This window comes from Zea mays, chromosome 1 (assembly GCF_902167145.1).
Source record: "Zea mays cultivar B73 chromosome 1, Zm-B73-REFERENCE-NAM-5.0, whole genome shotgun sequence".
Classification (NCBI taxonomy): domain Eukaryota; kingdom Viridiplantae; phylum Streptophyta; class Magnoliopsida; order Poales; family Poaceae; genus Zea; species Zea mays.
In genome coordinates, this window is record NC_050096.1 from 5743000 (window position 1) to 5813477 (window position 70478).

General features: G+C 49.4%; 3 protein-coding genes across 7 annotated transcripts; 2 read left to right on the top strand and 1 right to left on the bottom strand.

Moving 5' to 3' along the window:
* Positions 1-578: 578 nt before the first annotated feature.
* Positions 579-23185, top strand: LOC100285852 (uncharacterized). Of its 4 annotated transcripts, none has more exons than XM_008682432.4 (9): positions 579-792; positions 12787-12875; positions 13505-13574; positions 14048-15015; positions 16881-16938; positions 17018-17130; positions 18287-18377; positions 21154-21201; positions 22747-23185. In XM_008682432.4, the coding sequence occupies exons 4-9, from the start codon at positions 14048-14050 to the stop codon at positions 22786-22788; spliced, it is 1320 nt and encodes a 439-aa protein (XP_008680654.1). In that variant the 5' UTR covers positions 579-792; positions 12787-12875; positions 13505-13574; the 3' UTR covers positions 22789-23185. The 4 variants fall into 4 exon arrangements, with proteins under 4 accessions (XP_008680654.1, XP_035814696.1, XP_008680648.1 ...); NM_001158742.1 differs by having other exon boundaries at positions 654-792; positions 16878-16938; positions 22747-23085; XM_035958803.1 differs by lacking the exon at positions 13505-13574.
* A 4126-nt stretch (positions 23186-27311) lies between these two features.
* On the top strand, positions 27312-29973 carry LOC100285278 (uncharacterized). Its single transcript, NM_001367218.1, has 4 exons — positions 27312-28235; positions 28396-28528; positions 28653-28737; positions 29495-29973. The coding sequence occupies exons 1-4, from the start codon at positions 27436-27438 to the stop codon at positions 29713-29715; spliced, it is 1239 nt and encodes a 412-aa protein (NP_001354147.1). The 5' UTR covers positions 27312-27435; the 3' UTR covers positions 29716-29973.
* An 85-nt stretch (positions 29974-30058) lies between these two features.
* LOC103631242 (myosin-9) lies at positions 30059-35342 on the bottom strand. 2 transcript variants are annotated; one of them, XM_008652202.2, is made up of 13 exons: positions 34899-35342; positions 34277-34449; positions 34091-34194; positions 33818-33901; positions 33311-33414; positions 33148-33234; positions 32533-32735; positions 32215-32416; positions 32080-32130; positions 31898-31996; positions 31726-31785; positions 31517-31638; positions 30059-31396 (listed from the first exon to the last, which is right to left on the bottom strand). In XM_008652202.2, exons 1-13 carry the CDS (start codon positions 35115-35117, stop codon positions 30268-30270), a joined length of 2637 nt encoding a protein of 878 aa, XP_008650424.1. In that variant the 5' UTR covers positions 35118-35342; the 3' UTR covers positions 30059-30267. The 2 variants fall into 2 exon arrangements, with proteins under 2 accessions (XP_008650424.1, XP_008650417.1); XM_008652195.2 differs by having other exon boundaries at positions 31517-31641.
* Between the last annotated feature and the right edge of the window lie 35136 nt (positions 35343-70478).

The following is a 70478-nucleotide window of genomic DNA, read 5'->3' on the forward strand; positions in this document are numbered from 1 at the left end:
TTGACTACTGTAAAATTAATATATAATAATGTTTGGATTAAGTGATTCATTTTGTTGTTTGTTTTGTCAATTACCGACAATTTTATTATATTTCGATCGTTTTCGACATATTTTCGTTTTGACTTTTTCGTTTTCGAATGACCGATAATTTCGACCCCGTATACCGATCGTAACATTTTCATTCTCGTTTTCGTACCGTTGTTATAAAACGAGCCAAAACCAATACAAGTGTTTTTTGATCTTTTTCGACCGTTTTCATCCCTAGATGGGTGTAGTCATGTAGATGCTAGTTAAAATATTAATTTTAGTTTAATTATAAAATGAATTACATATATAAGAACTAAATCGTAAGATTAATCTATTAAGTCTAATTAACTCATGAGCATGAATTATTTAGGTTTAATAAATTTGTCTTGATGCTTAGTTGTAATTAGTCCATATTTAAATATTAATTGATATTAAAACATTTGATATATTTTGGACTAAAATTTAGTTAGAGAAACCAAACTAGAAAAAACTTATAGAGCTTCTACTTCATGTTTTTATAAAGCTGCTACTTTATTTGAAAGAATCAATTCAGACAACCAAAGTAGAATCACTTGGAAGTAAGAAGCTATTAGATGGCCTCCATGGGATTGGATTTTTTTTTTCCAACAGGAACGTGAGCGGTGAGCAACCCTACCCCAGGCCCAGCTTGCGCGCTCTCTCTCTCTCTGGACGACGACGCCTACGCCAGGGCCCCAGGTCGCTGCCGCCCTACGCCAGGTCCCCTTCGCCGGCGACGAGCACCAGGTACGCTCTCCCCTTGCCTTCCTTCCTGCTGCGCGAAACCGAGCATCCAAACCCTAACTTACAATTTGTATTCGGATCTGACCTAATTAAAAATGAATATATGCATATACTACGCCTACTAACTTCGATTGTTTTGCAAAAAATATTGGATGTACATATGAACACCCGTGTCCTTTACTGGTTCCGCCTATGAGTTGGAAGGAATGATAAGGTGGATGTAAATGGTACGGATATTATTCGTCTCTATCCAAATTCGATCCGTCTAAAAGGGCTGAGATCCGATCTGTATTCGAGTCCGAGTATTCAGTATCCGAACCATATCCGATCTATATCTGTATCCATATACTTGTTGGATATTTAAAATGTTGATATCCATTCAAATCTTATTCGACACAACTCGATGATATCCGTATCCGATCCGAATCCGAAGAGAAAATATGAAAACAAATATGGAACGAGTAACACCTGTCTGTATCTGATCCAATTACATCCCTAGGTGGATCATTCATGACCTAGGTATGGCATGTGCACAATGTTCAAAATGAAGAAAAAAAGATTGGGTATTACACAAGAATCGTATCATTATGCGCTAATCGGCGGTGGGGGCATTCCTAGCCTGCATAGGTGTCATATTGTTATGTGCTAGTTGGGAGGTTGGGATGCCTACTCTATAGGCTGTTTATGCATCATGTCGTTATGTGCTAGTTAGGCATCTTGGTGGTGCCTAGTTCCTAGGTTGCTACTGTGTAGCCTGTTATATGGATGTTAGTGCAGGCGAGCGAGGTGAGGAAGAGGGGGCATGGAGGACAAGGTGGTGGTGCTGGCAGTTCACATTTGTAATGGTTGGAGAAGTGGTCTAAAATGAGGGGGAGGTGAGAATGACAGCGATGGTCATAGTTCTCTGCAGCTAAGGTCAACTTGACATCATCCAGGTGTCTGTCTTGCCACCCGAATGGCTGCCTAGGTGTTCGGCAGCATAGGCTGTAAAAGCGAAGGTCAGCCACCTCGTAGTGCTGATTTTTTTGCTACGAATGCCATTTTTAGCACTAATTCCCTGATGAGCCAGCAATAGTGTAATGTTCTTAATGCAAAATTACAAATGTGATGCTATTGCTTGGAACAAGTTGTTTAAAGGGCAGTTATGGAGAGCAGTTAATTTCTTGCTTTTATTAGGACATTAAAGGATAGCGTGAAGTAACGGTTCACATTTCAGAAAACTCATGATTTTCTAGTTCCTAAACTAGGGTAGTTTAATGATGACTACATATATCCCCTTCTTATACATGAACTTCAGACACATCATAGTGCCTCAAATGGTTTCAATATCTCGTGTTACAAGTTACAACACTGCAATAGCAATTCTGTGCTGCGCTAATTGCTATTTTACCATGACAACTTCTGTGAATTAAACTGGTTATTTTTGGGGTAACGTATTTGAATTTTTTAAGTGTCTAAACTGCATTGGAGAATTCAAAGGCACCTTGTGGTATCTGAAATACAAGGATGTAGAATAGGATCTGAAGGAAAAGATCCAGTCACAGTTGTCCAACCCTGATCCAAATGATTTCTAAAAGGGCTTTAAAGTGGAGAACATTAGCGGAGGGGCTCACAGATCGTAAATGGGTATTAGAGATAAGGGGAGGCTTGTCTGTACCAGTTTTAGTCGAGTATCTGCAGCTCTAGAACTTGGTTGATGGGGTAGATCTTCAACCTGACATCGCATACCAACATATTTGGCGCCTCTCTAGTCATGGTACTTATTGTAGCAAATCGGCATATGATGCATTTTTTTACTGGCTCTATCTTTTTTGCCCCTTGGCGACTTGTCTGGAAGACCTGGACCCCCTTAAGATGCAAATTCTTTGTATGGTTGGCAATAAAAAATAGGGTTTGGACAGCTGATAGACTGGCAAAAAGAGGCCTGCCCCATCCAGTTGCTTGCCCTATGTGTGATTAGGCCGAGGAGTCCATCCAGCATATTCTTATCTCATGCGTGTTTGCTCGGCAAATATGGACGTTAATCCTCCACAATTTTGGCCTCCTAGCCATTGTCCGATGCACACGGTTTTCAAACTGGTGGCGCCAAAGTATCAAAAGTGTTGAGAAGAGTCTAAGAAAAGGTCTTAACTCCCTGATCATTTTGGTTGCTTGGGAGATTTGGAAGCACCGTAATGCTTGTGTGTTTGAGGATGTTGTACCCTGCGCCCAGCAAGTTAGGCGTGCGATGATTGAGGAGGGCAGTGCTTGGTGCCTGGCTGGCGCATCAGCTCTGCAAGACCTCTTGCGCCAGCTCCCTAGGGGACCCTATCAGTTTGGCTGCTGGTTATCGCTTTGGTCGTGGTGTTGCTCTGTGTGCGTGGCGCGTTGTGTTAGAGTGAAGGGGTCTTGGCCTATGGGCCTTTGTATTATGGGTTGACAAGTCTTGTCTCTCCTATGTTTTTCTTCTTAATATAATGATATGCAACTCTCCTGCGTTTGTTCAAAAAAAAAGAAGTTAAGGTCACGTACTGATTATGATCCTAGAGTCTGAAAAATTCTGCAAAATGCTGCCAAGAAAGCCCACCTTGCATGTCATTGACCCAATTATTATTAACCAGGGATTCAGCAACAGATTTTCTTCTTCTGGTTCTAACTGGGACATTAGCAAAAATTGTTGGTGCCAGGTGCTGCACAGATTTTCCATCAATCCATTGGTCCATCCAGAAACGGGTGTTGTTACCATTCCCGACCTCTGTCACTACTATTGCTGAGAAAAGAGCCAAAGCATTGGGATGAGAGGGGAGTTCTATGTCTGTCCATGGCCGATCAACCCTCACTTTCTTATGCCACTACCACCTTAATTGCAAATCCCACACCATGACATTCAACTCAAGTTGGGAATACCAAGTCCTCCTAGCTCAAAAGGTCGAGTGACTTTATCCCAAGAACCCTTTTCTCTGCCTTTCCATAAGAACCCTTTTCTGATTTTATCCACTGCCTTGATGGACCATTTGGGAACATTAGTAGAAATTAGCAAATACATAGGAATTGCAGAAAGAACATGTCTAACCATGGTGTCCCTGCCAGCCCTATTCATTAGAGATGCTTTCCAAGATGGAAGCTTGTCTGCAATTTTCTCCACCCAAGGCAAGAGGTCAATCTTTCTCAGTTTCTTATTGGATAGAGGCAGCCCTAAGTGCACACAAGGAAAAACTGCCCTGGAACAAGGTAAAATCTCATCTGTGGCAGCTAAAACATCTTCCTCACAAGCGATATGGATTGCTCTTACTTAGATTTGTATGCAGCACTGAGGCCTCACCAAAGATATTTAGGATGCCTTTTGTAGTTAACAACTCCTCAGTGGTTGGTTTGATGAATAGGGCAACATCATCTGCATATAGAGATAGTCTCTGACCAGACACCCCTCGATTAAAAGGTTGAAGAAGGCCCTCATGCTCTGCATTTACAAAAAAGACCGTTGAGAACATCCGTTACCAAAATGAAGAGCAAGGGGGGTAATGAATCCCCTTGCTTGGGACCTCTTTTATGGAAAATTACTTCTCCTGACGTCCCATTTAGCAAGATTCTAGTGGAAGAAGAGGCTAAAAGGCTTGAAATCAGATTACACCAGGCAGTTTTGAATCTCAAATGAATTAAGACCTCCAAGAGAAAGGCTCAAGAAACAGAATCGAAAGCTTTTGAAATATCTAGTTTAAGGAAGAGGCTTGGAATCTTTCTTTTATGAAGAATCTTCACTGTCTGCAGAACAAGAATAAAGTTACCCTGGATACTTCTTCCCCTAATAAAAGCACTTTGATTTGAAGCCACCATAGAGCTTAGATGGGGGGGCTAGACGATTAGCTAGGATTTTTGTGGGAAACCCTAACCCTGGAATAGGGTGGGGTGATGTATTAATAGATTGGGAGTGTTGGGCCAGGCCCATTACAGAGGGGGACGAGAGGGTAATTACATAGGGAGAGCCCTAAACCCTAATAAACCTAATAGGTATTCTAACCACTCCCCGCAGTCGCAACTCTATCCTGTACAGATGTTGAGACTGGACCGAAAATCTAGGAATACACTCGACGTCAGCCCCTTGGTGAAGATGTCGGCGAATTGTAGCGTTGTGGAGACGCTGAGGACCCGAACGTCACCTGCAGCGACACGCTCCTGGACGAAGTGCAGGTCGATCTCCACATGCTTCGTGCGCTGATGCTGCACGGGATCGGTGGAGAGGTAGATGGTGCTGACGTTATCGTAGTAGACGAGGGTGGCGCCCTGAAGGGGGCTGTGGAGCTCGTGGAGGAGTTGGCGCATCCAGGAGGCCTCTGCCACGCCGTTGGCCACAACGCGATACTCGGCCTCCGCGCTGGAGCGGTAGACGGCGATCTGCCGTTTGGCGGCCCAGGAGACGAGGTTGGCGCCCAGGAGCACGACATAGCCGTAGGTGGACCGACGCGTGTCGGGGCAGCCGACCCAGTTAGCGTCGGTGTAGACCACAAGTTCCGACGTCGAGGATGGTCGGAGTAGAAGGCCGTAGTCGAGGGAGCCACAGAGGTAGCGCAGGATCCGCTTGAGAGCGGTGAGATGGGGCTCCCATGAAGTGTGTATATGGAGGCACACCTGCTGGACAACATAGGCGATGTCGGGGCGGGAGAATGTGAGGTACTGGAGCGCGCCTGTCAGGCTCCGGTAAGATGTCGCGTCGGTGATTGGGGGCCCGTCGTCCTCGGAGAGATTCGCCTTAGTGTCGACAGGCGTGTAGCAGGGCTTGCAATCGGACATGCCGACCCGCTCCAAAATGTCGATGGCGTACTGACGCTGGTGCAGGAAGAGACCCTAGGGCCGCCGTTCGGCAATGATGCCGAGGAAGTGATGGAGAGGCCCCAGGTCCTTCATCGCAAACTCCCGCTCTAGGGCGATGATCGTGCGCTGTAGGAGATCGGCGGTGGAGGCCGTGAGCACAATGTCGTCGATGTAGAGGAGGAGGTAGACAATGTCCTCGCCCCGCTGGTAGATGAAGAGTGATGTATCTGACTTGGCCTCGACGAAGCCGATGGAGGCCAATTAGGTGGCGAAGCAGCTGCACCAGGCCCGCGGCGCCTGCTTGAGGCCGTAGAGGGAGCGGTTCAGCCGGCATATCAGGTCCGGGTGCGCGGCGTCGACGAAGCCGGTGGGCTGGTTGCAGTAGACAGTCACCGTCAGAGTGCCATGGAGGAAGGCATTCTTGATGTCGAGCTGATGGATCGCCCAGTTCCGGGAGAGGGCGAGGGAGAGGACGACACAGATGGTGGCGAAGTTGACGACAAGGCTGAAGGTCTCATCATAGTCCACTCCGGGGCGCTGGGTGAAGCCTCGAAGGACCTAGCTGGCCTTGTAGCGGTCGAGGGAGCCGTCCGAAGTCAGCTTGTGGCGAAAGAGCCACTTGTTGGTGACCACATTGGTGCCGGGTGGACGCGGCACCAGGTCCTATGTGTGTTTGGCTTGGCCAGCAGGGCCGCGTACTCCTCCTCCATGGCTCGACCCTTGCGAACGGAGGAGGGGACCGGGGAGGCGTCCGGTGGAGAAGTGGTCGTATCAGCGGCCAGAATCAGCTTGTCGACTGGCCGAAGGACACCGACGGCGCGACGAGTCACCATCGGGTGGATGTGCAAGGGGTCGTGGTGAATAGCGACCAGGTGGTACACCGATGGCTCAGGGGCCGCAGGCTTGGCCGGTTCGCGGCAATGATAGACGACGATGCGGTCGGCAAATCGGACCGCGCTCGTTGAGGGACCGGGTCAGCTCGTCGAGGGAGGAGCGCTCCCGCAGCGGTGCTAGACGAGGGCGGGGTCAGCGAAGTGAGTCCCGCTCGTCGACGGGGCCCGATTCATCAGGGCCGCACGTGGCGCAGGCGGGGTTGACGGGGCCGCACGCTAGGGCGGTGAAGCCATGCGCGGTGCGGGCAACGGTGCGAGGCGAGGTGCCTGGGAGGGATGGGTACTTGAATCGGACTCAAGCAGGGAGTCAAGATTGGTGGGTGGGGAGGAGCCAGCAAGGTGAAACACGTCTTCGTCGAAGACGACGTGACGAGAGATGATGCGACAGGAGGTGAGGTCAAGACATCGATACCCCTTGTGGTCAGGAGAGTAGCCAAGGAAGAGGCAGCGAGAGCGTGGAGACAACTTATAAGGAGCAGTAGCGGAAGTGTTGGGATAGCAGGCACAGCCGAACACGCGGAGGTGGTCATAGGAGGGGGATGTGCCGTACAAGGCGAATTAGGGGGTGGGGTGGCTCACCACCTTCGATGGGAGGCGGTTGGGGAGGTGGGTGGTGGTATGCAGGGCCTCTGCCCAGTAGTTGGCAGGGAGAGACGCCTGAAAGAGAAGGCAATTGATCATGTTGGTGGTGGTGCAAATCATGCGTTTGGCCTGGCCGTTCTGGACTGAGGTGTAGGGGCACGAGAGACGTAACTGATTGACACTGGTGAGGAAGAATGACCGAGAGGCGTGGTTGTCGAACTCGCGACCGTTGTCACACTACAGAGCACGGGCCGGACGACGGAATTGGGTGGAGACCCAGGCGAAGAAGTGAGTGAGGGTGGTAAAAGTGTCGGACTTCAACCGAAGAGGAAAATTCCAGATAAAATGGGAAAAATCATCCAAAATTACCAAATAGTATTTATAGCCAGAAAGACTGAGTACAGGGGAGGTCCAGAGATCACAATGAACCAGGTCAAAAGCCTGCTCAGCCCTAGAAGGAGGTAGTAAAAGGGAGACGAGTATGTCAGCCAAGTTGACAAGCATGACAGAGGCCCTCAAAATGTGCCATATTACAAGAAGAATCTAGACTGCTGGAGATCTTGGTCATGACGTCAGGTCTAGGGTGGTCGAGACGACGATGCCAAGTGGTGGAGGTGGTGGTGGAGACCGGGACGGGAGGTGGAGACACGCCGGTGGAAGAGGGCCGGAGCGTGTAGAGGGGCCCAACGCTGTCACATCGGGTGAGTGGGGTCTTGGTGGCCAGATACTTCACAGAAAAACTAGAGGGGTCAAACTCAATGGAACAAGCATTGTCGGTGGTGAACCGACGGACAGAAAGAAGATTGTGAGTGATGTGTGGGGCTACGAGAACGTCGTTGAGGTAGAACGGTCTAGGGAGCACCGAGGCACCTACTGAGGTGACTGGAAGAGTGGAACCGTTTCCAACGACGATCGAGGTAGGGTGTGTGGAAGGAGGTGGGTGTGAGCAAGATAGCATGCCCTGTGGTGGGAGTGGTGTGATAGGATGCACCGGAGTCGATGACCCAGTTAGAGGATGGTGGAGCCAACACCATGTTGCTGTAAGCGGCAGCGAAGGCGGTAGGGTCCCAGCCTCCAGCGAACGGGGGCCATGGTGTCGTGGTAGATGTCCCTGTAGGCGGAAGCTGAGGCGGGACCGGGGTCGTCAGGGGCACGCCGTACGGAGGCATGCTGTAGGGAGGCGTAGTCAGGAGAGCTGGTGACGTAGGGCGGGAGGCACTGGGGCCTGACCCGGCCACATGGAGATGGTGCCCGTCCAGGGGTCGTAGAACGACGGCCAGCCCTGGCCGCCACCCCGGCTGGTGGAACCTCCACGTGAGGAGCTGTCGCCCCCACGTGCCCCCTTGCGGGGGCGACGACCGTCGTCGGCGGTGGAAGCCGGACGAGGGGCCACAGGAGCTGCGGCAGGGGGCCGAGCGGGGGCCCCGGTCGACGGTGTGTGGGGCGCCTGTCCCCTGGAAGACGCCTGAGCACCAGGGGTGGCGCTGTAGAGTGCCAGGGCCGGAGTGGGAGCCTCGATCGTCATGGTGAGCTCCTCGGGGAGCTCATTCCTCACGGCATGGAAAGTGGGAAAGAGCACAGACGCACGGTCCTCTTGATGAGAGCCTTTAGGTGGCTATAGCGAGGGCTGAGGCCACGCAGGAGGTTTAGCACCAAGGTACGCTCCGCCACCGGCTCACCGAGATCGCGGAGGGAGTTCGCCAGGCCCTTCATCTGGCGGCAGTACTCCCCCACGGAGAGGGGCCCCTGGGAGAACTGGGCGTCGAAGTGAAGGGCCCGAGCGTCCCGGTTCCCGAGAAACTGTTCCTCGAGAGCGAGTCACGCCTGACGGCCTGTGTGCGCCTGGTCGCAGATGATGTCCGGGAGCTTGACGGTGATGGTGCCGTGGAGCCATGAGAGCACCACAGTGTCCATCAGGGACCAGGCCCGGGACGGCGGGGCGACGATGACGTCGAGGACGTGGTCGGCGAGAGCATAGCGCCGCAGGGTGAGGACATGCCCTTGCCAGCGAGGGTAATGGGAGGATGTTGGGTCCAGCACGATGGAGACGAGTGACCGGATGTTGTGGAGACCGGCAGCCTGGGCGTGGAGAGCGGCGATGTGGTCGGCGTAGAGTCCAGAGGCGTGGGGAGCCTCTAGGGTGGGCGGAGGTGTCTCATGGGTGACCGGCGGAGGGCCGATGATGAGGCGCTGCGCGATGGCCGTCTGGGCGGTCAGAGTGGCGCCCAAGGCACGCTCCTGTTCCAGTGTGCGAGACGCGGCGTGCTCGCGCTCCTGCGAGGCGACTAGAGCAGCCTGGATGGTGGCGACGGCAGATGCCAGCGCGGAGTCTGTGGAGGGCGCCGGGGAAGCCCATGTGGTGTCAGCAGCGAGCGGACGAGTGGTGGAGAACCTAGGGGGTGGCTGCCGGAGGAGTCGGGTCGGCGAGAGAAGTCCGGTGAGGGCGCCTGTGCATGTCGGGTAGCTCGGGAGGCTAAGTCCGGAGGGGACGGGGCCGGCTGCACGCGCGCTGGCCGCGACAGTGGCGACGACCGCGCTAGGCGAAAGGACGCCGATGTCAGAGGTGGTGGGGGCCACGACAGCATCGATGGGCAGGACCGGGCCGACACCAGAGGCGGTTGTGGCCGCAGTGGGCTGCATGGCGGCTGCCCTGGGGAGGCCCGAAGAAGAGGAGGGCGCAGTTGGGGTGGGCGGCGGCGCGGCCACTGAGCCCGAGCACACCGACTGGGTGGGGGGCGGATGGGAAGAGGGGCGCGAGCGCCTGTGGGAGGGCCCGAGCATGCCGACTGGGTGGGGGCGGATGGGGCCGCCGGGAAGGGCGGTGCGGGCGCCGTCGGGGAGTGGAGGCGCGCGGCCGCCAGGGAGTGGCGGGGCGAGCGCGGCTGCCAGAGATGGAGTGGGGGGGGGGGCGGGAGGGCACGGCCGACCGCCGAGCAGGGGAAGGGAGGCAGCGGCCGAGCAGGGGAGGCGGCTGCTGCTGAGGGATGGGCAGCGGCGGCTGAGAAGAAAAACAAATTGTGACCTACCTCTGATACCATGTGGGAAACCCTAACCCTAGAATAGGGTGGGGTGATGTATTAATAGACCGGGAGTGTTGGGCATTACAGAGGGGGACGAGAGGGTAATTACATAGGGAGAGCCACAAACCCTAATAGGGTTCTAACAATTTTGGTTATTAGTTTAGCAAAACTATGTACTAAACTGATAGGCCTAAAATCCTTGGCCATATCCGCCTCTTTCTTCTTGGGTATCAGAGTGACATATGCTGCATTCAGAAGACTCACCCCCCCTATCATTTCCCTGTTGCAAAGTGATGATAGCAGCCATAAAATCAGATTTGATCACACTCCAACATGCCTTATAGAACCTGCCAGTGAACCCATCAGATCCCGGTGCCTATCCACAGGTAGAGCCTTAATGGTTGCCAGAACTTCTTCCTCTGTTGTAGGACTATCTAGCTGTGAGAAGTCCATCCCAGCCCTATGAAAATATTTAAATCCAGGGAAGCTTGTCTGTTTCTAGATGTTCCAAGCAAATTGTTGTGAAAATCAAACAACACTTCATGTTTGTCTTCTTGAGAAGTGACAACCCGATCACCATCTCTCAATTTGGTGATTGTATTTATTCTCTAGCGGAAGGCTGCCTGCTTATGAAAAAAAGAAAGAGTTTCCATCCCCATCTTTTAGATATCTAATTCTGGCCCTAAGTCTTGCAATAGTCCTTTCAAAAGAGGCAAGCCTGAGACAAAGCTTCTTCAACTCAGATCTTCACCAAACTTCATTCTGGGTGAGATGTCTCATGTCCTGTGCCATCTCCAATTTGTGCAGCACTTCCCTAGCCAGAACTAACCGAGTCTTGATGTGACCTATGTTTTTTGCACTCCAAGACTGAAGAGACTTTGTCAACTATTTTAGCTTGATAGAAATGCGCTCAATGGGGCACATACTTCTCACTGGTTGGGACCATGAGGTGGAAACATCATCCATGAAGCCTGGCAGTTATGTCCAAATTAGTTCATAGAGATCCTCGTTATTCCTCTCAGACGATGTTCGATAACTCTCTTCCATAGCTTCATAGTATGGCTCATCAACTTAATTCCCCGATAATTGGTACAACTTTGAATCTCTCTCTTATTCTTGTAGGTCGTTACCAATGTACTTCTCTACTTGTCAGGCATCTTGTTTGACTGGAAGATATGGTTGAACAACTTGGTTAGTCATACCATATCTATGTCTCCAAGGCATCTCCAATAAGGGTCAAAATGATGGGTTCTAAAGACATAAGCAGAGACTTCCCAAAACAAATAAAAGAAACTCTTAGAGAAATGACACATTGTATAGCTATCCTTCATTACAATGCTAAAATCAACTAAATCACAAATAAAATAAGCTCAAGGAAACTAGGGAGAGTGGCATGTCCTGCATTACCGGCATACTCACACACAAACTGCCTGCCTATGCAATCTCCATTTTTTCTGCGGGTGGAGCATTGGACGCAGCCACACCACATCGGCTGGTTCTGACACAAGTGTGGACAGTCGCCGCATTCCATGAGGTTCTCTATCCTGCCTCTGAGGCTGAGCCTGAGCCCAAGCCTAGCAGTGATGTGAGGAGCCAGGGGTGGCAAGGAGGGCGCATGTGATGAGGTAGCTCATGTTCCCCTTGCAGCCAGCGACAATGCTAGAAGAGCTCTGGCGCGAGAAGGTTGGGTTCCTTACGGTAACCTACCAGACCCTTATCTTCCCTCTGTGGTTCTCGATTTGTTTTGTGCTCGCTCCCGCACTTAGTTTTCTGCAAGCTCTTGCCTCCTTCCTGGCTCCAGCACTCTGTTTTTGCACTTTACTGCCCACACTTGCTCCTGCACGCTTGCCCGCACTTGCTAATGTTCCATTAGCCTCACGGAGCCTAAACAACATGTCAGGGTTCTGATTGCCACTAATCGAGCCTAGGCGTACGCTTAGTAACATTTTTTAAAACACTGGCTGATGTGGCAGATGAAAGGGCCCCGGTCCAAGAGGAAGGTGTTAGCACGGGTATAGGTTGAAGGGCCTGTAACAGGGATGAGTATGAAGCAGTGCCTTGGGGAAGCAGGGGATAGTGTGTGGGAACTTGGGATTACCTTCTGTGGATGATAGCACTTGACATGTGGATATGGTCTACCATTAATGGTAGATCGGGAACAACATCAGGATAGGGGGCTGCATTTTTCGCTAGGGCATGGGGATGATGTGAATGGAGGTGCTTGATGCCTTGATGGTCTTTTTAATTTGGGATTGAGCTTTAATTGGCTGATTGCTCATTTATACTCATATTTTCCTTTTCTGGCTGATATTTATGTATGTGCTTTTAAAATACAAATTTAGTTTAGTTGTGTATGGCGCCACCTCCCTTTGTGCCATAAGTGCCTAGGTGGTATAAAGTGGGTTATCTCCTTACCACACCTTACTGCCTTAAAAACTTCCTCAATCCTCTTCATACCTTATCCCTCCATAATTTCCTACACCATCTCTATGCTCCCTACCCAGTCCCTGCTTACCCTCACTCGCGACCCTGTTCCTCTTACCCATATGTGTTCTTCTAGCCCTACATGCTCCCTTCGCTGATTAGAGATCTGTTACAGCCTTACAGGCATATACTTTACTAAACTTACCAGATCTGAGATCATTTTTCCATACATAGTTTATTTTGAATCTAGGATCAGTTCATGTCTCAGAAATGTCCACTTTTTGAGTCAGGTCTGTTGTTACTTCTCTGGTGATGGACCGGAATTCAGATCAAAACTGAAAGATTGGAGGAGCATATACCAGTTTGAGTGTAAATAGAGGTTTGCCTGCTTATCAATTCTCTCCTTTGTCGTGTGCTCGTTTAGAACTGTGTCTGTATAGTTAATTTTTTAATGTTGACTGAACCTTGGACTATTCGAGTTGAGATGTCCGACTGTGACATATGTACCAAAATTTTATTGTAATTACTCATTTTGTCACTTCCTGCATTTCTTTGGCCATAACTGATAGTGAAACTTCTATCTTTGTTCAGTCTTGCCAGCCTGCACTGCCAATTCATTGCCTGGTCTTACTGTGCAACATTGTTTTACCATACTGGTTACTGCATACACTAAAATCAGTTATTCAAGTTATTGGCATGACTGATTTTTTGTGGGGATGGATCTGTTTATTCTGTACCCTGGTTTCTTGATTGTCTATATAATAGGATCCTTTTGAATTTTCAGCAAAGCTCGAAAGATTAAAGCTTTTCAGCCTATAGATTGAATTATACTTATATAGTTTGTGTTTCTTTGTATTATTTCAGAAATAGGTATAACTGTGAAAACTATGTAGAATTAGGTTACATGACAGAAACCTTTTAACATACCGTTTACAGATATTGGTGTACTGATTTGTTTTTCGAGACCACCTTTAATCTTGATTATTTATATTTCTGTCCATCATCCAGGATCTTCCTTATGTTTGATGATTAGCTCATTGAGCAACATACAGCAACAGATAGCTACAAATCGTGGCATGTGAGTTCCTTAGTACGGGTCTGATTGGTTGCCTACATGACCCCTTATCCAGGACCCTGCACTGCAATTTGCCTTTGTTTGGTAACCTGCAGACGCTCATATGCAGGCTAGCAATCTAGCACTGTCCTCAAAGCAAGTCCAGCCTGCATCCCGTAATTAGGCCAAATCCTGCATCCAGCTATGCATCCTCCCTCCATGATCCTCTCTGCAGCCCAAGACTCAGTCTGATGACCACTTACACAAGAAACCAATCACACAAAACACTTACAATTTCCTATTGAGCCGAACCAAACAACAGCTAATTGCATAGCCTTATGCAGGTTAAGGATATTTTGCATAACCCCTAATAGGCTAATACAATGCGATACTAATGCGAGGAACCAATCAGACCCTATGAATTTACTTCCTTTTTCACGTTTTGGTTTATTTGAATTCTGAACAACTGTTGCATGGTGTCACATGTGCTGTAACAGATGACTCCAAAATGGAGTGCATGCTCTTCAAATAGCTACAGAGAACTACCTTCACATGAAAATGGAGAGTGCAAATCAACCTTAACAGAGTCAGTCCCTTCACCTACAAGCTGTTTTGGCTTGCACACTGCAAACACAATGTGCTCCTTATCTTCACAAAAGAAGGATGGTAATGTTTATAAAAGAAGGAAGATGGATAAGGATTCAAATTCTCCTATAACATTTGAAGATGCTAAAGAAATGGCAACCCAAAGTTGCACAATTTCTGATGACCACTCATCATTACTGCTACCCATTATCTCCTCAGAGGCATTGCTTTTAAATTCAACAGCAGGCATGGCAGGTCCTATCCTAGATTGTGAGGAGCCTGCTGATGTTCCATTGGAGCCAAATTCTGGTACAGATGATAGATGCTTCATTTCAAACATGTCTCCAACTTCCATGACTCCAGACAAAAAGAATGCTGCTGAATGTTCCTCATCGAATATTGGCCCTACAGAATCAATTACCGAGCATATTTCACCAAGGGATCTTTGCATTGCCATACTGATGAAAGATGGACTAATAAATGAATCAAGAACAAGAATGGCACATAAAGAGGAATTCACTGACAATGATGCTAACCCTTTGTTGGCATGCAATAATTGTGGCTGCTTGGAACATTCATTGAAGATGCTGATATGCGATTCTTGTGAAGCAGGATTTCATTTGTCTTGCTGCATTCCTTGTATTAAGGAGCTACCTACTGATGAATGGTATTGTGCTCCATGCTTGTGTAAGAAACCCAAGAGTCTTTATGGCAAACTCTCAGAGGGCAGGATAAATCCTTCCAGGAATACTAACACAAGGCCTCATGGGATGAGTCACATAGAGTACATGCTGAAGGATGCTGAACCATATGTAACTGGGGTTCGACTTGGTAGAGATTTTCAGGCAGAGGTGCCAGAATGGTCTGGTCCATCATCCAGGTGTGGTTATTTATGCTAGACATTAACCTTTGTATTAATTATGGAATTGGGTCATGTAAATTTGGGTTTGTCAAAATTCAGTTTCTGAAGATTGCTAGTTTCCTGGAGACAAGATTTGTTCATTTTTAAATTTTAAATTATCACGATCACTATGATCTACTCCCTCTGTTCCAGAATTTAAGATGTTTTCCCCTTAAGTCAAACTATGCATTTCTGGAAAATTAAGCAAATTGACAACCAAAGTAACAGATTAGTGAGGGGTAAGTTAGTATTTTGCCAGACTGCTTATTTGGTTATAAAATTGCTTGGATTCTTGTATCTCAGAAAAGAGGGAGCATTTGTTTAATTTTTTTTTGCTGTAATTATCTATTCTATCTGATAGTTACTTGTACCATTTTCTCAAAAGAAACAATGTAACTTTCTATTTAGAAGATATGATGAACGTTTTAATATTGGAACTTTATCTGCTACCTTTTTTCAATGTCATTTCTATCTTTGCATATTTTCAAAGTGCGTGCCATATCTGACCTACAGTATTGGGTGCTTTATCATCACTGTTTGGTTAAAACATTTAAAACATAACTAAATATAATCAGTAGTATAAAATGACAGATTTAAGGGCTATACTTTATTTTTGATAATATATATAATTGTAGAATGTAAAAATGAAGAGCATGTATGTCCATTGGTGGCTTGGTGCACACGATAATGAATGGGAGAGAAATGAATTAGCACCGGTACTATGAGTTTGCTAAGGATAATGAATGGGAGAGAAATGATAATATCTTTGCATATTTTCATGGCATTGATGCTAACGTTTGCACACCAGTCCTAACTTCAGTAATTCAGTTTTAGTTAAAATTAAGGGGGCCAACTAACAGGCGCACAATAATATTTTAGTGTGCAAACTGCAAACTTATTCTCACTTGTTGCTTCCAATGTGAATGGCCCAGGGACGAGGGGATTCCTATCTCGCACTTGAGCCATTTATTAGATTGAATCCAAGAGGTGAGATCGAGTTTGTGCACATGTGCACCAATACACTCTTGTGCACCTGATACTTCCTCAATAAATAAATATTTTAAGTCATCCTAATGACTATAAGCGGCTGCTAAAGTACTAAGGGATAACGTGGTTGCTGCTAAGGGAGAAAAATACTGGTCCCTCCATTCAAAATTGTATTTGTAAGATGTTTTGGCTTTTCTAGATACATTATTTTTTCTATGTATCTAGACATGGTGTATATCTTAATGCATAGCAAAAGCTATGAATCTAGAAAAGCCAAAATGTCTTATAATTTGGAACGGATGGTGTAGATAACTACCGTTAGTACCTAAATAAGGGACATGTTTTACATGCTCATAGGTGAGTAGGGCTAAGCAACAACCAAACATTTGCATGGACAGTTATGACTTGTTGGTTTGATTGATGGTGAAATCAGTTGGTTCTGGTGCTTACCAAACTTATGATATGACTTATCGAACTAGCATCTATACAAATTTTTTTAGCATTGATTTAGGATGCACCTTGACACGCATAAGATCTTTTTTTCTTTTAAAACATTTATTTCCTGTCCTTAGATTCAAAAACCAAAATTATTCCATTCTTAAATGGTGCAACCGTCAGTGTATGAGCTTCACATATATGGTTTATGTATGCCACTCTACTTGTCTACTTTAAGATGAAATTTCTTACTGGTTGGAGTTTCAGTGTTTCTTATTGGTAAATATTTCAGTCCATGTAATTTGTGATAAGTTATCATGTCGTATGGTAATTTTGTTGTTTCATACTGTCATTGTCTCTGGACCCTTTCGTTAATTTGCAATGCTCATGTTTATATATATTTTTAACTATTACTGCAGCAGCGATGTTTACTTTGACGAGCCCTGTGCAATTGATTCTGCAGAACTAACTACATTTAATGTAAGATTTTACCATTAAATTACTAGTGTTCCACTGTTCCCCATAATATGTCTCTTAAGATTTTTTTTTATTTGCGTAGTTGTGCAAAATGAGTAATCAAAGTCATTCTTCCATTGGTAATTGGATCCAATGCCGTGAGACCTTGAATCCAGGAGATTCTGACAAGCAAGTTGTCTGTGGAAAATGGAGAAGGTATGCAAATTTTCTGTTTTATGAGTTCCTAGATATATATTTGTCTTGGTTCGTATTTGTTTTTTTTAGAAAAGAATGTAACAACTCAAATCTAAGATAATTTTATTCAGAATTTCTATTTCAGCAACATTTTCCCGTGGGTTATGACTTATCTTTATAATGTGGCTAGTAGTGATTTCACCTTAGGAATTTGGTAGAAGCTGTTCAAAACATGCTTAGCTGGTTGAATTTGGTCCATTTACATCCATACATTGTATAAAAATAAAAACTTTATGAAACATTATTTTTTGTGGGCAATTGCTAATCTGGTACTGCTTTGAACTGTGCTGCCAAACATCCCACTAGAAAATTGCAAAAATGCCACCAGAACTGTCATTCGAGTTAACTTGAGCACTTCTAAAATATATAAGAAATTTAGCATACATGTTGTATAGTACAGTTCACCAGATCATATCGATTGTGGAACTAGATGTAACTGAAAATTAAATGATGCTCTTGCCTCTGTCAAGCATCCCTTTTTTTTTGTTATGTTTCTTTTTTTTATCATGTTCAGCATATAAGTGGTGCGGAAATGTGTAACCTGTGTTGGATTTGTGGCCATATAAGAAGGGACTAAGTCCAGAAAGATGAGATACATGATAGGCTAGAGGCAGCACTAATTGAATAACAATTTGTCTAACATTGATCGAGATGGTTTGGGTATATCCAACGGAAACCTTTAGAAGCACCAATGCGTAGTGGGATTCTAAGACGCGATATTAATGGAAAGAGAGGTAGGCAAAAGGTCGAAGTTGATATGTGGAGAGGCAGTAAAACAAAACCTGAAATGATAGGATATACCCAAATATTTAGCCTTGAATAGGAGCGAATGAAAACAACTATCCACGTGCCTGAACCTTGATTCGTGCTTCTGTTGGTTTCAACTCTAGGATACCCCAACTTGGTTGGGACTAAAACACTTTGTTGTTGTTGCTGCAGCTGCTGTGTTTCTTTTTTCTTTGCTCCTGCAGAGGTAGTTTATTCTTTTAGTTTCCTTTTAGTTCTACTGAAAAAACTGGAAGTTCTACGCAAGCATAAGTTAACTTTTCTTTGACCATATCTTATGCATTTATGAAGCTACACTGTAAATATTTTGGTATTGCGGAATATCCTGCAGGGCACCCTTATATGTTGTACAGTCAGATAATTGGGATTGTTTTTGTTGTCTTCTTTGGGATCCAGTCCATGCTGATTGTGCTGTTCCACAGGTAATGTTTTACATATTTTGTTACAGTAACTTAATTGTGTAAAGCATCTACCTCGATTAAGCATTGCATGTGCAAATCTATGCAGTTGATGATTCGATACTTGTTTTCTATTACCTTAACTTGGATGGCAACTTGGCAAGTTTATGACACTTTCAATTTTTAATTATTTTGTTTCTTATTATATCACTATCCAATGACTATCTTGGTGAACAAAGAAAGGGGTGGTATAGTACCCTAATTTGAGCCATGCGTTTGATGATTTGATACTTGTTTCTTGTTACCCTAACTTGCATTGCATGGCATGATGTTTTTATGACAATTTCAAATTTTAATTATTTTGTTTCTTATTATAGCCAACTATCCAATGTATCTTGGTAAGAAAGAGAACTTTTTTCGAAAATGCAGGCGACTGTGCATCATTTTATTAAGAAGAAATAGAGGGGGTTTACCCCCCAGCCCCAAGACTTACAACATAAGGACCTATTACAGGAAAAATAAAAAACAACCACAAGACCAGGGCACTAGCAGATTAGCCAAGATTTCCTAGCCTACTCCGTGCCCCCTCTAGCAGGAACAGAAGGTCCTTGGCTCTAGCCGCACACCACAGAGAGCCTTCATTAGCAATATTTTGAAGAACTACCAAGACCTCTGGATTGGCTCTATCAAACACGCTAATGAAGAGACTGTTGAAGCCTGTCGGGTATCATGATTAGGGGTACCTAGATTATGCCCCTAAGCGTGCTTGACACCTAAGTACTAAAAAATCATAAGACACGTCTTCCGCGGTCAGGCAAGGTCGAATCACGATTCACCCAAGACCCCGCTCGGCAGTCGCTCGAAACTATGCCTCGCCCTAACCCAACCTCGGGCGAAGGCAGCGCTCGGGAGAAAACCTTGTCTCGCCCGAGGGTCCCTTTTCACCGAATGACAGTTTCTGCCTCGCTCGAGCCCATCTCGGGCACAAGTACAGCCCCGAGCCCAGCCTCAGTCAAAGGCCCCGGGAACCGTGGAGACGTGCGCATTCAATGCGAAGATTTAGATATCTACCCCACGTGACGCCGCAGACAAACAGGGAGCGATGGGACTGTGGTCCCATCCACTTTCACCAACTACGATGACGCACGCTCAAGAATAATGGCCACCGCTCCCCCACGCCGACCACTCTACTCGAACAACTCCGGATGGGACGTGCACGCGTCTGGGCACGACCTCACCCTCGGGAGGGAACTCCGCCTCGCCCAAGCTCGGCTTCGGCCAACTACCTTGGCAACAACTCCCCACGAATCCCGTAGGAGGCCACTCCGACGACTGTACTACCACTCCCTGCACGACTGCATGCCCTGGCACGGGTATGACCATGGCCTCGGGAGGAACCTCTGTCTTGCTCGAGCTTGGCCTCGGCCTAGATAACATCGACGAGAGGACGCCACCAACTCCTCGAAGACTGCAGGATCGACGCCAAGTCTACTTTTACACCATACGAGACAGATTACCATGCACTTTTCACCATATTTATCACTGTTTCAACAACAACGACTCGGACAACACCTCCATCCGGTATGCTCAGGTACGCGTACGAGCCCCCAACCCAGGCTTCGGCTCTCTGCTCGGTCAAGATGCGAGATACAGGGGCCAGACGTCCTCCCCCTGGTTCAAGTCAACCATCAGTACAAAGGCCATTCCGTCGCCCATACCGGCTACAGGGCTCGGATTCGTCTCCCACTCTTGAATACAACAAGCTTGGGCGCTTCAGGGAACCCTCCTTGAGGCTATAAAAGGAGTCTAGGGCTTCCAAGGGGAGGAGGAGAACACTTCACCAGTTTTCATCCTCCACGACCGATATTGGCACCTGCCTCAATCACCACCAGGGACTTGGGATCCACTCTCTCTCCCGGCCAGCTTGTATCCCCTCCTACAAGCACTTAGGTGCAAGATAATATAAGCCTCATCCCCCTCTGCTGAAAGTAGGGCATTTTCTTGCCCGAACCAAGATAGAACTTGTGTCTTCTTGCATCATCCATATGGACCAAGGCATGCAACACTTATTCACTAGTTGGTTAGGACCCTCGGGTCGAAACACCGACAAGGCCTTTCTTTATATTCTTAGGTGCCAAGCAAAAAACGCTGCTCCACCAACCCATAAAGCTTCTTTCCTCAGGTTGAGGTAGAGAGGAAAGTCCCAGGCCCCGCATGATTAGAAACCACACTTGTTTGGTAAACACGCAGGAGACCAATTGTTACGAATTCTCTTTGCCAATTCTACACGTGTTATTCTAAAGATCTGTCGTGATTAGATGCGTAAAGATTGAATGTCTGGTATTAATCTGTCTTGATAAGACCAACTCCGAATTTCTAGCTTGTATACAATTGCCAAGTTTAGATATTGCATGCTATTTGACAATGTTTTCCTAAATGCTAAATGGTAAACAGTCGGTCACCTACCATTTAGCCATTATTCGGGCCTAAACGCACCATTAAATGGGCCTTTATCTGCTCCATTAAATTCCCAGCTTGGAGGAGGATTTGGAAAACTTGGGCCCCTGCAAACTGCAAGTTCTTCATTTGGTTGGTCATTAATAATCGACAAAGGTGCTCTAGCAGCTAGAGCTGGCTAATTCCTAACATGTCCCTCAATATGTTGAACTGATTTTGCTACCACTTAATAAGTATTTAACCATGGCTCGGGTAGGCAATTTTGTGATATGCCCAACTGTTAGGATACTGTTGAAATTTTCATCAATTATCTTTGTTTTCTGAATTTTGTATTCCATTGTAGGAGTTGAAGACTAGTGAAGTTCTAAAGCAGCTGAAGTTTGTAAACATGGTATGTTCCAATCCTACAAAGTAGTCCATTTTTATTTAGAAGTGCGACCTTTTCTTGCATGGTTGAGAAATCTATGAAATTTGGTAAGAAGCAAGAAATGAATGTCATGAATCTATTTCATTTGGACATGGGCTAGCCTGTTTGTTTCAACTGTCTACATAGTATAACGTGGAGGGGCATTGATCCTTACAACATAGACTGTCATGGATCTCTGAACGCACTTAGGGCATTGGTAGGCTGGATGGGAGCTGGGACAGGAGGCTGCATGAGCTGGTGTTTGGTAGGCTGAACGGGGTTGTGCGCCATGCTGGCACACTCCTTAAAGCAGCAAATATGCTGCATCTGGGGAAATGCAAATAAGGTCTGTTTCTACTGGGCCAGGCTCGCTAGCGTGCAAAGGATGGATGGTTGAATCACCACCTGTCACTTTTTGCTTTGTTTTTTTCTTCTCCTCTGTAAGCGCTTGTCCATGGTGGACAATTGGATGTCTTGCTCGTCAACTCACTTCTCCGGTCCTCCCTCTCTCTCTTGTTGCATCCTACCCCAACCCTCTACACGTGACTGTGCAGTGGCCGAGCCAGGCATAGTCCTCCATCGGCCTCAAGCTCGCAGTCTAGGGGAGTTCATGGAGGGCAGACATGATGGGGTCGGTTCTGGGTGAAGGTTCGCATGGCGGGATTTGAGAGCGCCTTGCTGAGGCCGTCGTGCAGCCAGACACCCATCTTGATGAGGATGATGAGGACTCTGCCATGGCTTCGGTGAAGAAATCGTCTATCTCCTCGAGGGCGGTGGCGTGTGTACGACATCGATGAGCATGGCAAGTGTGTATGTGACGTCCACGAGTAGGGCAAGATGCGTGTTCAATTTGTCATGTTCCCTTCTCGGTGCGTTTGAGGCTTCTTTTGATTTGTCATTTGTCATGTTCCCTTATCGGTTTGCGCCCGCAAGGTGTTTGTACTAAAATCCTAAGAAGCAGCAGGGAATAAAAGAGATGGTATGGGTGGTAACTCCACCAAATATTAGTGCAAGGTGAGCATAAACACTTTTGCACAGCCTACCAAACACCAGACTCTCTCAAGCCCAGCTCCATAGATACATCAAACCAACAAGGCCAGTTGTACCAACTGAACCTGCCTTATCTTGGTCTGGCCTTTTTCATCCATATGGGCCACACTCATCCAGTCTAGCAGTCACGCCATTAATCACGCCATAAATTCAACATAGACTTTATGCTAATGCTTTTCAACTGTTAAAGCTACCGCATGATGTTCATGCTGTTAAAACACCATGGTTAGTGTAGCAGAAGTCTCACGGCAATACAGATATTACCAGTTTATAGTACATTTTTTACTGATCTCTTGTGATATTTATGTCGAATTTTTGTTTAGAACATTACTTTTCAAAGCCAAAGTTGACTCAAACTATGTATTCTACATGTTAATATTTTGTATTTAAGTATTATCAGTCTAACCCAGTTGTCTCATCATCTTGCCCGATGTTTGTTTAAGTTGAAACTGACACTCTTTATGCCAACCATATATTCAGCTAAAGAATCAGCTGGTGGACCAAAACCAGAAGCCTGCTTAAATAAATGCCAGTACCAGAGTGGGCGATTCCTCAAGAGAAGGATACCCATTATGATGGTATGAATGAGTTGCCGTATGTGGCGTTCTCTTGTAGTAACTAGCCGTCTGTGAACATGTGAGAACTATGTTGTTCTAGCCTGTTAAACGAAATGATCTGTACTGTCTTCTATAGGGTCTTGGTACACAAGAGTTATACAACATAGATCTGTCTGTGCAGTCCAGGGAGCAGCGTGTCGCTACTGCTGTGATCGCCGCCAAACGATCCTGTGATCCTGCGCCAAGTTTTGTTTCTTGGTAACTTCTGGTATTGCGCGTGCCACTGCATGGCGTGGATGACGTTTTCTGGTAGACTGCCGAGCGTTTGTGTATCTGTTGATAGGCGTTTGGCCTGCTATGCATTTCATGACGAGAGGCATATTGCATTGTGTGCCTGCATTCTTGCCAGAACTAAAATGCTGGGCCTAGAATCCACTTTCCTTGTAAGCCCACGCGGCCTTTTTCCCGTGAGCACAAAATAGTACTCCCAGACCTTTTTCATGACGAGAGGATTGTAGAGAGGATTGGAGGGGATTGAGGGGGAAATTAGTTTATTTCCCTCTCAATCCCCTCCAATCCTCCCGGGATCCCCTTGTCACCAAATCAAACCTAAAATTGCAAGGCTGTTGGCTCTCTACATCTCCTGCCCAAGTAACGCCGGAGCCACCAACCCATGCTGCCAAACACGTCTTCCTGTCCCAGGCTGCTACACGCATGGCACACTGTAGTCATGTGTTGAGCACAAAATGTGCGGCCTGTATATATGAGCGAGATTGTATGCGCGTCACCGACAACGTACGCCAAGTTATGGGCCGCAGTCGCGTCCGAACCGATCACTGTCATCAGCTAGGTTGTATGCTGAAGAAACCGCATCCCATGTGGGCTTCGCTTTTCCCCCGACCCGGACGGGAACGGAACGGAACGGAACGGAACAGATGGACGGTGCGCCGCAGTGACTCCGTTGCCGCGCGCCTCCGGTCGGACCGGAGCAGTCAATGGCACGGCAGGCTGGCAGCAGTAATTCCTGGGTGGTGCAACTGCAACCCAACCCGGGACCGGAGGGCAGGTCTGGCCAGCCATAGCGTCGGTGCATCTATGCCATTGCTTGATTTGCTTGCCATATCTGGCCTCTCACAGTCACGGGGACGAGACGACGCCGGTGGATCGGCGACCTCGCTGGCTCACCGTCCGGCAGCCACGTACGCGTGATGATCCGCCGGCAGGTCGTGTAGCTAGGAAGCGTGCACGTGTACCAGCGACTATGCATGCATGCGCTGAACCCGACTCCGCCTGCATGGTCCCGGCCGGGGCGCGCGCGCGTACACAGCAGAGCACGCACGGCACCGCAGGTGTGGGGTGGTGGTTTCAACGACATCACTCGGGGTGGCCCGTGGCCGGGGTGTCCCCCCCGCTGCTCTGTACGTTCCTCCGGTCCTTGGCCACGGCTTGGCCCGGCCGGCCTGCCCTGATGATGATGCTTGACGCATACCTGATCGGCTTATTGCTTTGCTTCTGTCGACCGACCGGATGTCCCGTGTCTGGTGTTCTGGACGCATTGCAGCTGCCGAGCACACAAGTTGCAAGAATCATTCTCCGGGCCGGGGTGGGGGGCAGAAGATCAGCTCATCATGTCTGTCTGCTGTTCCAGGCGCAAATGCCATGCTGGCTGCTGGTACGGTGCAATGCAAGCAATATAGATAGTGAAAAAACACGAAGTTTGGTCATTCTGGCCGGCGCTGCTGTGCACTGCCCAGTGCCCAGGCAGGAGAGTTTTCGTCGTTAAAAGCACGTACATGCATGCCTGGTTGGCACTCGGTTCGGTCGATGTCGACCCCGTGAGCTTGGACCCGGACCCGGCTAGTCCCGTCGTCGTCCCATAAGAATGGTCGGCCGGCCGCCGCGGTGTGTACGTCCAGGTCCATCCATCCGCTTCAATTCCCACCCGATTCGCCGAGGCAGACAAGTGGAGGGAGAGACAAAGCGAGCGGCGATCGAAGCGAGCCTCCGCTGCTCACCTCGCGCGGTACGCCGAGCACGTCACGCCTTCCACCTCCTGCACCCCCATCTGCTGCCTATCACCCGCGTCTCCCTGCAGCAAACACCCCTATCGCCGCATGCTTCTGTTCGTTCTAGCGGCTGCGCATGGGAAAATGACGGCAACACGATGGTGCGGAAAAAAAAAGAGAGGATGGTTTCGATAACAAGAAAAATTATGATGTACTCTAACACGATGCTAAGTTTAAATATGGAAAGTCTCGATTAATTTAGATAGGCTGTTGGAGCAGTATGTGTTTAAGAGGGGGGAATTTCATTTTAGAAAAGTAATCAAATCACTAGACTTAAGATATTACCTGGGGCTAATCTCTTAGGGAATTAATGCTCTAATCGGCACCCCCACCCCTATAGAATATTCATTCACCCACGACTTGCGCGCACGTCCAGTCCAGCGACGGGCGCGCGCGGGCGGAGACGTCACGGTCCACGCGTCGCGTCGTGGGCTCCTCGCCACGCACGGAAACGGACGGACGGCCGCGATCGCCCGGGACGGCGGTTTCGGCCCCTGCCCCTCCATGTGCCGCGCCAGGAGCCATGCGAAGCGGCGACGGTGGACCGGTGGTGGTGGACTGCAGACTGCTGCTGCTTTGTTTCTACTCCTCGCGCCGGATCGGGGCCCGCGCCGCATGACTTCCGTGGTCCCCACGCGACACTAAAAGTGGCCCCCTTTTTTTTTTTCCTTTGACGCTTTTGCAGCCAAACCGCGAGAGAAGTGTGAGCCGCTTCCGCGCCGCCCCCGGCTTGGACATCGCTACGTACCACCAAACCACTAGACTAGTAGCTGGCTTTCCCGTGGCTTTTGCCATTATGGCCATGTCGTCGTCCATGCGGCACCGCCGGGTCTGCTGCAGTTGCCTCCTCCAATTCCCTCCCTGCGCGATTCGTTCATTCACTCACAGAGGAAAAAGGACTGCAGGCGCCCAGGCACTAGTCTCTGCCTCTGCATTGCGCACACATGGCAGGGCCCGGGGGCCCAGGGGCACGTGACTTGCCGCGGCCTTGCCTTGCCTTGCCTTGCCGGCCAAGGAAAACAGGCGCGTGCACCGTGCACCGGCTCCCGCGTCCTCATTCCTAGTCTTCAGACGCGCTCGATCGGTGTTGTTCGGGAATCGAACAAACGGATCGGATCGCACCGCACCGCACCTGATACTCATACTCCCATCAATCGATCAACCAACAAAGTTAAAGCCGAGGTCTCCGTATCGGAGAACACATGACCTGCAGTCGTGGGACTAAAGAAAATCGCGCATTATAAATTATTTTAAATAGATGTAGCCTTTTACCTTTGCATGCGTCCCTTTTTTTTCCTCCCGGAAGGAGACGAGATTACTGCAAACAATCATAAACTTATGTGCAATCAGGTCTTCTAGACGGAAACGAAAGGTATTCATCTAACTGCCAGTTGCCATTTGTCTGGCTAGGCAAGAAACACATTCAACAATATTTGGTAGCTTTGTTGCCTCCCACGGTTTTTCAGTTTTTTTTGTTAAAAAAATCCCCCTCCCCGCCCAAAAAAAAAACTAAGTGAGCTAAAATCGTTCTTTAAGGGCTAGTTTAGAAGCCACAAAACCGGAGGGTATTCGAGGGCTAAAATCCCCCTCCTTATTCAAAATTGAATAAGAAGTGAATTTTAGCTCCTCCAAATCTCCTCCGTTATTTGGACTTCCAAACTAGCTCTAAAATTTCCCAGTCTAGTTTTGTCGAGCGAGATGGAAAAAATGCCTACAAATTGCGTCTTACAATCCCGATGTTCCCTCCTGCTACCTATACTGTGGTCGGCATCGCAGAAAACAGTGTTATTCATGCACCACATCGTGCCAGGAAACGACAAGAAAACTGAAGCGGCACAGGCTGCTGGCTGCTACAGTTTGTACAGCCTGGACTGGAGTAGCTAGCCACCGTCAGGTCCAGCGGAGGGAGGGGATGTTTCGTGCACTGTACTGTACGCGCAGCGAGACTCGTACGTCGCACGTACAGAATGTTCAAACCGGGCATGAATGCATGCACCACGTCCTGACAATACTCTACTGCAAGAGGACGACAGCATGCACGAGGTCGATGTGCACATACTGCTGGAGTATGTGCGCGCACGGCGTGGCGTTCTTGCCCGGCCCGCCCCCAAACTGGCACCATGCGGCGGTGTGCTAGGCTGCCGAACGCGGCACGCGCAGCGCAGGTCCGTCGAGTGGCGCCTAGCGAGCGCACCAAGGGGGGGCACGGCACGCCGAGCCGCGCGCGACGAAGGAATAGCTTGGGCCGGCACGGCAACCCCACCGCCTCAGCCCGTCCGCCCGCCCGTCACCAAACGCCGATTAAATTTAATACCCTTAAAAGCGCCCGCGCGACCCAGTCGAGCCGGCCCCGCATCCCATTCCGTGCCACCGCCGCCGCGCTGCGTCTGCGTCTGCGTGCGTCGCCCGCAGTGTCCGCAGCCAGAACCAGCGCACGCGCTGCTCCGCCGACGCCGAAGCCTCGTCCGCGAGCGCGTGGGGCTAAGCAAGCACTCGAGCTCCCTCGAGCGGCGGGTGCAGTGCAGCCAGGCCGCGCGCGCCGCAGCATGAACGGCGTCGGCGACGCGCACGCGGCCGCGGCCGCGGCCGCCATGGTGCAGCAAACGCTGGGGATGTCGCTGCCGATGGCGGCGTTCGTGCCCGAGCAGGGCAGCGCCAATAGGCTGACCAGGCCGCCGGGGCTGCCGCCGCTGCCGCAGGCGTTCGCGGCCCAGCAGCGCGGGGACGTGTGCATGGAGGCCGTCGACCCCGCGGCTGGCCCGCGCAAGGCGCACCGGCGCTCCCGCAGCGACGTCCCGTTCGGCTACTTCCCGCCGGCGGGCCACCACCAGCTCCCGCCGCCCAAGGTGGAGGCCGGCTGGGGCGGCCACCTCCCCGCCGGCGGCGGCGGCGGCGGCGACGACGACCTGTTCAACGCGTACCTCAACCTGGAGGGGCTGGACGGGCTCAACTCCTCCGACGACCGCCTCGACGACGGGGACAGCCGCGGCAGCAGCATGAGGACCAACGGCGCCGACAGCAGCGAGAACGAGTCGGAGGAGTGCGCCGCCGACAGCCGCGCCGGGATCCGCCTCTGCGCCGCCGCTGCCGACAGGCGGGAGGGGCTCAAGAGGGCCGCCGCTGCGCCCGTGGCGCGCCACGCCAGGAGCCTGTCCATGGATAGCCTCATCGGCAAGCTCAACTTCTCCGCCGGCGCGACGGGCGCCGCTAGCGGCGTCATTCCGGGACCCAACAGGTTCAGCCTCGAGTTCGGCACCGGCGAGTTTTCGCCGGTCGAGATGAAGAAGATCATGGCCGACGAGAAGCTGGCCGAGATGGCGCTCGCCGACCCCAAGCGCGTCAAGAGGTAAGACCGCTACCCGATGCCACTCATCTTAAATCTTTGGGACCCCCGCGCGTGGGCGTGGCTCCCTCCCATTGTTCTTGCTACTTCTTTGGACCCGTCGAACTGGCAAAATGTTTAGCTTCGGACTGATCGAGCTGCGGTGCGGTTCGTCGCTTGCTAGGGTGCTGGCCAACAGGCAGTCGGCGGCGCGGTCCAAGGAGCGCAAGATGCGATACATTGGCGAGCTGGAGCACAAGGTGCAGATCCTGCAGACGGAGGCCACCACTCTCTCCGCCCAGCTCACGCTTCTTCAGGTACCTAGCTACTCTCCCCTACGCTAATCTCTAATGCACTTTGAATTGCAGCGAAATCCTCCGTATCATCGTTCGTGCGTGTGCGACTCGATCACAACTTCTTCTTCTTATTTTGTCCTCACAGCGGGACTCCGCGGGGATCGCGACGCAGAACAACGAGCTCAAGTTCCGGCTGCAGGCCATGGAGCAGCAGGCGCAGCTGCGTGACGGTGCGTCGTCTCATCATCTCACTCACCTGCACACCTGCTTCTTCCTCGCTGTGTTCGTCAACGTCCGGCCGGCGGTGTGCTGGGCACTATGAGTTGTAGCATGCTAGAATGCTAGGTACAAGTCTTGGATAAGCAATAAGTTAGCAGAAGCAACTCCAATATTGACATGCTGGCTTGTCCGGCCCAGTTCGTGTGCCCACGGTTTGTGAAAGCCTGAATCGTGGGTGAGCTCGTGTTGGCATTTGGAGACAGCCGGCTTGGTGGTTGGCTGATTTTCTATGCGATCCCCTCGCGCGATACCGGTAGTCGTTAGCATGTACTGCTACTGGAGCCTAGGAAGATGTGCTAACCATCTTCTGGGAACCAAGATTTGCTCGTGCTTTTGTTTAATCTCGCACCCTTCCCTCCAGTCTCCAGATAAAAGTAATGTGGTTCCTCTGCCGATCGATACGATGTTAGGTAGTGTCTCGATCCCGGACTAATTAAACTGTAGTATGGATTTTGCATGTCTTATTAGAAGGACAAAGCATAAGTTAATTATAAAGTTAGTTGCATAAGCTGTGGTTAATTCGTGAGAGGAACCTATTAAACCTAAATAATCCATGCTCATGTTTTACTACAGTAAAAATGAAAGTACGGCAGGGTAGCGTATCAAACATATGTCAGCTATAGAGTTTAAGTGGTAGCAACATGGGAAATTGATGAATTGTATATGTTTTTGGAGGTTAATGTCGTGTTGTGTTGTCTTGTTGAACAGCATTGAATGAGGCACTGACAGCCGAGGTCCAACGCCTGAAGGTCGCGACCGCAGAGCTCGGGGATTCTTGCTCGTCCAGCAACCTAGCCCAGCAGATCCAAATCAGCGTTCAGGACCAGATGTTTCAACTGCATCAGCAGCAGGCAACGCCTATACCGTTCTACCAGCTGCAGCAGGCGCAGCAGAATGGCGCAGGGAAGAAGCATGAGCCGACGGAATGATCTCAGACCTGCCATTATCCACCGCTGCGTGAGCAGGGGAAAAAAAGATCGGTTTCGATGGACTGAAAACATTTCTTTTCCTAACTCATTGGTTAAGTGTCGTTAATAAGCACCGTGCATTTTTTTCCAGGTGATGAACCTGCTGCTTGTACCTGTTTATTTATTCTTTGGATGATTCAGTTGCTTGAGTTGCCAAACTGATCAAATTGTAGCCGGTTAATATTCTTTTATAGTTGTAGTGTTTATGGATGCTTTTGCACTTTGGTACCTTACGTTGACTTTTATTCTTGAGTTATTTTTGACTTTTCTATATTATGTCTGAATATATAGAAAATCAACTGTATATAAAAAGCCAAATCCTTTTATAGTTTGAATGTCTTTATTTTGTGTTGAAGACCAAACGGCATCCATTTCGTACAACACCACGAGCTGCTAAAAACATTTAAAGAATAAAAAACAAATACTGCTACACTACGCATAATACAAGCTCATACAGCGAATGGTGCACGAACGAATTGAGATATTTACAGTGAGCAGTCAATTCCGTTTAAGCTACCCAACAGAATCCTCAACCATAGCCTCCTCGCTGTCGCTGTCGCTGCCATCTGAACCTGAATCTGAATCACCTTCCTCGACGCCTTCATCCGTCTCAGCGTCAGACATCGGCTCCTCGTTTCCAGCTCCACTCCTGGACATTTGCTTCCTGAATTCAGGATCAACAATCCCAATCATGGCACTAAGAACACGGCGATCATCGGTTATTTTGGAACTGGCCTGCTCAACATTATTCTGGCTCCCAGCCGCCTGGCCCTCTGAGTTCACCAAAGTTAGCAAAGCATCAGCTGCCACGCTACCTCCATCTTCATCTCGCTCTGTAGCATCTCCCAAGCTCCTTGGAGATTCGTTCTCCCCATTGACAGATGGAGCTGTTTCCACTGCCCAGCTGCCAGCAACTTCTGAGGCCAACAGATCACCCGTTCTGATAGCTCCAACATGTGTGTCATCCCGTTTGCTCTCAGAGCAAGCACCCTCGTGTTTTTCTTCTGAACAGTGGCCGCCGCCATCATCGAGAATTGGAATAGGAACCATATTTGATTGTGGCTGCCCTGCATCTTTGAGCAATGCAGTAGGCTCCTCGTTCTCTGGAAGCAGCACTTCGTCCTCTAGCGGCATAGTCTCTCCTCCGATATTGTCACATCTTTGGTCATCGCAACCAACATTACCAGCTTCGCTTTCTGTCTCAGGAACTTGCTCAGTATCTGTTACTTCCCTCTCAGGAGCTGTAGGAACAGGATTGCCATGAAAACCCGGCCTCCTCTCCACTGACCTTTCTGGACTGGTGCATTCTAGATCTTGAGTGTTGCCACCATTGGCAGTAACATCATCATCTTGCTGCTCAGTCATGTTGGCATCTTCGTCACTGGAACTATGTTCACTTACCTGAGTATTTTCTGGTGAAGCAATTGAAGCTCCCAGTGTATTTTTTGAGCAGTTTACTGGCTTCATACCAGCATTATCAATGGCTAGATGCTCTTTATTGAGATCCACACTCATTAAGGTGCTCTCATAGTTCTCCTCATCCTCCAAAGTTCTCTGCATAGCTTTCAGCTGTTCCTGCTGCTTCGCAAACAGAGAAGAGATTTCTTCTGTAGTTGAATAGAAAGCACGCAGCTGAGTCTCCCTGCAATAAGCACCATAGAGGAGGGAGGGGGGTAGTAAAGGATTATACTTATACGTAACTTCTAATGCACACACTTGGGATTCTTAATGTGTCTATATAAGACTGGAACATTAACCTTACCGTAGAATAATCCGTTCTCTAGCCCCTTGATACCTCTGTTTCTCAATTGATAGATCTCTAATCGTTGCAGCTATTTCAAGCTCAAGAGCTGAGACCTTTGCCCATGCTTCTTCTCGAGCAGCCTGCTAACAAAAGGATATGCCTTATCAGCCTGTTAGTAATGGAGAAACAGCCTTCTATGCATGCTCATTTCACTGGAACATTTTTACCTTCTCATTCTCAAGTTCCTTCTTCAGTTTTCTCAATTCAGTTTCCAGATTTTCTGATTTCTGCAACAGCAAGGGTGCAGAAGGGGGTAAGATATTATCAGCAATAAAACTACAATAAATAAAAAATAATTAGATGTAATTACTTAAGTTTAGCATGCACAATGCTTGGTACCTTTCGATTGTTGGCTGATACTAGCTGCTCGTCCTGAAACTGAGCTTCCAGCTCTCTTACTTTTTTCTCAGATGTTACAAGATTATCTCGAGCATCTTCCTGCATGAGAAGAACAAGTAACAAATAATTGTAGTGCAGTAAAGGAATGGTAGATTCGAAGCAGTCATTGTGAAATAGCATACCAACTTGGACCTCAAAGTTTCCACAAACAAACGTGTTTCTTTTTCTGATTCCTGAAAACAGGAGTAGAAGGTTATTAACTCTAGGATACGAAAAAGCATGAACTTGTGATCAGACTAACTGGAGTTAAGTATAACCTGAAGCTTGTTAATAACTTCTTTCTGTTCTCTTTGTTGTCTAAGGTAAGACTCTGCTTGTTTCTTAATTTCTTCTTGAGCCTCGGCTTGCACTTTATGCACTGCAAATTTCAAGTCATGTGCAGCCTTATCACGCTCTTCTCTTCTTAAGTTGCGCTCCTCACTTAGCTGTTCCTCAAGCTCACGGATGATTGCTTTCTGGCTGGAAACATTTCAAAATTCAAAGATATGAGATCCTCATGTAAATAGTAATGTGTGGAAAGAGATGGACATGCGTTGTCAAATGGCAACAAGTTGACCTCATGCAATGCAGAATACCTTGAAATTATCTCATCAGCATCCGCGCGTGATTGTTTAGATGCACCAAGCCTTTCATCCAGATCTTTTATAGAGTTCTGTAACTCTGTATTTGATGTACTGAGTGAATCTATTTGCTTCTGTTTCTCCTCAAGTGTGGACTGGAGAGATTTAGTTTGATCAAGATAAGAACTCGACGTAGTTTCTCTCAACTCCTCAAGTTCCTACAGCATCAGATATGCAAAATTTTAATTTGTAGTATTATGCAAAAAAATGGAACATGATGATTGACGAGTACAAGACTAAAGTAAGTAGAAACCTAATCAATGACAACAAAAGAGGAACTCTAACAGTTTAACGTAAAAGGGAATGGTTATTTCCACTCAAAAAAATATATTCACTTGATTGAACATACGATTAATATATCAAGGGTGTATTGAATTGTGCACAGTAACAAACATGGTAGAACATCATCATAAAGTAGGCTAATATCAGAATTAGAAGTGACATGGTCCATGAAATACAAGAGGTAAAATTATTTATGCTAGGAGAAATAAGACACCGAGACAAAAACAAAAATAAAGACTTCATGCAAAAAAACGGAAGAGGGACATGGAAGTGGAAGTAATATATAACCTTTCCATGCTGCACTTGGGTCGTTTTTATTTCAGCCCTCAAAGTTTCAATTGTCACAACATGAGCCTCAAGTTGTTCCCTGAGATCCTGAATCAGTTTAAGCTTAAAAGTTAGCAAAATACAAAGACACAAAATTATTGTCATGTCGAAGGAACCAACTTACAGCATTAGATTTTTCTAGTCTTCGGACATCGTCTAGTGAAACAGGACCATCAGGAGAACCAATACCAAGACCCTTAAGCCTCTTGCTTCCAGAACTACCCTCCTCTTCAGGATAAAACAAAATAATAGTGCATATATCAAAACTTGTAACACAGTGTGAACATCAAACCATGATAACTATTCACAACTTCTAACATACTACATCTGTCCCAAAAAGAATATGCAATTCTCACTTCCCAAGTAGTCAAACAAATTCAAGTTCGACCACATTTTACCAGAAAGTAATATGATGCTAAATAAGTATCATTAGATTATTAATAAATTATTTTATTCATAGTAAACCTATTTTGGAAATATAAATATTTATATTGTTTTCTATAAACTTGATCAAACATGAGGAAGTTTGACTTGTCCCAAACCTACAATTGCATTCTTTTTGACAGAGGGAGTACTGGAGTAGTCATGAATCTCTCATGATCACCAAACAATAAGATAGAAAACTCCTCACCTGACTTCCTTTTAAGAATGGGAACCCCATTCTCTACACAACTGATTGCATTAACTTCCCGGTAGACAAATACAAAGGATTTGCCTGCAAAAGCAACATACAACTTGAATAGAAGATTTGCGACATCAATGACAAGATAACAGTGCTACATTGCCACAGAAACATTATGCTGAATTGAACACAAAGAACAACAGTAGCACACAGTGCTAGCAAATGGATACCTACCCTACTGAACCCAGTATGAATGAATCAGAATTATTCACAGGGCCTTACCGTCATGAGGAGGTGATGGTAATGATATAATGTCGCCATGATTAAGCTTGACCGGGGATGCATTTTTCTTGAACTTTTTCCAGTTGATGAATGTGCCATTTGAGCTGCACCAGAGATTAGTTCAACAAAGGTAGGAAAAACAAAATAAAACTGATAGATACTGAAATATCCAGAAGAAAAACAAACCTTGTGTCCTTGAAGAAAACAGGCACAGGCTCATGGCGGTTCCGCTCCCCTGAGACGGTGTCCTTGTATATCTTGCAATGCTTCCCACTGATCTGCTGGGCAAAAACCCGAAACCGCTCCTCAACAGCACGCCCTAGGTAGTGCTCGTCAGCGCTCAAAAGAATGTTCATCCCCTTCAGTTGATTCATGGAACTCAAATCAGATGGGTGAAGAAAACATTCCTCGTTACTATTGCAGGAGCGTTAGCAAACCCAAGCCCACAACATCAATAGTAGACCATGAACCGAAACATGGTAATGGCAATTGACAACACAAGAAATCTGCACTTTTTCCCAAATACAAAGAAGTTTAGTACATTCAGATTCAGTAATTGGTGAAACCAAAGCAAATTTAATAAACCGGCATCGACATTAACTAACAATAAAGCCCATGACAATAAACCAGGTAATTCAACAAATGTTTCAGCGGTAAAAAGCAGAATGCTTGCTTCAACCCACGCATTGTTCATCCGAAGAATACATCGAACAAGAATTCAGGCAAATACAAAGAAAGAAAGGAAAATGGGCAATGCTTGGGTTTTAGGGTTAGGGTTTAAGGGAGGGCGGGGTAGGGGGGCGGGAACCTGGGGCCGGAGGCGGGCCTTCTTGGAGATGGCGGTGAGGACGGCCCAGACGTCGGGTTCCGTCTCCTGGATAGGCTGGTCCGCGAACTTGCGCGCCACCGCGCGGACCTCGTCGGGGGTGACCTTGGGCGGCGTGGGCGGGGCCACGGAGCAGGACGCCTCGTCCTTGGCCGACGTCTTGGGCGTCACCGCGAGGTCGGCGCACGGGTCCGGCGCCATTGCGCGCGCGCGAAGGGCCCCGCCTCCCGCTGCCGGGCGCGCGGCGTGGCGAGGAGGAGGAGCGGCCGAGCGAGAAGCGAACGTGACTACGTGAGGGTACTTGCGGGCGGGTAGGGTTGAGGGGTTGGTGCCACGCTCACGCACGGGCACGGCGCGTCCTGTCCCTCCCCCCTGCGGAGTGCGGCAGTGCGCGGCGCGGGCAATGTGGAGTTCGTGGCGCGGCCGAGTTCGCGCCTTCGCGTGGGGCCCGCCGGGTATAAATCGTGGGGATTTGCGCGGGTGATGGCCGGACGGACCGGTTGGGGCGTCGGCTGGATGGGTGCGAATCTTTTGGAGGAGGGCCGGGACCGGGACCGGGACCGGGACCGGGAGTAGCAGCGTGTCGAGGAAGGAAGCACGCCGGGGCTGGGAGATGGAGACGAACCGAAGCGTAACTGCCATCACGGAAAGATCGATGGGCTTCAGTTGTGAGTTGTGACGTGTGAAACTGGCTTCTTGCGAGATGAATGTTTGCCATAGAGCTCTATAAACTTTTTAAAAAAATGAAGAAAGTTTTGTCGAAAATAAAGTTCCGCACTCTGTAACAAAAGGGAGAGAGAGAAATGAGGCCCAAACCATTAGCCATCTCGTTTTCAGATTCAGTATAAATCTCGAAACAAACAAACAACCTGTAATTCAACCAGTATTCTCATGTAGTTGTACCATGAAATGATAGCCAGATTCTGAACCTGTCATCCTCCAAAAGAAGTCGAGCAATGCGTCTAGATTCTAGAACATCTCTGCCAGCTAGTAATGGGAGCGTGGTGGTGAGATATGGCGGTCCTCGTTCTACATTTGTTTGGTCTAGAATAGAGTGGCCGGGATGGTAGATGTTCTATATGAAATATTTTATAAGTTAGTTATCCGTGTATTGTTGAGTTTATGTCATATAAGTATAATTGATTTGTCGGGGATCATAATTAGGGGTACCCCGAAAACTTCTAATCTCAGCTGGTAACTCCCATCAGCACAAAGTTGCAAAGGCCTGATGGGTGCGATTAAGTCAAGGCTCGGTCCACTCAAGGGACTCGATCTCGCCTCGTCCGAGCCCAGCCTCGGGCAAGGGCAGCCGACCCCGGAGGGTTCACGCCGCGCCCGAGGGCCCCCTCAAGCAACGGACACACTTTCGGCTCGCCCAAGGCTCAGTCTTCGCCAAGAAGCAACCTTGGTCAGATCGCCACACCGACCGACCGCACCGCAGAAGCATTTAATACGAGGATGGCCTGACACCTTATCCTGACGCGCGCCCTCCAGTCGACAGAGCCGGATTGACCGCAGTCACTTCGCCGCTCCACTGACCGGCCTGACAAGAGGACAGCGCCGCCTGCGCCGCTCCGACTGCTGTGCCACTCGACAGAGTGAGGCTGACAGCAGCCAAGTCCGGCCTCGGGCGCCATAGGAAGCTCCGCCTCGCCCGACCCCAGGGCTCGGACTCGGCCTCGGCCCCGGAAGACGACGAACTCCGCCTCGCCCGACCCTAGGGCTCGGACTCGGCCTCGGCCCCGGAAGACGACGAACTCCGCCTCGCCCGACCCCAGGGCTCGGACTCAGCCCTGGCCTCAGCCGACGGTCTCCGCCTCGCCCGACCCGGGGCTCGGACTCGACCTCGACCACGGAAGACAGACTCGACCTCGACCTCGGAGGAGCCTCCGCCTCGCCCGACCCAGGGCTCGGACCGACCACGTCACAGGGGGGGGCTATCATTACCCTACCCCTAGCTAGCTCAGGCTACGGGGAACAAGACCGGCGTCCCATCTGGCTCGCCTCGGTAAACAAGTAATGATGGCGCCTCGCGTGCTCCATGACGACGGCGGCTCTCAGCCCCTTACGGAAGCAAGGAGACGTCAGCAAGGACTCGACATCCCCGACAACTGTCTTTCTGCAAGGCTCCAGCGCTCCTCCGACTGCCACGACATCACATGAACATGGTGCTAAAACCTCTCCGGCTGCCATGACAGCATGTACTTAGGGCACTAGCTCCTCTCTGCTAGACACGTTAGCACACTGCTACATCTCCTATTGTACACCTGGGCCCTCTCCTTACGCCTATAAAAGGAAGGCCCAGGGCACTCGTACGGGAGGTTGGCCGCGTGGGGGAACGGGACGGCGCGCATAAGCCTCTCGCTCTCTCCCACGCGGACGCTTGTAACCCCCTACTGCAAGCGCACCCGACCTGGGCGCGGGACAAACACGAAGGTCGCGGGTTTCCCCTTTACGCCTGTCTCCCTCTGGTTTCCCCCCTTCGTGCTCCGTCTCGCGCCGACCCATCTGGGCTAGGGCACGCGGCGACAATTTACTCGTCGGTCCAGGGACCCCCCCCCGGGGTCGAAACGCCGACAGTTGGCGCGCCAGGTAGGGGACTGATGCATGTTGACGAACAGCCTCCCGTCAAGCTCCAGATGGGTAGTCTCCAGCAACCTTTCCAGCCCGGGACGGTGCTCCGTTTCGGGAGTCTTGAGTTCATGTCCCTCGACGGCAGCTACGACATGATACTCCTTCCCCCGCCGCGCGACAGTGACAATGGCGGCCGACAACCCGCCCGCCGGCGGCGGAATCGACGACGTCTTCCCCACGTGGCGGAAGAGCAACATTCGGGTTTGTCCCGTCGCCTCCCCCGCCGACGGAGGAGGAGGCGGGGCAACCAAGGCCAAGTAGGAGGCGGCACCTCGTCGGCTGTCAAGCGAGTCGACGGCGCCGGCGCCCCAACGAGGGACACATCGGGCATCGACCTCGCGTCTGAGACGAAGACGAGCGTCGTTTCCCCGCGACACGCCAACTCCAAGCGGACGGACGACGCCAACACGCTCGCAAAGGACTTGCTGGGCGTCAACCTCGTACCTGAGACGACGGTGCAGTCTGCCCCTGACGCGACTTCGTCACCGCCCGTCGACTAGGAGGTACCGACCGATTCTCATCTCGTGCCTTTTGGATTCAGCCTCGACCCACCAAGCGACTTCGCTTCGGTGGAAGCCTTCATAGAGACATGTCCAAACCCTCCGGGGTACGGTGTGCGGTCACCATGGGACCGGCTGATAGCCGTCTCGACCTACGGGCCCTCAGGTTCCGAGGAAGATGACGAACTCGACTTTTGTTGGGATTTCTCCGGACTTGGTAACCCCAGTGCCATGCGGGACTTCATGACCGCATGCGACTACTGCCTTTTCGACTGTTCCGACGGTAGCCGCAGCTTCGGCTACGAGGAATGCGGCCCAAGTCGTGAATGTTTCCACGTCGATCTAGAGGGTCCCAGCGAAGGCAACCATCTTGGTATACCGGAAAACGGTGATCCCCCTAGGCCTCCGCCTCGCGTTGACATCCTTCGGGAGCTAGTTGTGGTCCCAGTCCCTGCGGGGGGTCAGGACACACAGCTCGAGCAAATCCGCAAGATATAGGCCAGGCTCGACGAGGGAGCAGGAACGCTTGAGCCGTTCCGCCGGGACATCGGGCAGGAATGGGCAGGCCAAGCTCTGGCCGGAGAAGCGCGTCATCTACCCCAGGGCATCCAGCACCGCATCGTCGACGATGTCAGGGCAAGGCCGCCACCGGCTTCTAGTGGGGTCGGCCAGAACCTGGCTGCAGCGGCAATACTTCTCCGCGTGATGCCGGAGCCATCAACCACCGAAGGGCGGCGTATCCAGGGGGAGCTCAAGAATCTCCTGGAGGATGCCGCGGTCCGACGGGCCAAAAGCTCTGCCTCCCAAAGGCAGGGATAACCCTCGGAGCATCGCGTCGCGACTTCCCGATTCATGCGGGAAGCCTCGGTCCACACCGGGCGCACGTGCAACATAGCGCCTACGGCCCCGGGTCGCCTCGGCAACGAGCACCATCACCGCAACCGTCGAACCCACCTCGACGAGAGGGTGCGCCGAGGCTACCACCCCAGGCATGGGGGACGCTACGACAGCGGGGAGGATCGAAGTCCCTCGCCCGAACCACCCGGTCCGCAGGCGTTCAACCGGGCCATACGACGGGCGCCGTTTCCGACCCGGTTCCGAACCCTGACTACTATCACCAAGTACTCGAGGGAGACAAGACCGGAACTGTGGCTCGCGGACTACCGGCTGGCCTGCCACCTGGGTGGAACGGACGATGACAACCTCATCATCCGCAACCTCCCCCTGTTCCTCTCCGACATCGCTCGAGCCTGGTTGGAGCACCTGCCTCCGGGGCAGATCTCCAACTGGGACGACCTGGTCCAAGCTTTCGCCGGCAACTTCCAGGGCACGTACGTGCGCCCTGGGAACTCCTGGGATCTCTGAAGCTGCCGCCAGCAGCCGGGAGAGTCTCTCCAGGACTACATCCGGCGATTCTCGAAGCAGCGCACCGAGCTGTCCAACGTCACCGACTCAGATGTCATCGGCGCGTTCCTCGCTGGCACCACCTGCCGCGACCTGGTGAGCAAGCTGGGTCGCAAGACCCCCACCAGGGCGAGCGAGCTGATGGACATCGCCACCAAGTTCGCCTCTAGCCAGGAGGCGGTTGAGGCCATCTTCCGGAAGGACAAGCAGCCCCAGGGCCACCGACCGGAAGATGTCCCCGAGGCATCCACTCAGCGCGGCACCAAGAAGAAAGGCAAGAAGAAGTCGCAAGCGAAACGTGACGCCGCCGACGCGGACCTTGTCGCCGCCGCTGAGTACAAGAACCCTCGGAAACCTCCTGGAGGCGCCAATCTCTTCGACAAGATGCTCAAGGAGCCGTGCCCCTATCATCAGGGGCCCATCAAGCACACCCTTGAGGAGTGCGCCATGCTTCGGCGCCACTTTCACAAGGCCGGGCCACCTGCGGAAGGTGACAGGGCCCACAACGACGATAAGAAGGAAGATCACAAGGCAGGGGAGTTCCCCGAGGTCCACGACTGCTTCATGATCTACGGTGGGCAAGTGGCGAACGCCTCGGTTCGGCACCGCAAGCAAGAGCGTTGGGAGGTCTGCTCGGTAAAGGTGGCGGCGCCAGTCTACCTAGACTGGTCCGACAAGCCCATCACCTTCGACCAGGGCGACCATCCCGACCGTGTGCCGAGCCCGGGGAAATATCCGCTCGTTGTCGACCCCGTCATCGGCAACGTCAGGCTCACCAAGGTCCTCATGGACGGAGGCAGCAGCCTCAACATCATCTACGCCGAGACCCTCGGGCTCCTGCAGATCGATCTGTCCTCGGTCCGGGCGGGCGCGTCGCCTTTCCACGGGATCATCCCCGGGAAACGTGTCCACCCCCTCGGACAACTCGATCTACCCGTTTGGTTTGGGACTCCCTCCAACTTCCGAAGGGAGACCCTCACGTTCGAGGTGGTTGGGTTCCGAGGAACCTACCACGCACTGCTAGGAAAGCCATGCTACGCCAAGTTCATGGCCGTCCCCAACTACACCTACCTCAAGCTCAAGATGTCGCACCCCAACGGGGTCATCACCGTCGGCCCCACGTACCGGCACGCGTACGAATGCGACGTGGAGTGCGTGGAGTACGCCGAGGCCCTCGCCGAATCCGAGGCCCTCATCGCCGACCCGGAGAGCCTCTCCAACAAGGCGCCAGACGTGAAGCGCCATGCCGGCAACTTCGAGCCAGCAGAGACGGTCAAATATGTTCCTCTCGACCCCAGCAACGACGCCTCCAAGCAGATACGGATCGGCTCCGAGCTCGACCCCAAATAGGAAGCGGTGCTCGTCGACTTTCTCCGCGCAAACGTCGAAGTCTTTGCGTGGAGTCCCTCGGACATGCCTGGCATACTGAGGGAGGTCGCCGAGCACTCACTGGATATCCGAGCTGGAGCCCGACCCGTGAAGCAACCTCTGCGCCGATTCGACGAAGAAAAGCGCAGAGCCATAGGCGAGGAGATCCACAAGCTGATGGCTGCAGGGTTCATCAAAGAGGTATTCCATACCGAATGGCTTGCCAACCCTGTGCTTGTGAGAAAGAAAGGAGGGAAATGGCGGATGTGTGTAGACTACACTGGTCTGAACAAAGCATGTCCGAAAGTTCCCTATCCTCTGCCTCGCATCGATCAAATCGTGGATTCCACTGCTGGGTGCGAAACCCTGTCTTTCCTTGATGCCTACTCAGGGTATCACCAAATCAGGATGAAAGAGTCCGACCAGCTCGCGACTTCTTTCATCACACCTTTCGGCATGTACTGCTACGTTACTATGCCGTTTGGTTTGAGGAATGCGGGTGCGACATACCAAAGGTGCATGAACCACGTGTTCGGCCAACACATCGGTCGAACGGTCGAGGCTTACGTCGATGACATCGTAGTCAAGACGAGGAAAGCCTCTGACCTCCTTTCCGACCTTGAAACGACATCCGGTGTCTCAAGGCGAAAGGCGTAAAACTCAATCCCAAGAAGTGCGTCTTCGGAGTCCCCCGAGGCATGCTCTTGGGGTTCATCGTCTCCGAGCGGGGCATCGAGGCCAACCCGGAGAAAATCGCGGCCATCACCAACATGGGGCCCATCAAGGACTTGAAAGGCGTGCAGAGGGTCATGGGATGCCTTGCGACTCTGAGTCGCTTCATCTCGCGCCTCGGTGAAAGAGGTCTACCCCTGTACCGCCTCTTAAGAAAGGTCAAGTGCTTCACTTGGACCCCTGAGGCCGAGGAATCCCTCGGGAACCTGAAGGCGCTCCTTACGAACACGCCCATCTTGGTGCCCCCCGCTGCCGGAGAAGCCCTCTTGATCTACGTCGCCGCTACCACTCAGGTGGTCAGCGCCACGATCGTGGTTGAGAGACGAGAAGAGGGGCATGCATTGCCCATCCAGAGGCCGGTCTACTTCATCAGTGAGGTACTGTCTGAGACCAAGATCCGCTACCCACAAATTCAGAAGCTGTTGTACGCGGTGATTCTAACGCGGCGGAAGTTGCGACACTACTTCGAGTCTCATCCGGTGACTGTGGTGTCATCCTTCCCCCTGGGGGAGATCATCTAGTGCCGAGAGGCCTCGGGTAGGATTGCAAAGTGGGCGGTGGAAATCATGGGCGAGACAATCTCGTTCGCCCCTCGGAAGGCCATCAAGTCCCAAGTCTTGGCGGACTTTGTGGCTGAATGGGTCGACTCCCAGCTTCCAACGGCTCCGATCCAACCGGAACTCTGGACCATGTTTTTCGATGGGTCGCTGATGAAAACAGGGGCAGGCGCGGGCCTGCTCTTCATCTCGCCCCTCGGGAAACACCTCCGCTACGTGATGCGCCTCCATTTCCCGGTGTCCAACAACGTGGCTGAGTACGAGGCTCTGGTCAACGGGTTGCCCATCGCCATCGAGCTAGGGGTTCGACGCTCGCGGTGACTTGCAGCTTGTCACCGACCAAGTCATGAAGAACTCCCACTACCTCGACCCGAAGATGGAAGCCTACTGCGACGAGGTTCGGCGCCTGGAAGACAAGTTCTACGGGCTCGAGCTCAACCACGTCGCCCGACGATACAACGATACTGCGGACGAGCTGGCTAAGATAGCCTCGGGGCGAACAATGGTTCCCTCGGACGTCTTCTCCCGAGACCTACATCAACCCTCAGTCAAGACCGACGACACGCCCAAGCCCGAGAAGGCCTCGGCCCAGCCCGAGGAACCCTCGGCCCAGCCCGAGGCACCCTCGGCCCCCGAGGGTGAGGCACTGCGCGTCGAGGAAGAGCGGAGCGGGGTCACGCCTAATCGAAACTGGCAGACCCCGTACCTGCAATATCTCCACCGAGGAGAGCTACCCCTCGACCGAGCCGAAGCTCGGCGATTGGCGCGGTGCGCCAAGTCGTTCGTCTTGCTAGGGGACGGGAAGGAGCTCTACCACCGCAGCCCCTCAGGCATCCTCCAGCGATGCATATCCATCGTCGAAGGCCAGGAGCTCTTACGAGAAATACACTCGGGGGCTTGCGGTCATCACGCAACGCCTCGAGCCCTTGTTGGAAACGCCTTCCGACAAGGTTTCTACTGGCCGACCGCGGTGGCCGACGCCACTAGGATTGTCCGCACCTGCCAAGGGTGTCAATTCTACGCAAGGCAGACCCATCTGCCCGCTCAGGCTCTGCAGACAATACCCATCACCTGGTCGTTTGCTGTGTGGGGCCTGGACCTCGTCGGTCCCTTGCAGAAGGCACCCGGGGGCTACACACACCTGCTGGTCGCCATCGACAAATTCTCCAAGTGGATCGAGGTCCGACCCCTAAACAGCATCAGGTCCGAACAGGCGGTGGCATTCTTCACCAACATCATCCATAGCTTTGGGGTCCCAAACTCCATCATCACCGACAACGGCACCCAGTTCACCGGCAGAAAAGTTCCTGGACTTCTGCGAGGATCACCACATCCGAGTGGACTGGGCCGCCGTGGCTCACCCCATGACGAATGGGCAAGTAGAGCGTGCCAACGGCATGATTCTGCAAGGACTCAAGCCACGGATCTACAACGACCTCAACAAGTTCGGCAAGCGATGGATGAAGGAGCTCCCTCGGTGGTCTGGAGTCTGAGGACAACACCGAGCCGAGCCACGGGCTTCACACCGTTCTTTCTAGTCTATGGGGTAGAGGCCATCTTGCCCACAGACTTAGAATACAGTTCCCCGAGGGCGAGGGCCTACGACGACCAAAGCAATCGAGCTGACCGAGAAGACTCATTGGACCAGCTGGAAGAGGCTCGGGACATGGCCTTACTACACTCGGCGCGGTATCAGCAGTCCCTGCGACGCTACCACGCCCGAGGGGTTCGGTCCCGAGACCTCCAGGTGGGCGACTTGGTGCTTCGGCTGCGACAAGACGCCCGAGGGCGGCACAAGCTCACACCTCCCTGGGAAGGGTCGTTCGTCATCGCCAAGGTTCTGAAGCCCGGAACGTACAAGCTGGCCAACAGTCAAGGCGAGGTCTACAGCAACGCTTGGAACATCCGACAGCTACGTCGCTTCTACCCTTAAGATGCTTTCAAGTCGTTCGTACACCTCGTTCACACACAAAGTCGAACCATCAAGGAAGGGTCAGCCTTGCCTCAGCAAAGCCCGACCCTCCCTCGGGGGCTAGAAGGGGGGAACCCCCTCTGCGTCAAAATTTTCCTCGGAAAAGATATTTTCTGCCAGAACGTCTTTCGTGCTTTTCGACTACTTCGAAAGTGGGATCCTGAAAACGACGGAGTACACGTAAGCAGCCAAAGCTGACCGAGCCGAGGGACTCCTACGCCTCCGGGATACGGATACCTCACTCATCACCTTCTGCGATAAGTAACTCACGCTCGGATAAGTGATTCCGCGGACCGAACAAGTCTTCACGCTCGAAAACTCTTCTGCCGAAACGATTTTTCGGGCCTTCTCGACTATATCGATAGCAGAATCCTACGGACGAGTAAGAGTACACGTAAGCGGCAAGGCCGACCGAGCCGAGGGACTCCTACGCCTCCGGGATACGGATACCTCACTCATCACCTTCCGTGAAAAGTAACTCTCGCTCGGACAAACAATTCTGTTACCGACAAATAAGTCCAGATACTCGAAACAAGAGGAAAAGAAATGCAGCTTTACAACACGACGACAGTATGTTTGGGCCTCGGCGGCCACAGAAAACATACGCACACTACAAGATAAACCGATCCTGCAGGCTCGGACCTTGACGGAGGGAGAGCAGCAGCACCCTCAGCGTCAACTACACCTTCGGTGAAGTCCGACCGAGCCTCGGACGGCAACGCGGTCGGAGGATCTCTGCTCCGAAGGACGACATCAGCACCGCGCCTGGGCCATCGCCGCCAGGGTCTTCTCCAGGAACTCGGGCCGAGCAGACGGCTCGCCCGACCACCCCGAAGCCTCAGCCAGCTGTCCCCCGAGGACATCAGCCTGGCTCATGGCCTCGGTAACTCGACTCCGGCGCTGGTCCCGCCAGTGGACGGCCCGGCCAGGCTCCAGCCAATGAAGTCTTCTTTTCGAGCCAACTCTGCCTCTGTCCACACTTACACCGCTGCCTTCGGCTTCGGCTCATCGAAGAGCGGCCGAGGGTTCCTTTAACCAAGCAAGAGAAGCCTCGGGCGGCAAGGCCGACCGAGCCGAGGGACTCCTATGCCTCCGGGATACGGATACCTCACTCGTCACCTTCGCACGAGTGAAAGGGAAATGTGCCCTTGGGCCATTTCTAAGTATTTTGGTGATTGAGTGTCAACACAAGTGCTTAAATGTGAATCAATGCCCATGGATGAACAAAGTGAAAATCTAGAGCAAAGGTATGTTTCTAAGTCTTAGTACATTGGTTTTGTGTACTAATATATTTGTCTAAGTGTTAGAAACAGAAAGAAGAAGAGAAGAGAAGACTTGGCTGTGTACAGCCAAGAGGCTGTTTCGGTCTGGGGCACCGGACTGTCCGGTGGTGCACCGGACAGTGTCCGGTGGTGCACCGGACAGTGTCCGGTGCGCTAGGCTACCTCGGCCGAACAGGCCGCTCTCGGGAATTCGCCGACGGCGTACGGCTAAAATTCACCGGACTGTCCGGTGTGCACCGGACTGTCCGGTGAGCCAACGGTCGACTAGGGCCAACGGTCGGCCGCGGATTCTGCGCGCGACACGTGGCCAAGCCAACGGTCGGAAGGGGGCACCGGACATGTCCGGTGCGCCAACGGCTCCCAGATCACCAACGGTCGACTGCGCTGTTTAAGGAAGGAAATCGGGCACCGGACAGTGTCCGGTGTGCACCGGACTGTCCGGTGCGCCCGACGACAGAAGGCAAGATCAGCCTTCCAGATTTGCTCTCAACGGCTCCTAGCTGCCTTGGGGCTATAAAAGGGACCTCTAGGCGCATGGAGGAGGACACCAAGCAACCTTTGAGCATACTTGATCATCCACACTCAGTCTTTGCGCATCCGTTTGTGATTCTAAGTGATTCGAGCTCTGTTCTTGTGAGAAACTGTGAGATAGTCTTTGAGCTCGATTCTTGGCCGTGTGTGTGCGCATTTCGCTGTGGATTTGTGTGTGTTGCTTCCCTCCCTTACTCCGTGCTTCTTTGTGAAATTCAATTGTAAGGGCGAGAGACTCCAAGTTGTGGAGATTCCTCGCAATCGGGATTGAGAAAAGAAAAGCAAGAACACAGTGGTATTCAAGTTGATCATTGGATCACTTGAGAGGAGTTGAGTGCAACTCTCGTCCATTGGGACGCCACAACGTGGAGTAGGCAAGTTTTTGTACTTGGCCGAACCACGGGATAACCACTGTGTCATCTCTGTGATTGATCTCTTGTGGTTATTGTGTTTTGACTCCTCTCTAGCCACTTGGCCATACTTGTGCTAACACTTAACAAGTTTTTGTGGCTTAAGTTTTGAAATTGACAGGATCACCTATTCACCCCCCCCCCTCTAGGTGCTCTCAATTGGTATCGGAGCCGTTCTCTTCAAGACAGGGACTAACCGCCCGAAGAGATGGATCCTAAGGGGAAGGGAATCGTGATCAACGACAAGGAAAAGGAGTCCTTCGTCAACGAGCCAAAAGATGATAAATCCAACGACTCTGGCTCAGGCCACAGACGTAAAGATGGGAAGAAGAAGAAGACAAGGCGCATCAAGGAGATCGTCTACTACGACAGCGACGAATCCTCTTCTTCCCAAAAGGACGACGACAACGACTACAGGAAGACGGTCAATTCGAACTTTTCATTTGATTATTCTCGTATTCCACATAGTTCGAATTCGCATTTGCTTTCCATTCCTCTTGGCAAACCTCCACACTTCGATGGGGAGGACTACGGATTTTGGAGTCACAAAATGCGTAGTCACTTATTCTCTCTTCATCCAAGCATATGGGAGATTGTAGAGAATGGAATGAAATTTGATAGCTCGGATAGCCCTATGCTTATAAATGAACAAATCCATAGAAATGCACAAGCTACTACTGTTCTCTTAGCATCTTTGTGCAGGGAAGAATACAATAAGGTGAGCGGCTTGGACAATGCCAAGCAGATATGGGACACCCTCAAAATCTCTCACGAGGGCAACGACGTCACCATGCTCACCAAGATGGAGTTGGTGGAAGGCGAACTTGGGAGATTCGCTATGATAAGGGGAGAGGAGCCAACCCAAACATACAACCGGCTCAAGACCCTTGTCAACAAAATAAGAAGCTATGGAAGCACGCGATGGACGGACCATGACGTCGTCCGCCTAATGCTAAGGTCCTTTACCGTTCTTGATCCTCATTTGGTGAATAATATTCGTGAGAATCCCAGGTACACCAAAATGTCGCCCGAAGAAATTCTTGGAAAATTCGTAAGCGGGCGGATGATGATCAAGGAGGCGAGGTACGTCGATGACGCGTTGAACGGTCCAATCCACGAGCCTCAACCCATTGCTCTCAAGGCATCGAGAAGCAAGGAGGCACTACCAAGCAAGGTGGCGCAAATTGAGGCGGTCGGGCTTAATGATGAAGAAATGGCTCTCATCATTAAGCGCTTCAAGACGGCGTTAAGGGGTCGCAAGGAGAATCCCAACAAGACCAAGACGAAGGGGAAGCGCTCATGCTTCAAGTGTGGTAAGATTGGTCACTTTATCGCTAATTGTCCCGATAATGATAGTGACCAGGAAAAGAAGAGTGGAAAATGGGAAAAGAAGAAGAATTACAAGAAGGCAAAGGGCGAGGCTCATATTGGAAAGGAGTGGGATTCGGATTGCTCCTCGTCCGACTCCGACAACGAAGGACTCGCCGCCACCGCCTTCAACAAGTCATCCCTCTTCCCCAACGAGCATCACACGTGCCTCATGGCTAAGGAGAAGAAAGTAAGTACTCGAAACTCTACTTATGCTTCTTCTAGTGAGGATGAGTCTAGTGATGATGAAATAGACTATTCATGCTTATTTAAAGGATTAGATAGATCTAAGATTGACAAAATTAATGAATTGATTGATGCTTTAAATGATAAGAATAGGCTACTAGAAAAGCAAGAGGATCTCTTATACGAAGAACATGATAAGTTTGTAGAGGCTCAAAAATCCCTTGCATTAGAAATTAAGAGAAATGAAATGCTTGCTTGTGAATTGTCTACATGCCATGATTCAATTTCTAAATTAAAGAGCATTAATGATGACTTAAATGCTAAACTAGTAGAAGCACAAAAATCCAACTCTTGTGTTGAACATGTTGAAATTTGCACTAGGTGTAAGGATGTTGATATTAATGCTTGTAGTGAACACTTAGTTTCCATTTCAAAATTGAATGATGAATTAGCTAGTCTTAATGCCCAACTTAAGACTAGCAAGAGTGAATTTGAAAAACTAAAATTTGCAAGGGATGCCTACACTATTGGTAGACACCCCTCAATTAAGGATGGGCTTGGCTTCAAGAGGGAAGCCAAGAACTTAACAAGCCATAAGACTCCTATCTCCACCAAGGAGAAAGGGAAGGCTCCTATGGCTAATAGTGTTAAGAAGAATCATGCTTTCATGTACTATGATAGGAGATACTCTAGAAATGCCTTTAGAAGTAATGATGTTTTTGATTCACATGCTTATGACTCTTATGCTATGACTGCTTCTAGTTCTCATGTTACGCATGGTAGAAATGTGTTTAGAAGAAATGTTGTTCACCAAATGCCTAGGAGAAATGTAGTTCATAATGCTCCTAGGAAAGTAGTGAATGAACCTTCCGAAATTTATTGTGCTCTAAATGCTTCCTTTGCTATTTGTAGAAAGGATAAGAAAATTGTTGCTAAGAAGTTAGGGGCAAGATGCAAGGGAGATAAAACTTGCATTTGGGTCCCTAAGAATATTTGTGCTAACCTTATAGGACCCAACATGAGTTGGGTACCTAAGTCCCAAGCCTAAATTTGCCTTGCAGGTTTATGCATCCGGGGGTTCAAGCTGGATTATTGATAGCGGATGCACAAACCATATGACGGGGGAGAAGAAGATGTTCACCTCCTACGTCAAGAATAAGGATTCCCAAGATTCAATTATATTCGGTGATGGGAATCAAGGCAAGGTGAAAGGGTTAGGTAAAATTGCAATTTCTAATGAGCATTCTATCTCTAATGTATTTTTAGTAGAGAGTCTTGGATATAATTTGCTATCTGTTAGTCAATTATGTCATATGGGATATAACTGTCTATTTACAAATGTAGATGTGTCTGTCTTTAGAAGAAGTGATGGTTCACTAGCTTTTAAGGGTGTATTAGACGGCAAACTTTATTTAGTTGATTTTGCAAAAGAAGAGGCCGGTCTAGATGCATGCTTAATAGCTAAGACTAGCATGGGCTGGCTGTGGCATCGCCGCTTAGCACATGTGGGGATGAAGAGCCTTCACAAGCTTCTAAAGGGAGAACACGTGATAGGTTTGACTAACGTGCAATTCGAAAAAGATAGACCTTGTGCAGCTTGTCAAGCAGGTAAACAGGTGGGAGGAGCGCATCACAGCAAGAATGTGATGACCACTTCAAGACCCTTGGAGCTGCTGCATATGGACCTCTTCGGACCCGTCGCCTATCTGAGCATAGGGGGAAGTAAGTATGGTCTAGTTATTGTTGATGACTTTTCCCGCTTCACTTGGGTGTTCTTTTTGCAGGATAAGTCTGAAACCCAAGGGACCCTCAAGCGCTTCCTAAGGAGAGCTCAAAATGAGTTTGAGCTCAAGGTGAAGAAGATAAGGAGCGACAACGGGTCCGAGTTCAAGAACCTTCAAGTGGAGGAGTTCCTTGAGGAGGAAGGGATCAAGCACGAGTTCTCCACTCCCTACACACCACAGCAAAATGGTGTGGTAGAGAGGAAGAACAGGACGCTAATCGACATGGCGAGGACTATGCTTGGAGAGTTCAAGACCCCCGAGCGTTTTTGGTCGGAAGCCGTTGAAAGGGAATTAGACTTACACCTAGTTCCTAAATAATTTTGGTGGTTGAATTGCCCAACACAAATCTTTGGACTAACTAGTTTGCCCAAGTGTATAGATTATACAGGTGTAAAAGGTTCACACTCAGCCAATAAAAAGACCAAGTTTTGGATTCAATAAAGGAGCAAAGGGGCAACCGAAGGCACCCCTGGTCTGGCGCACCGGACTGTCCGGTGTGCCACCGGACAGTGAACAGTACCTGTCCGGTGCACCAGGGGACTCAGACTCAAACTCTTCACCTTCGGGATTTCTCGGAAGCCGGCGCGCTATAATTCACCGGACTGTCCGGTGTGCACCGGACATGTCCGGTGCTCCAAGGAAGCGCGGCCTCCAGAACTCGCCAGCCTCGGGTTCGCGTGGCAGCCGCTCCGCTATAATTCACCGGACTGTCCGGTGTGCACCGGACTGTCCGGTGTGCCAGCGGAGCAACGGCTCCCTGCGGCGCCAACGGCTCCCTGCGGAGCATTTAATGCGCGCACAGCGCGCGCAGAAGTCAGAATCGCCCATGCCGGTGCACCGGACATCAAACAGTGCATGTCCGGTGTGCACCGGACACCCAGGCGGGCCCACAAGTCAGAAGCTCCAACGGTCAGAATCCAACGGCAGTGATGACGTGGCAGGGGCACCGGACTGTCCGGTGTGCACCGGACTGTCCGGTGCGCCATCGCGCAGAAGCCTCCAGCCAACGGTCAAGTTTGGTGGTTGAGGCTATAAATACCCCAACCACCCCACCATTCATTGCATCCAAGTTTTCCACTTCTCAACTACTACAAGAGCTAGGCATTCAATTCTAGACACACTAAAGAAATCAAATCCTCTCCAATTCCACACTAAGCCCCAGTGACTAGTGAGAGTGATTTGCCGTGTTCATTTGAGCTCTTGCGCTTGGATTGCTTCTTTTCTTTCTCACTTGTTCTTGAGATCACAACTCCATTGTAATCAAGGCAAGAGGCACCAATTGTGTGGTGGCCCTTGCGGGGAAGTTTTGTTCCCGGCTTTGATTTGAGAAGAGAAGCTCACTCGGTCCGAGGGACCGTTTGAGAGAGGGAAGGGTTGAAAGAGACCCGGCCTTTGTGGCCTCCTCAACGGGGAGTAGGTTTGCAAGAACCGAACCTCGGTAAAACAAATCTCCGTGTCTCACTTGCTTATTCGCTTGGGATTTGTTTTGCACCCTCTCTCTCGGACTCGTTTATATTTCTAACGCTAACCCGGCTTGTAGTTGTGTTTATATTTGTAAATTTCAGCTTCGCCCTATTCACCCCCCCCTCTAGGCGACTATCAATTGGTATCGGAGCCCGGTGCTTCATTAGAGCCTAACCGCTCGAAGTGATGTCGGGAGATCACGCCAAGAAGGAGATGGAGACCGGCGAAAAGCCCACTACAAGTCAAGGAAGTACTTCATCGGAAGAGTCCCGCACCAAAAGGAGGGAGAAGAAGAAGAGCTCCTCCAACAAAGGGAAGGAGAAGAAATCTTCTTCTCACCACAAAGAGAAGAAGGAAAAATCTTCTTCCCACAAGCCGCATCGGAAAGGCGACAAGCACAAGAGGATGAGGAAGGTGGTCTACTACGAGACCGACACCTCATCAACTTCTACCTCCGACTCCGATGCGCCCTCCGTCACTTCTAAGCGCCAAGAGCGCAAGAAGTATAGTAAGATCCCCCTACGCTACCCTCGCATTTCCAAACATACACCTTTACTTTCCGTCCCGCTAGGCAAACCGCCAACTTTTGATGGTGAAGATTACGCTAGGTGGAGCGATTTAATGCGATTTCATCTAATCTCGCTCCACAAAAGCATATGGGATGTTGTTGAGTTTGGTGCGCAGGTACCATCCGTAGGGGATGAAAACTATGATGAGGATGAGGTGGCCCAAATCGAGCACTTCAACTCTCAAGCAACGACGATACTCCTCGCCTCTTTAAGCAAAGAAGAGTATAACAAAGTGCAAGGATTGAAGAGCGCCAAGGAGGTTTGGGATGTGCTCAAAACTGCGCACGAGGGAGATGAGCTCACCAAGATCACCAAGCGGGAAACGATCGAGGGGGAGCTCGGTCGGTTCCGGCTTCAAAAAGGGGAGGAGCCACAACACATGTACAACCGGCTCAAGACCTTGGTGAACCAAGTACGCAACCTCGGGAGCAAGAAGTGGGACGACCACGAAGTGGTAAATGTTATTTTAAGATCTCTCATTTTTCTTAATCCCACTCAAGTTCAATTGATTCGTGGTAATCCTAGATATACTAAAATGACCCCCGAGGAAGTTATCGGGCATTTTGTAAGTTTTGAGTGCATGATAGAAGGCTCGAGGAAAATCAACGAGCTTGGCGACCCATCCGAAGCCCAACCCGTTGCATTCAAGGCAACGGAGGAGAAGAAGGAGGAGTCTACACCAAGTAGACAACCAATAGATGCCTCCAAGCTCGACAATGAGGAAATGGCGCTCGTCATCAAGAGCTTCCGCCAAATCCTAAAGCAAAGGAGGGGGAAGGACTACAAGTCCCGCTCCAAGAAGGTTTGCTACAAGTGTGGTAAGCCCGGTCATTTTATTGCTAAATGTCCTATATCTAGTGACAGTGACCGAGGCGACGACAAGAAGGGGAGAAGAAAGGAGAAGAAAAGGTACTACAAGAAGAAGGGCGGCGATGCCCATGTTTGTCGGGAATGGGATTCCGACGAAAGCTCAAGCGACTCCTCCGACGACGAGGACGCCGCCAACATCGCCGTCACCAAGGGACTCCTCTTCCCCAACGTCGGCCACAAGTGCCTCATGGCAAAGGACGGCAAAAAGAAGAAGGTTAAAACCAACTCCTCCACAAAATATGAATCTTCTAGTGATGATAATGCTAGTGATGAGGAGGATAATTTGCGTTCCCTTTTTGCCAACCTTAACATAGCTCAAAAAGAAAAATTAAATGAATTAGTTAGTGCTATTCATGAAAAGGATGACCTTTTGGACTCCCAAGAGGATTGTCTAATTAAAGAAAACAAGAAACATGTTAAGGTTAAAAAGGCTTATGCTCTAGAAGTAGAAAAATGTGAAAAATTGTCTAGTGAGCTAAGCACTTGCCGTGAGATGATTGACAACCTTAGACATGAAAATGCTAGTTTAAATGCTAAGGTTGATTCACATGTTTGTAATGTTTCAATTCCCAATTCTAGAGATAGTAATGATGATTTGCTTGCTAGGATTGAAGAATTAAACATTTCTCTTGCTAGCCTTAGATTAGAGAATGAAAATTTGATTGCTAAGGCTAAAAATTTTGATGTTTGCAAAATTACAATTGCCGATCTTAGAGATAAGAATGATATACTTCGTGCTAAGATTGTTGAACTTAATTCTTGCAAACCATCTACATCTACCATTGAGCATGTCACTATTTGTACTAGATGTAGAAATGTTGATATTGATGCTATTCATGATCATATGGCTTTAATTAAACAACAAAATGATCATATAGCAAAATTAGATGCTAAAATTGCCGAGCATAACTTAGAAAATGAAAAATTTAAATTTGCTAGAAGTATGCTCTATAATGGGAGACGCCCTGGCATCAAGGATGGCATTGGCTTCCAAAGGGGAGACAATATCAAACTTAATGCCCCTCCAAAGAACTTATCTAACTTTGTTAAGGGCAAGGCTCCCATGCCTCAGGATAACGAGGGTTACATTTTGTACCCTGCCGGCTATCCTGAGAGCAAAATTAGAAAGATTCATTCTAGGAAGTCTCACTCTGGCCCTAATCATGCTTATATGTATAAGGGTGAGACATCTAGTTCTAGGCAACCAACCCATGCTAAGTTGCCTAAGAAGAAAATTCCTAATGCATCAAATGATCATGCCATTTCATTTAAAACTTTTGATGCATCTTATGTGCTTACTAGCAAATCCGGCAAAGTAGTTGCCAAATATGTTGGGGGCAAGCACAAGGGGTCAAGGACTTGTGTTTGGGTACCCAAAGTTCTTGTGTCTAATGCCAAAGGACCCAAAACCATTTGGGTACCTAAAGTCAAGAACTAAAATTGTTTTGTAGGTTTATGCATCCGGAGGCTCAAGTTGGATACTCGACAGCGGGTGCACAAACCACATGACCGGGGAGAAAAGGATGTTCTCCTCATATGAGAAAAATCAAGATCCCCAACGAGCTATCACATTCGGGGATGGAAATCAAGGTTTGGTCAAAGGATTGGGTAAAATTGCTATATCTCCTGACCATTCTATTTCCAATGTTTTTCTTGTAGATTCTTTAGATTACAACTTGCTTTCTGTTTCTCAATTATGTCAAATGGGCTACAACTGTCTATTCACTGATGTAGGTGTCACTGTCTTTAGAAGAAGTGATGATTCAATAGCATTTAAGGGTGTGTTAGAGGGTCAGCTATACTTAGTAGATTTTAATAGAGCTGAGCTCGACACATGCTTAATTGCTAAGACTAACATGGGTTGGCTCTGGCACCGCCGACTAGCCCATGTTGGGATGAAGAATCTTCATAAGCTTCTAAAGGGAGAACACATTTTAGGATTAACAAATGTTCATTTTGAGAAAGACAGGATTTGTAGCGCATGTCAAGCAGGGAAGCAAGTTGGAGTCCATCATCCACACAAGAACATCATGACGACCGACAGGCCGCTTGAGCTACTCCACATGGATCTATTCGGCCCGATTGCTTACATAAGCATCGGCGGGAGTAAGTATTGTCTTGTAATAGTGGATGATTATTCTCGCTTCACTTGGGTATTCTTTTTACAGGAAAAATCTCAAACCCAAGAGACCTTAAAGGGATTCTTGAGACGAGCTCAAAATGAGTTCGGCTTAAGGATCAAGAAAATAAGAAGCGACAACGGGACGGAGTTCAAGAACTCACAAATTGAAGGCTTCCTTGAGGAGGAGGGCATCAAGCATGAGTTCTCCTCTCCCTACACGCCACAACAAAATGGTGTAGTGGAGAGAAAGAATCGAACCCTATTGGACATGGCAAGAACCATGCTTGATGAGTACAAGACACCGGACCGGTTTTGGGCCGAAGCGGTCAACACCGCCTGCTATGCCATCAACCGGTTATATCTTCACCGAATCCTCAAGAAGACATCATATGAACTCCTAACCGGTAAAAAGCCCAACATTTCATACTTTAGAGTGTTTGGTAGCAAATGCTTTATTCTTATTAAAAGAGGTAGAAAATCTAAATTTGCTCCTAAAACTGTAGAAGGCTTTTTACTTGGTTATGACTCAAACACAAGGGCATATAGAGTCTTTAACAAGTCCACTGGACTTGTTGAAGTCTCATGTGACATTGTGTTTGATGAAACTAACGGCTCTCAAGTAGAGCAAGTTGATCTTGATGAGATAGGTGAAGAACAGGCTCCATGCATAGCGCTAAGGAACATGTCCATTGGGGATGTGTGTCCTAAGGAATCCGAAGAGCCTCCACATGCACAAGATCAACCATCCTCCTCCACGCAAGCATCTCCACCGACTCAAAATGAGGTTGAAGCTCAAGTTGATGAAGTAGAAGATCAAGCAAATGAGCCACCTCAAGATGATGGCAGTAATCAAGGGGGAGATGCAAATGATCAAGAAAAGGGGGATGAGCAAGACCCAAGGCCGCCACACCCAAGAGTCCACCAAGCAATACAACGAGATCACCCCGTCGACACCATCCTCGGCGATATTCATAAGGGGGTAACTACTAGATCTCGGGTTGCTCATTTTTGTGAACATTACTCTTTTGTTTCCTCTATTGAGCCACACAGGGTAGAGGAAGCTCTCCAAGATTCGGATTGGGTGGTGGCGATGCAAGAAGAGCTCAACAATTTCACAAGGAACGAGGTATGGCATTTAGTTCCACGTCCTAACCAAAATGTTGTAGGAACCAAATGGGTCTTCCGCAACAAGCAAGATGAGCATGGTGTGGTGACAAGGAACAAAGCTCGACTCGTGGCCAAAGGATATTCACAAGTCGAAGGTTTGGATTTCGGTGAAACCTATGCACCCGTAACTAGGCTTGAGTCAATTCGCATATTATTAGCCTATGCTACTTACCATGGCTTTAAGCTCTATCAAATGGACGTGAAAAGTGCCTTCCTCAACGGACCGATCAAGGAAGAGGTCTATGTTGAGCAACCTCCCGGCTTTGAAGACAGTGAGTATCCTAACCATGTTTATAGGCTCTCTAAGGCGCTTTATGGGCTCAAGCAAGCCCCAAGAGCATGGTATGAATGCCTTAGAGATTTCCTTATTGCTAATGACTTCAAAGTCGGAAAAGCCGATCCTACACTCTTTACTAAAATTCTTAAAAATGACTTGTTTGTATGCCAAATTTATGTTGATGATATTATATTTGGGTCTACTAACGAGTCTACATGTGAAGAGTTTAGTAGGATCATGACACAGAAATTCGAGATGTCAATGATGGGGGAGTTGAAGTATTTTCTGGGATTCCAAGTCAAGCAACTCCAAGAGGGCACCTTCATTAGCCAAACGAAGTACACTCAAGACATTCTAACCAAGTTTGGGATGAAGGATGCCAAACCCATCAAGACACCCATGGGAACTAATGGGCATCTCGACCTCGACACGGGAGGTAAGTCCGTGGATCAAAAGGTATACCGGTCGATGATTGGTTCATTGCTTTATTTATGTGCATCTCGACCGGACATTATGCTTTCCGTTTGCATGTGTGCAAGATTCCAATCCGACCCTAAGGAATCCCACCTTACGGCCGTAAAACGAATCTTGAGATATTTGGCTTACACACCTAAGTTTGGGCTTTGGTACCCTCGGGGATCCACATTTGATTTGATTGGTTATTCGGATGCCGATTGGGCGGGGTGCAAAATTAATAGGAAGAGCACATCAGGGACTTGCCAGTTCTTAGGAAGATCCTTGGTGTCTTGGGCTTCAAAGAAGCAAAATTCGGTGGCTCTTTCCACCGCCGAAGCCGAGTACATTGCCGCAGGACACTGTTGCGCGCAATTGCTTTGGATGAGGCAAACCCTGCGGGACTACGGTTACAAATTAACCAAAGTCCCTTTGCTATGTGATAATGAGAGTGCAATTAAAATGGCCGACAATCCCGTCGAGCATAGCCGCACTAAGCACATAGCCATTCGGTATCATTTTCTTAGGGATCACCAACAAAAGGGGGATATCGAGATTTCTTACATTAACACTAAAGATCAATTAGCCGATATCTTTACCAAGCCACTTGATGAACAATCTTTTACCAGACTTAGGCATGAGCTCAATATTCTTGATTCTAGAAATTTCTTTTGCTAGCTTGCACACATAGCTCATTAGAATACCTTTGATCATATCTCTTTTATATGCTATGACTAATGTGTTTTCAAGTCTATTTCAAACCAAGTCATAGGTATATTGAAAGGGAATTGGAGTCTTCGGCGAAGACAAAGGCTTCCACTCCGTAACTCATGCTTCGCCATCACTCCGAGCAACTCTCTATTCCTTGGGGAGAAATGAGCATCAAAGAAAAGGACTTCATCCTTGGGGGAGAGAGTAAAAGCTCAAAAGCAAAAGGACCGGACTTCGTCTTTGGTATAATCTTAACTCATTCATTTATGACCAAAGAGGAAGAACTTACTTCGAGGGCTCTAATGATTCCGTTTTTGGCGATTCATGCCAAAAAGGGGGAGAAATGAGCCCAAAGCAAAAGGACCGCACCACCACCACCAATTTCAAAAACTTAGTGTTTTCAAAGAAGTATTTATCAATTGGTATCCTATTGTGTTCAAAGGGGAAGCAAGTAGTATTTCAAAATGATATATCAAAACCCTCTTGAACACTAAGAGGTGGATCTCTTTTAGGGGGAGTTTTGTTTAGTCAAAGGAAAAGCATTTGATTCAGGGGGAGAAAATTTCAAATCTTGAAAATGCTTTGCAAACTCTTATTCATTTACCTTTGACTATTTGCAAAAGATCTTTTGAAATGGATTTACAAAAGAATTTGCAAAAACAAAACATGTGGTGCAAACGTGGTCCAAAATGCTAAATAAGAAAGAAACATTCCATGCATATCTTGTAAGTAGTTTTATTGGCTCAATTCCAAGCAACCTTTACACTTACATTATACAAACTAGTTCAATTATGCACTTCTATATTTGCTTTGGTTTGTGTTGGCATCAATCACCAAAAAGGGGGAGATTGAAAGGGAATTAGACTTACACCTAGTTCCTAAATAATTTTGGTGGTTGAATTGCCCAACACAAATCTTTGGACTAACTAGTTTGCCCAAGTGTATAGATTATACAGGTGTAAAAGGTTCACACTCAGCCAATAAAAAGACCAAGTTTTGGATTCAATAAAGGAGCAAAGGGGCAACCGAAGGCACCCCTGGTCTGGCGCACCGGACTGTCCGGTGTGCCACCGGACAGTGAACAGTACCTGTCCGGTGCACCAGGGGACTCAGACTCAAACTCTTCACCTTCGGGATTTCTCGGAAGCCGGCGCGCTATAATTCACCGGACTGTCCGGTGTGCACCGGACATGTCCGGTGCTCCAAGGAAGCGCGGCCTCCAGAACTCGCCAGCCTCGGGTTCGCGTGGCAGCCGCTCCGCTATAATTCACCGGACTGTCCGGTGTGCACCGGACTGTCCGGTGTGCCAGCGGAGCAACGGCTCCCTGCGGCGCCAACGGCTCCCTGCGGAGCATTTAATGCGCGCACAGCGCGCGCAGAAGTCAGAATCGCCCATGCCGGTGCACCGGACATCAAACAGTGCATGTCCGGTGTGCACCGGACACCCAGGCGGGCCCACAAGTCAGAAGCTCCAACGGTCAGAATCCAACGGCAGTGATGACGTGGCAGGGGCACCGGACTGTCCGGTGTGCACCGGACTGTCCGGTGCGCCATCGCGCAGAAGCCTCCAGCCAACGGTCAAGTTTGGTGGTTGAGGCTATAAATACCCCAACCACCCCACCATTCATTGCATCCAAGTTTTCCACTTCTCAACTACTACAAGAGCTAGGCATTCAATTCTAGACACACTAAAGAAATCAAATCCTCTCCAATTCCACACTAAGCCCCAGTGACTAGTGAGAGTGATTTGTCGTGTTCATTTGAGCTCTTGCGCTTGGATTGCTTCTTTTCTTTCTCACTTGTTCTTGAGATCACAACTCCATTGTAATCAAGGCAAGAGGCACCAATTGTGTGGTGGCCCTTGCGGGGAAGTTTTGTTCCCGGCTTTGATTTGAGAAGAGAAGCTCACTCGGTCCGAGGGACCGTTTGAGAGAGGGAAGGGTTGAAAGAGACCCGGCCTTTGTGGCCTCCTCAACGGGGAGTAGGTTTGCAAGAACCGAACCTCGGTAAAACAAATCTCCGTGTCTCACTTGCTTATTCGCTTGGGATTTGTTTTGCACCCTCTCTCTCGGACTCGTTTATATTTCTAACGCTAACCCGGCTTGTAGTTGTGTTTATATTTGTAAATTTCAGCTTCGCCCTATTCACCCCCCCTCTAGGCGACTATCAGCCGTGAACACGGCTTGCCACGCCATCAACAGGGTCTACCTTCATCGCCTCCTCAAGAAGACGTCATATGAGCTCCTAACCGGTAACAAACCCAATGTATCGTACTTTCGTGTATTTGGGAGCAAGTGCTACATTCTTGTGAAGAAGGGTAGAAATTCAAAATTTGCTCCCAAAGCTGTAGAAGGGTTTTTGTTAGGTTATGACTCAAATACAAAGGCGTATAGAGTTTTCAACAAATCATCGGGTTTGGTTGAAATCTCTAGCGACGTTGTATTTGATGAGACTAATGGCTCTCCAAGAGAGCAAGTTGTTGATTGTGATGATGTAGATGAAGAAGATGTTCCGACGGCCGCTATACGAACCATGGCGATTGGAGAAGTGCGGCCACAGGAACAAGATGAACGAGATCAACCTTCTTCCTCAACTATGGTGCATCCCCCAACCGAAGGTGACGAACAGGTACCTCAAGTGGAGGCGCTTGATCAAGGGGGAGCACAAGATGATCATGTGATGGAGGAAGAAGCGCAACCGGCTCCTCCAACCCAAGTTCGAGCGATGATTCAAAGGGATCATCCCGTAGACCAAATTCTGGATGACATTAGCAAGGGAGTAACTACTCGTTCTCGATTAGTTAATTTTTGTGAGCATTACTCCTTTGTCTCTTCTATTGAGCCTTTCAGGGTAGAGGAGGCCTTGCTAGATCCGGACTGGGTGCTGGCCATGCAGGAGGAGCTCAACAACTTCAAGAGAAATGAAGTTTGGACGCTGGTGCCTCGTCCCAAGCAAAATGTTGTGGGAACCAAGTGGGTGTTCCGCAACAAACAGGACGAGCACGGGGTGGTGACAAGAAACAAGGCTCGACTTGTGGCAAAAGGTTATGCCCAAGTCGCAGGTTTGGATTTCGAGGAGACTTTTGCTCCTGTGGCTAGGCTAGAGTCAATTCGAATCTTGCTAGCATATGCCGCTCACCATTCTTTCAGGTTGTACCAAATGGATGTGAAGAGCGCTTTCCTCAACGGGCCAATCAAGGAGGAGGTGTATGTGGAGCAACCCCCTGGCTTCGAGGATGAACGATACCCCGACCACGTGTGTAAGCTCTCTAAGGCGCTCTATGGACTTAAGCAAGCCCCAAGAGCATGGTATGAATGCCTTAGAGACTTTTTAATTGCTAATGCTTTCAAGGTTGGGAAAGCTGATCCAACTCTTTTTACAAAGACATGTGATGGTGATTTGTTTGTGTGCCAAATTTATGTCGATGACATAATATTTGGTTCTACTAACCAAAAGTCTTGTGAAGAGTTTAGCAGGGTGATGACGCAGAAATTCGAGATGTCGATGATGGGCGAGTTGAACTACTTCCTTGGGTTCCAAGTGAAGCAACTCAAGGACGGCACTTTCATCTCCCAAATGAAGTACACGCAAGACCTGCTAAAGAGGTTTGGGATGAAGGACGCCAAGCCCGCAAAGACGCCGATGGGAACCGACGGACACACAGACCTCAACAAAGGAGGTAAGTCCGTTGATCAAAAAGCATACCGGTCAATGATAGGGTCTTTACTTTATTTATGTGCTAGTAGACCGGATATTATGCTTAGCGTATGCATGTGTGCTAGATTTCAATCCGATCCTAAGGAATGTCACTTCGTGGCGGTGAAGCGAATTCTTAGATATTTAGTTGCTACGCCTTGCTTCGGGCTCTGGTATCCAAAGGGGTCTACCTTTGACTTGGTTGGATACTCAGACTCCGACTATGCTGGATGTAAGGTCGATAGGAAGAGTACATCGGGGACGTGCCAATTCTTAGGAAGGTCCCTGGTGTCTTGGAATTCTAAGAAACAAACCTCCGTTGCCCTATCCACCGCTGAGGCCGAGTATGTTGCCGCAGGACAGTGTTGCGCGCAACTACTCTGGATGAGGCAAACCCTCCGGGACTTTGGCTACAATCTGAGCAAAGTCCCACTCCTATGTGACAATGAGAGTGCTATCCGCATGGCGGAAAATCCTGTTGAGCACAGCCGCACAAAGCACATAGACATCCGGCATCACTTTTTGAGAGACCACCAGCAAAAGAGAGATATCAAAGTGTTTCATGTTAGCACCGAGAACCAGCTAGCCGATATCTTCACTAAGCCTCTAGATGAGAAGACCTTTTGCAGGTTGCGTAGTGAGCTAAATGTCTTAGATTCGCGGAACTTGGATTGAATTATAGCATACATGTGTTTATGCCCTTGATCAGGTTCATTCTGCATTTTGTTGCTTATTGTGGTGCTCAAGTTGTACAAACACTCCCTGGACCTCACAAGTCCGTTGCAAAGTGCTGCACATGTTTAGGGGGAGATGTGTTACAACTTGACCCTTTCGAGACTAACCATGTGCTTGAGTTTGATGATTTAGTCTCGAAGGAGAATTGAAAGGGAAAAGGTGGACTTGGATCATGAAAGACTTCCACTGCACTCCGATGAGAGGGTAACTTATTCCAAGTTCATCTCTATGATCTTATTGCCTTTGTACTCTTAATTGAAGATTTTGGTGAGGCAATGGGGTTAAAGGGCCAAGATTGATCCCGTTTTGGTGCTTGATGCCAAAGGGGGAGAAAATAAAGGCCAAAGAAATAAATGGATCAGCTACCACTTGAGAGATTTTGAAAATAATAGAGTAGAGTTTTTGTTTGTCAAATGCTTTTATTGTCTCTCTTGTCAAAAGTTGGCTTCTTGTGGGAAGAAGTGTTGATTATGGGAAATAGGGGGAGTTTTTGAAATCTTTGATCAATCCCTTTTGGAATGACTCTCTTTATGCCTCAACATGTGTGTTTGACATAGAGATAGGGATTTGAGTTTGATTTGCAAAAACAAACCAAGTGGTGGCAAAGGATGATCCATATATGCCAAAAATGAATCAAAAACAATTTGAGTTTTATTTGAAGTTATTTTGCACTTGTTCTAGTTGCTTTATGTTGTGTTGGCATAAATCACCAAAAAGGGGGAGATTGAAAGGGAAATGTGCCCTTGGGCCATTTCTAAGTATTTTGGTGATTGAGTGTCAACACAAGTGCTTAAATGTGAATCAATGCCCATGGATGAACAAAGTGAAAATCTAGAGCAAAGGTATGTTTCTAAGTCTTAGTACATTGGTTTTGTGTACTAATATATTTGTCTAAGTGTTAGAAACAGAAAGAAGAAGAGAAGAGAAGACTTGGCTGTGTACAGCCAAGAGGCTGTTTCGGTCTGGGGCACCGGACTGTCCGGTGGTGCACCGGACAGTGTCCGGTGCGCCAGGCTGCCTCGGCCGAACAGGCCGCTCTCGGGAATTCGCCGACGGCGTACGGCTAAAATTCACCGGACTGTCCGGTGTGCACCGGACTGTCCGGTGAGCCAACGGTCGACTAGGGCCAACGGTCGGCCGCGGATTCTGCGCGCGACACGTGGCCAAGCCAACGGTCGGAAGGGGGCACCGGACTGTCCGGTGTGCACCGGACATGTCCGGTGCGCCAACGGCTCCCAGATCACCAACGGTCGACTGCGCTGTTTAAGGAAGGAAATCGGGCACCGGACAGTGTCCGGTGTGCACCGGACTGTCCGGTGTGCACCGGACTGTCCGGTGCGCCCGACGACAGAAGGCAAGATCAGCCTTCCAGATTTGCTCTCAACGGCTCCTAGCTGCCTTGGGGCTATAAAAGGGACCTCTAGGCGCATGGAGGAGGACACCAAGCAACCTTTGAGCATACTTGATCATCCACACTCAGTCTTTGCGCATCCGTTTGTGATTCTAAGTGATTCGAGCTCTGTTCTTGTGAGAAACTGTGAGATAGTCTTTGAGCTCGATTCTTGGCCGTGTGTGTGCGCATTTCGCTGTGGATTTGTGTGTGTTGCTTCCCTCCCTTACTCCGTGCTTCTTTGTGAAATTCAATTGTAAGGGCGAGAGACTCCAAGTTGTGGAGATTCCTCGCAATCGGGATTGAGAAAAGAAAAGCAAGAACACAGTGGTATTCAAGTTGATCATTGGATCACTTGAGAGGAGTTGAGTGCAACTCTCGTCCATTGGGACGCCACAACGTGGAGTAGGCAAGTTTTTGTACTTGGCCGAACCACGGGATAACCACCGTGTCATCTCTGTGATTGATCTCTTGTGGTTATTGTGTTTTGACTCCTCTCTAGCCACTTGGCCATACTTGTGCTAACACTTAACAAGTTTTTGTGGCTTAAGTTTTGAAATTGACAGGATCACCTATTCACCCCCCCTCTAGGTGCTCTCAACGAGGCAACTCACACTTGGTTAAGCAGTTCAGTTAGCCGACAGGCGAGTCCTGGTGCTCGAAATGAGGAAAAAACACGGCTCCGTGCCAAAAATGCATACATGTTCAGGCCCCGACAGCCACAATGAACAGACACCGGCACTCAAGGTGCCATTACAAACGGAACTCCGGTTCCACCTCCGCAGGTACGAACAACCCCCCACGATTGGAGGGCCTGCGGAGCAACAGAAGGCCGACGGATGGCTCTTCGCCGCCCGCTCCAGCAGCAGTGACAACGACTTCTGCTCCGAGCGACCGAACGGCAGCAGCGATGACCTCAGGGCGGATGCTGCTGCCATAAGGCCCTCGCCCACGTCCCCACTCGAGGGGCGAGGACGAGTTGAAGGCCGTAGAGTTGGAGGTCAGTCCGCGGGCGGCACCGACTATCTCGTCGGCAGAGAAACCTCTTCCGGTTGCCGCGGCGGAAGGTGGCACCGGAAGCAGCGCCAAAGCCGCTCGGACCGAAGAGCCGGACACGCGGCAGCTGCTAGCGCCATGAACGGTGAACGCCCTTCCCCCCCGATCTCTGAGGGAAGGAGCGGGCCGCTGCCCGCGCGGAGACCGACCCCAACTCGGCGCACTCCCCTCCCCAGCACTGATGATGAACATCCTTGAAGCTGAGGGAGGTGCAGAGGCCGCAGCCCGGCTTGCTGCTCCCCACCCAGGAGCTGGTGGTCACCGTCTTGGGTGACCACCGGCGAGGGGATGCGACCGGGCTGACAGATGAAAATCCTTGAAGCTGAACGATGGCTGAAAGGTACCAACTTCCGCGAAGTTGCGTTCCTCCAACGACAAGGCGGAAGAACCGCGAGTGTTCCCCATCCGGGGGCTCGGAAGGTGGAAAGACGCGATGCATAAGGGGAGCACGAAGACATGGTTGCCTTTCAAGGGAGTCACCCTCCTTTTAAAGGCAACTCTCCCAACTTGCGTCCTCAGCCATCGCGGATTGAGTCTTCTCCAACACGCTCCAAGGTCCTCCCCCTACGACACGGGGGCTGGGTCCCACGCGTCATCCAAGCTGGCCCAGGGCAGAAGAAGCCAAACCGCCGCGCGCGGTGCGCGCAACTGCCCAGCGGTTACGAGCATTCCTCCACTTTCGCCCAGACCAGCGGGTGAAAGGGCGGACCGCCATGCAGGCGGCATGCAACCGCACCAAGGGGGCGCACCCTTTCGACTTCGACGCGTCCAGCATGGAGGCCCGGACTCACACGTCATGTAACCGGCGCACCGGTTACTACGTGCAAGAAACTGCACCGCCACTCGCGCCACTACCGTGCCTCCTCGACTGCGGAACCAGTACCGCGACTCGAGGCAACCCTGCGCATGACCCAACGGTGCCAACCGAGCACATCGGTCACGGGTCAGTCAGCCGCGGGAGAAGGCGCGACGGTCGATACAGCCAGAAATGGGTCGGCAGTAATGGCGGTGGCAGGCAGGCGGAAGCAGCGGTCAAGTCGTCAGCCAAGCTCACGTCCCCTCCTGGGACAGCGAGAGAACCCTCTCCCACGGCGTGAAGACGACGCGCCCGTGTTCCGTTCCTCGAACGGCTTGCGCACGCGCAACGGCTGCCCCACGAACCACTCGTCCCGTTGCATTAACTCTGCGGCAGGACAGGCGGCACCTTTGGCAGAAGAAGCAGGCGACGCTTCGCTTCCGCCATAATGACCGCATCAAAAAAGGTGCGCCACATCATTCGATTTCGTATCCTTTTCCTCTTCCTCTTTCTCTCTCTTACAACAGGGACCGGGAAAGGGGATACCCCGAAAGGGATCCTTCTCCGCGAAGGAAACGGGCCCCGAGCCCCCCTACTGATCAGAGGTTCGAAGGCTGGCCCCTCCGAAGGGTTCAACAGCCGCCTCAGAGCACTCGGGCTCCGCACCCACTACTGGTCAGAGGTTCGAAGGCTGGCCCCTCGGAAGGGTTCAACAGCCGCCTCAGGCCACTCGGGCTCCGCGCCCACTACTGATCAGGGGTTCGTAGGCTGACCCCCAAAGGGTTCGACAGCCGCCTCAGACGCAGAGCGAGGGATGACCCTGGGTACGTTCGATACATAACCAAGGCTCGGGCTACGCTCCCGAGGTACCCTAGGACATTTCCGAGACCAACGGGAACGATTTTGTAATGGAATCCCATCAGAGGGAGGCATCGAGCCCTCGGACCCCGTCAAAAGGGAACCGGGTCCGGCAAATCACTCGCAGGTACTTTTGGAGCGCGCCTCTGGGCCACTAGCCAACCCCTAACAAATGGGGCACGGGCGTCCACTCGGATTACCCGCTAGCAACTCACTGGAGACACCATGTTCGGCGCCCTCCGAGGGCAACATGGCGCTTTCCCCCTCCTCCTTGCGGAAAGGTGACACAGGGGCGTATGTAAAAAAGTCGAGTCTGTCCTTGACCGTCCTCTCGCTCTGTGCGGAGGCTCGGGGGCTGCTCTCGCAAACCTGGCTCCGGCCAAATCGTTGACAACGTCAACATACCAGCCCGAGAACTTGGGACTCGACTGTGCACCTGGGCTACAGCCAGTCCGCATGAGGGAACAACCAGACCGGCCGAAACATCACGAAACGCATTAAGACCTCGAAGGAGTCAAACCACTCCTCCGAGGCCTCGGGGGCTACACCCGGCGGGTGCGCTCGCGCGCACCCACCGGAACGAAACGCAACCGAGAAAGGCCGGTCCCCTTGCAAAAAAGTGCGACAAAAGCCTCCAAACGAGTATTAACACTCCCTTTGAGGCTCGGGGGCTACTGTCGGGGACCATAATTAGGGGTACCCCTGCGAATCATCTAGGCCCCTTTGGTAATGTTTTGGTAATTAATGACAACTGCTTGTGGACTAACGATTCTTGGAGAAATAAGAATGCAGGGTTGGACCACATAGAACAGGAAATGTTGAAGAATCATACGCATTGGTTGTGGATCAGATGAAGGGAAAGGTATAATATAGGTTTCACTTTTGCCGGTCTTGAGGAGTTTAGAGAAGATACCTGACCGGATTAGTAGGCTAGATAGCCGTACTATTAAGAGGGGTCAATGACTCAGATCTGTGTAAACTTAGTGCCTCATAGAGCATCAAGTAGTTGCATTTGCATGAGGACTAACATCGCTTCTCATTTCGTGAGTTGAAAGTTCATTCAAAAGTATGTTTGAAAATTGCGAAGTCATGGTCGCGCGGACTGTCCGGCCCTTGGGGGCGGACCGTCCGCGATCCTCCAGAGGGGTCCGAAGTCTGACCATTTGTGTGGACACTTTGTTCTATTGCACTGCGGACCGTCCGGGCCTTAGGGCCGGACCGTCCGAAGTCATGACCAGAGAAGGGTGGCTTCGGGCCAGTCCCTGAATTATAGGCGGACGGTCCGCCTGTAAGGGGCGGACGGTCCGCAAGTGTCAAACTCGTTTTTGGACAGTGACTGTGTGTTTTTATAGATTTGTACTACGGACTGTCCGGGGGACCAGTCCGGACAGTACTGTCTCAGGTCGCGGACCGTCCGGGATTTATAGTCGGACGGTCCGCGTGTGTTAACTTCTTTTGATCCGAGGCTCGGGTGTTTCATTCTGCCAGGTCGCGGACGGTCCGGCCTTGAAGGGCGGACTGTCCAGACCCACCTTTTGAGTCAGCTCTGACATGTTTCAAACGGTCATTATAGCCGTTATATGTACGGCGGACCGTCCGGCCCTAGGGCGCGGACGGTCCGCGTGTGCGCAGAATTGCCCCCTTTTGCACATAACGGTTGGTTTTAGATGGGGGGGCTATAAATAGAAGGGTAGCTCGTGTGAGAGAGCTCTCTTGGCCATTCCTTGCACACATTGAGCTCATTTGTGATCCTCCAACTCACTCTCTCACACTCTTTGCTTGAGATCGCATTCTAGTGAGAGATTGAGGGTTCCTAGTGCATTTGCATCATTTGGTGATTCTTGAGGCACTAGGTGGTACACCGAGCAAGCGTCGTTGGCTTGTTACTCTTGGAGGTTGCCGCCTCCTAGACGGCTCGGGTGATTGTCTCCGTCGAGCTCTCCAAGAAGATTGTGGAGAAGCCGCGGTGTTGATTGTGAGGGGTTCGCGCCTACCTCACCGGAGCGGCAAAGGTGACATTAGTGGAATCGAGGTATTGAGTGATTTCTTGTCCACTTGGCTCAAAGATCAAGTTGTATCTTGATAGAGGAGCAAGTGAGAGCTTGAAGTCCACCTCAACGTGGATTAGGGGTGATCGGCAAATCACCGATACCACGGGATAAATTTCGGTGTCTATTCTTTCTAGCATTATTTATTGCCTTGCAATTGATTAGTGATTTGCTTATTGTTCTTCAAGTATTCAATCTCCATAGTTGTTTTTCATACATTGTCTACTTATTGACACTAGAGAATTTATTCCTCTTGTTGTATTGATTAAATTTATTTAGTATTGTTGATTTTAGTCAAAATCGTCTATTCACCCCCCTCTAGCCGGTGTCCTAGATCCTACAAGTGGTATCAGAGCCAAGGACTCCATTGTTTGTGGATCTAATCATCCTGGAGTGGGACAAAATGGCTAGTAACAACAATGTGCACATTGGGAAGCCATCGCACTTTGATGGAAACAATTATGATTATTGGAAAATAAGAATGTCAATGCATCTTAGAGCAATGGGTGGAAAAATTTGGCCAATTGTTAGGGATGGATTTGTTGTGTTGAAGGAAGATGAAGCATCCGTTAGTGATAATGAGAATATTCTCACAAATGATCAAGCTATGAATGACTTTTATGATGCTCTTGATATAAATGAGTTCAATCGTATCAAGAATCTCACAACCGCTCATGAGATTTGGATAAAACTAATGGAAATTCATGAAGGAACTACAATTGTGAAGAGTGCCAAACTATATGTGTGCAAAGGGAAGTTTGAGCAATTTATTATGAAAGAAGATGAGAGTGTATCCGATATGTTCAATCGGTTGAATGAGATAGTAAATGAACTCAAAGGACTTGGTTTTAATGTACCGGATGTGGATTTCACACACAAGTTCCTTAGATCACTTCCGGAGAAATATGAGACTATTGTGTCAATGCTAGTAAGGAGTGATCTATCTACAACTTCTCCAACCGAAGTATTGGGAGAAATTCTCACTCAAGATATATTTAAGAAGTCACAAGCCGATGCTTTAAGTTTGGCAAAGAAGGTGAAAAATGAATCTATTGCTCTCAAAGCCAAGGCATCAAAGGCAATTGAAAAAGAAGATAGCAATGATGAAGAAAATGAAAGTGAGAGTGATGGTGACATGGCTTTATTTGTAAGGAAATTCAATAAATTCATGAAGATGAAAAGAGGTCAACCTAGAAGAGGTCAAACATCTAGAAGAAATGCTTTCAATGATAGAAAATGTTTTGAGTGTGGGGAACCCGGTCACATTGCCATGAATTGCCCAAGCAAGAAGAAGAAGGGCAAAGATGAAAGTGACAAGAAGAAAAAGAAATACTATAACAAGAAGAAAGATGGCAAAGCCTACTTAGTTGAATGGGATTCGGATGATAGCTCGGATGATGATGATGATGACACCTCATCCAAGCTTAATGCCGGAATTGCCATCAAGGAAGCTCCCTCACTCTTCTCATCCCCCCATTGTCTCATGGCGAAGGGAGATGCTAAGGTAAAAATCATCACCGATTTAAATGATATAAAAGATGATGATGATATCGATGATGTTGATGATGATGGCTATTCATATGATGATCTTGTTAGAATGTTAGGTGAGGCCGATGACTACATGCACAAAGAAAAAGAAAAATTTAAGACCTTGAAGGAATTGTATAAAAACCTCCAAGTGTCTTTTGAGGAGCTCAAGACCTCTCACAATGACCTCAAAGAAAATTGTGAGAAGCTTGCAGATGCTCAAAAATTATCTATTGTGCATGAAGTTGAGGTGGTCACTAAGGATGTTGGAGTCACTTGTGACTTACTTGATAGTCTTACAAGTGAACCACTACCTACTAACTCTATTTGTGATAAATGCAAAATTTCTCTCAATGATAACATTGCTCTTGATGAATCAAAAATTATTGTTGAGAATGAAGTGTTAGTAGATAGAATAAATACTCTAACTCATGACCTAGAAAAGGCATATGGTGGTAAGACTAAATTGGATTTCATATTGGGAAGTCAACGATGCTCTCTTAACCGTGAAGGTCTTGGATATGTTCCCAAGAAAGGAAAGAATGCTTTTGTAAAGCAAAAGACATTGTTTGTGAAAGAATGTGACAAAGTGTGTCACAAGTGTCACAAAAAGGGACATGTTAAGAAAAATTGTCCCAAGTTCAAAAATGTATGCTCCACTTGTTTTGAACATTGTTATGTTCTTTCTCACAATGCAAAAGGTGTTCATGCTAAATTTGTTGGTACTTCAATTGTTGGAAACAAAAAGAAAGCTATTTGGGTACCAAAGACCTTGGTCACTAACATCCAAGGACCCAAGCAAGTTTGGGTACCTAAAAGAGATTGATTTCCTTTTGTAGGTAAACTACAAGGCGGGAGGGAATCATTGGGTGTTGGATAGTGGATGTACTCAACACATGACCGGGGATATGAAAATGTTTACCCAAATGAGTGAGGAAGATTGCTCAAATTATGATAGTATCACATTTGGAGATAATCGTAAAGGAAAGGTTAAAGGTTTGGGTAAAATTGCTATCTCAAATGATCATTCTATATCAAATGTGCTATTGGTTGAGTCTTTGAATTTTAATTTACTTTCCGTAGCCCAATTATGT

What these genes read in the sequence shown, in the direction of transcription:
- LOC100285852 (XM_008682426.4), top strand. Translation starts at nt 14,048, where the DNA reads ATGACTCCAAAATGGAGTGCATGCTCTTCAAATAGCTACAGAGAACTA. An exon ending in GTCTGTGGAAAATGGAGAAG is followed by an intron (nt 17,131 to 18,286) that starts GTATGCAAATTT and finishes AATATCCTGCAG; the next exon opens with GGCACCCTTATATGTTGTAC. An exon ending in CTGATTGTGCTGTTCCACAG is followed by an intron (nt 18,378 to 21,153) that starts GTAATGTTTTAC and finishes ATTCCATTGTAG; the next exon opens with GAGTTGAAGACTAGTGAAGT.
- LOC100285278 (NM_001367218.1), top strand. Translation starts at nt 27,436, where the DNA reads ATGAACGGCGTCGGCGACGCGCACGCGGCCGCGGCCGCGGCCGCCATG. An exon ending in GACCCCAAGCGCGTCAAGAG is followed by an intron (nt 28,236 to 28,395) that starts GTAAGACCGCTA and finishes GTCGCTTGCTAG; the next exon opens with GGTGCTGGCCAACAGGCAGT. An exon ending in GCAGGCGCAGCTGCGTGACG is followed by an intron (nt 28,738 to 29,494) that starts GTGCGTCGTCTC and finishes CTTGTTGAACAG; the next exon opens with CATTGAATGAGGCACTGACA.
- LOC103631242 (XM_008652195.2), bottom strand. Translation starts at nt 35,117, where the DNA reads ATGGCGCCGGACCCGTGCGCCGACCTCGCGGTGACGCCCAAGACGTCG. An exon ending in GTTTTCTTCAAGGACACAAG is followed by an intron (nt 34,195 to 34,276) that starts GTTTGTTTTTCT and finishes TCTCTGGTGCAG; the next exon opens with CTCAAATGGCACATTCATCA. An exon ending in GCTGATGAGATAATTTCAAG is followed by an intron (nt 32,417 to 32,532) that starts GTATTCTGCATT and finishes AAATGTTTCCAG; the next exon opens with CCAGAAAGCAATCATCCGTG.